The 66,751-nt window shown below is 37.4% G+C and overlaps 1 protein-coding gene and 1 long non-coding RNA gene across 5 annotated transcripts; one reads left to right on the top strand and one right to left on the bottom strand.

The window, feature by feature from the left end:
* Positions 1-7,044: 7,044 nt before the first annotated feature.
* LOC149723495 (uncharacterized) lies at positions 7,045-62,908 on the bottom strand. Of its 4 annotated transcripts, none has more exons than XR_016386940.1 (4): positions 61,376-62,898; positions 59,717-59,824; positions 9,468-9,598; positions 7,045-7,916 (listed from the first exon to the last, which is right to left on the bottom strand). It is a non-coding gene; the product is annotated as an uncharacterized LOC149723495 (long non-coding RNA). The 4 variants fall into 4 exon arrangements; XR_016386939.1 differs by lacking the exons at positions 7,045-7,916; positions 9,468-9,598 and adding an exon at positions 57,882-57,987 and having other exon boundaries at positions 61,376-61,506; positions 61,725-62,908; XR_016386938.1 differs by lacking the exons at positions 59,717-59,824; positions 61,376-62,898 and adding an exon at positions 9,817-10,999.
* Positions 57,531-58,901, top strand: LOC149723496 (uncharacterized). Its single transcript, XM_089893579.1, has one exon. The coding sequence runs from the start codon at positions 57,531-57,533 to the stop codon at positions 58,899-58,901; it is 1,371 nt and encodes a 456-aa protein (XP_089749705.1).
* Positions 62,909-66,751: the final 3,843 nt, after the last annotated feature.

The following is a 66,751-nucleotide window of genomic DNA, read 5'->3' as shown; positions in this document are numbered from 1 at the left end:
TGACCATTTATCGCGCTACACCGCACAACGTAAGAGCTATCGGACTTTACCATTATTACATACCGTTATCACATTTGTCAGATTAACACATCAGCAACATTTGCACAGAATTGGTTTCAATGTGTTTTTTTTTATACAAAGACCACTTTTTGAATTGAAGCACCCAACTCAGACATTTTAAGGCATTCTATTTGAATAAGGTAAGCATCTGAGCTTTGGCTCAACTATATATAAATAAAAGTGTTCTGGACCTAAAATACTTGTTTGACCATTTATCGCGCTACACCACATCGGCTACATTTGCACCGAATTGGGTTCAAAGTGTTTTCTTTATACGGAGACTACTTTTCAAATTAAAGCACCCAACTCAGACATTTTAAGGCATTCTATTTGAATAAGGTAAGCATCTGAGCTTTGGCTCAACTATATATAAATAAAAGAGTTCTGGACCTAAAATCCTTGTTTGACCATTTATCGCGCTACACCGCACAACGTAAGAGCTATCGGACTTCACCATTATTACATACCGTTATCACATTTGTCAGACTAACACATCGGCTACATTTGCACCGAATTGGGTTCAAAGTGTTTTCTTTATACGGAGACTACTTTTCGAATTAAAGCACCCAACTCAGACATTTTAAGGCATTCTATTTGAATAAGGTAAGCATCTGAACTTTGGCTCAACTATATAAAAATAAAAGAGTTCGGGACCTAAAATACTTGTTTGACCATTTATCGCGCTACACCGCACAACGTAAGAGCTATCAGACTTCACCATTATTACATACCGTTATCACATTTGTCAGACTAACACATCGGCTACATTTGCACCGAATTGGGTTCAACGTGTTTTCTTTATACGGAGACTACTTTTCGAATTAAAGGACCTAAGTCAGATATTTTAAGGTATTCTATTTGAATAAGGTAAGAATCTGAGCTTTGGCTCAACTATATATAAATAAAAGAGTTCTGGACCTAAAATACTTGTTTGACCATTTATCGCGCAACGTAAGAGCTATCGGACTTTACTATTATTACATACCGTTATCACATTTGTCAGACTAACACATCGACCCCGCAACGTAAGAGCTATCGGACTTTACCATTATTACATACCGTTATCACATTTGTCAGACTAACACATCGGCTACATTTGCACCGAATTGGGTTCAGGGTGTTTTTCTTTATACGAAGACTACTTTTTTAAGAAAAGGACCTAACTCAGACATTTGAAGGTATTCTATTTGAATAAGGTAAGCATCTGAGCTTTGGCTCAACTATATATAAATAAAAGTTTTCTGGACCTAAAATACTTGTTTGACCATTTATCGCGCTACACCGCGCAACATAAGAGCTATCGGACTTTACCATTATTACATACCGTTATCACATTTGTAAGATTAACACATCGGCTACATTTGCACAGAATTGGGTTCAAGGTGTTTTTTTTATACAAAGACCACTTTTTGAATTGAAGCACCCAACTCAGACATTTTAAGGCATTCTATTTGAATAAGGTAAGCATCTGAGCTTTGGCTCAACTATATATAAATAAAAGAGTTCTGGACCTAAAATACTTGTTTGACCATTTATCGCGCTACACCGCACAACGTAAGAGCTATCGGACTTCACCATTATTACATACCGTTATCACATTTGTCAGACTAACACATCGGCTACATTTGCACCGAATTGGGTTCAAAGTGTTTTCTTTATACGGAGACTAGTTTTCGAATTGAAGCACCCATCTCAGACATTTTAAGGCATTCTATTTGAATAAGGTAAGCATCTGAGCTTTGGCTCAACTATATATAAATAAAAGAGTTCTGGACCTAAAATACTTGTTTGACCATTTATCGCGCTACACCAGATCGGCTACATTTGCACCGAATTGGGTTCAAAGTGTTTTCTTTATACGGAGACTACTTTTCGAATTAAAGCACCCAACTCAGACATTTTAAGGCATTCTATTTGAATAAGGTAAGCATCTGAGCTTTGGCTCAACTATATATAAATAAAAGAGTTCTGGACCTAAAATACTTGTTTGACCATTTATCGCGCTACACCGCACAACGTAAGAGCTATCGGACTTCACCATTATTACATACCGTTATCACATTTGTCAGACTAACACATCGGCTACATTTGCACCGAATTGGGTTCAGAGTGTTTTCTTTATACGGAGACTACTTTTCGAATTGAAGCACCCAACTCAGAGATTTTAAGGCATTCTATTTGAATAAGGTAAGCATCTGAGCTTTGGCTCAACTATATATAAATAAAAGAGTTCGGGACCTAAAATACTTGTTTGACCATTTATCGCGCTACACCGCACAACGTAAGAGCTATCAGACTTCACCATTATTACATACCGTTATCACATTTGTCAGACTAACACATCGGCTACATTTGCACCGAATTGGGTTCAAAGTGTTTTCTTTATACGGAGACTACTTTTTGAATTGAAGCACCCGACTCAGGCATTTTAAGGCATTCTATTTGAATAAGGTAAGCATCTGAGCTTTGGCTCAACTATATATAAATAAAAGAGTCCTGGACCTAAAATACTTGTTTGACCATTTATCGCGCTACACCGCACAACGTAAGAGCTATCAGACTTCACCATTATTACATACCGTTATCACATTTGTCAGACGAACACATCGGCTAAATTTGCACCGAATTGGGTTCAAGGTGTTTCCTTTATACGAAGACTACTTTTTGAATTAAACCAACCAAGTCAGACATTTGAAGGTATTCTATTTGAATAAGGTAAGAATCTGTGCTTTGGCTCAACTATATATAAATAAAAGAGTTCTGGACCTAAAATAATTGTTTGACCATTTATCACGCTACACCGCACAACGTAAGAGCTATCGGACTTCACCATTATCACATACCGTTATCACATTTGTCAGACTAACACATCGGCTACATTTGCACCGAATTGGGTTCAAAGTGTTTTCTTTATACGGAGACTACTTTTCGAATTAAAGGACCTAAGTCAGACATTTTAAGGCATTCTATTTGAATAAGGTAAGCATCTGAGCTGTGGCTCAACTATATATAAATAAAAGAGTTCTGGACCTAAAATACTTGTTTGACCATTTATCGCGCTACACCGCACAACGTAAGAGCTATCAGACTTCACCATTATTACATACCGTTATCACATTTGTCAGACTAACACATCGGCTACATTTGCACCGAATTGGGTTCAACGTGTTTTCTTTATACGGAGACTACTTTTCGAATTAAAGGACCTAAGTCAGATATTTTAAGGTATTCTATTTGAATAAGGTAAGCATCTGAGCTTTGGCTCAACTATATATAAATAAAAGAGTTCTGGACCTAAAATACTTGTTTGACCATTTATCGCGCTACACCGCACAACGTAAGAGCTATCGGACTTCACCATTATTACATACCGTTATCACATTTGTCAGACTAACACATCGGCTACATTTGCACCGAATTGGGTTCATAGTGTTTTCTTTATACGGAGACTACTTTTCGAATTAAAGCACCCAACTCAGAGATTTTAAGGCATTCTATTTGAATAAGGTAAGCATCTGAGCTTTGGCTCAACTATATATAAATAAAAGAGTTCTGGACCTAAAATACTTGTTTGACCATTTATCGGGCAACGTAAGAGCTATCGGACTTTACTATTATTACATACCGTTATCACATTTGTCAGACTAACACATCGACCCCGCAACGTAAGAGCTATCGGACTTTACCATTACTACATACCGTTATCACATTTGTCAGACTAACACATCGGCTACATTTGCACCGAATTGGGTTCAGGGTGTTTTCTTTATACGAAGACTACTTTTCAAATTAAAGGACCCAACTCAGACATTTTAAGGCATTCTATTTGAATAAGGTAAGCATCTGAGCTTAGGCTCAACTATATATAAATAAAAGAGTTCTGGACCTAAAATAATTGTTTGACCATTTATCGCGCTACATCGCACAACGTAAGAGCTATCGGACTTCACCATTATTACATACCGTTATCACATTTGTCAGACTAACACATCGGCTACATTTGCACCGAATTGGGTTCAAAGTGTTTTCTTTATACGGAGACTACTTTTCGAATTGAAGCACCCAACTCAGACATTTTAAGGCATTCTATTTGAATAAGGTAAGCATCTGAGCTTTGGCTCAACTATATAAAAATAAAAGAGTTCGGGACCTAAAATACTTGTTTGACCATTTATCGCGCTACACCGCACAATGTAAGAGCTATCAGACTTCACCATTATTACATACCGTTATCACATTTGTCAGACTAACACATCGGCTACATTTGCACCGAATTGGGTTCAACGTGTTTTCTTTATACGGAGACTACTTTTCGAATTAAAGGACCTAAGTCAGATATTTTAAGGTATTCTATTTAAATAAGGTAAGAATCTGAGCTTTGGCTCAACTATATATAAATAAAAGAGTTCTGGACCTAAAATACTTGTTTGACCATTTATCGCGCAACGTAAGAGCTATCGGACTTTACTATTATTACATACCGTTATCACATTTGTCAGACTAACACATCGACCCCGCAACGTAAGAGCTATCGGACTTTACCATTATTACATACCGTTATCACATTTGTCAGACTAACACATTGGCTACATTTGCACCGAATTGGGTTCAGGGTGTTTTCTTTATACGAAGACTACTTTTTTAAGAAAAGGACCTAAGTCAGACATTTGAAGGTATTCTATTTGAATAAGGTAAGCATCTGAGCTTTGGCTCAACTATATATAAATAAAAGTTTTCTGGACCCAAAATACTTGTTTGACCATTTATCGCGCTACACCGCGCAACGTAAGAGCTATCGGACTTCACCATTATTACATACCGTTATCACATTTGTAAGATTAACACATCGGCTACATTTGCACAGAATTGGGTTCAAGGTGTTTTTTTTATACAAAGACCACTTTTTGAATTGAAGCACCCAACTCAGACATTTTAAGGCATTCTATTTGAATAAGGTAAGAATTTGGGCTACTCTCAGATTCTCTTACCAAATAGAAACGACGTATTGCTGCTGATTCCTGATTGCTGCATCGCCAGAAGTCTCTCCACATCCCACCGACTACCTACAACTCTACAACTGCCACTCTACAACAACTAAAGCTCCACCAACTCTACAACACCGGAATCCTCTACAACCTCACACTACCGGACGACCCTACCCCTGTTGGGGCATATCGTCGCGGTCGGATATATTTACTGCTCCGACAAAGACTTGGTTAAACCGTTATCACGCCAATATCAGAAGACCATCGACGAACTACTCTCACCAACTCTAAAAACTGTACGACTCTGCGAGGACTGCAATTTGCTCGAAACCTCCTCTGAACTTCTACTGCATCTGGTGATTCATCACCATCCCCGGTAAACCTGTGTTGTATTCTTGCTATATAAATTTACAGTATCTAACCGTGTTAAACTTGAATACTTAAAAATCTAATTCGTATTTCGGTACATACACGCGCACTTGGGATAAAATCTTAGCCTGTGAGCCCTATAGGTTATTCCGCTATATAAATCTTTCTTTAAAAATAAGTTATAATAATTAACGGCCAAAGGAAAAAAATGACAAACCAACAAACCCCGGAAATAGATGTAGAACTTGACAGAACCATTATGGTACAACTTACTGGCACGGTCGAGCAAATGAGCGTCTCAGTTTTTATGGAACTCTTTGCCGAAGGAGCTCCACTATTCCATATTGCAGAGTCCGTAGAAGGTGTAATTATGGAAAACTTCAAAGAATGCACTTTCCTTCTCACACTAAAACAAGAGGCACTTGGCACTACAATTCCCCTTATTTCGGACGTAATTGGATACTTCGAAGAAAACAACATCAGCTTTACTTCTGAAAATGGCTCGATTATGAGGATCCGCGCTGAACTTCCGAGGGCTGAACTAGAAACCATCACCCTCCACCCGATCCCGTGAGATGTCCCGATCAAAAAGATCCATGAACTGGCGACCAGACATAATTGGGGTGAAATTAAATCACACCAATATGGCCACCACCGAAATTTCCCTTCAATCAAAAATGGCTGGGTTAATCTAAGAATGGGAAAAATTAATAAGCAAAATATCCCTCCAGTCATCAAAATTGGGGGTAGATGGGTTACGGTAACCCGTCCGGGCGAGGAGAACACGCCTCTGTGCAACTACTGCAAACACAGAGGGCACCTTCAAAATAAATGCCCTAAAAAGGGCTTCTGTGCAGTCTGCAAGTGCAGTGGCCATACAACACGCAACTGCCGTATGGTTGCACCGAGGAAAAGGGCAGTGTTTCAAACAAATAAAGGCTCTACCCAAAACATCGCCTTTCAGTCACCCGCCAGGAAAGAAACAACCAAGAGAAGCCACTTGCCAATAAGCCAAACTTCTACACCAGCTGCCAACACCCGAAATGAAGAATGGACTCGAGTCGAAGGACGCCACTCAGGAACCAAGGAAAAAGGAAATTGGACAATTCCAACTGAAAACCACTTCCACATATTGCAACTGTTCGAAACCTCGCAAGAGGAAGAGGAAGTATTAATGACATCGGCTCCGGACTTACCATTGGAAAGACAATTGGACACGCCTTCTCCCAAAAAACAACCATCACCTAAAACCAAAAAAGAAAGGAATGCAACACCCGAGGAAACCTCAAAGAGAGCAAATGGCATAGAACAATCAGCGAACGAAAGATCCCCGTCTTCGCGACAACAACGTCCCGCTTCCCAACCCCCGAGAGCGCTGTTTGGCGAGGAGAACTGGGCGAACAAAGCGTATATCTCGCAATATCCGAAACTGCCCACACAAGAACCGGATGGAACAACGGAAGAGATCACACCGATGGAACCACTTCCACCAATCAGAAAAGAAAGGCCCACTTATACTCATGCCATACCGAGAACACCAAAGCGACCACGCCAAGAAGAAAAAGAAATAATCAAGTAGCGACATACTTTCACCTAGTACTAAATTACCAAAGTACACCCTCTGCAAGAAAAAATCATGGAGGATAAAATCGAATACGGGAAACTTATCAAAATTGCAACACTCAACGTAAATGGTTTAGGAAAAAAGATAATGCAAACTTATAACTTCATTATTGAAAACGATATAGATATTCTATGTATCCAGGAGGCTCATAGGCTTAGCAATGACCAAGCTAATGAATTAAGAGAAAAACGAGGGCTCGAAATTTATATGAATACCAAAGACGCTTTAGACCCCGATGTTAACTTCAGAAGCGGCACAGTAATATTAGTAAAAAAATTCTTAATGTCGTCGCACTACATCACGCATAAAATCATTAGCGAGAATCGCATTCAGAGCATTACTTTAAAGCGCAAACACGAAACTCTTATAATATTCAACGTCTACTTACCTGCTGGCGCAACGTACGACTGTATGAAAAAACGTGCTTCGCTTATAAACAAAATGAATACCGTAATGCCTGTAGAACATGTATCGCCAGTTATAATCGCAGGAGACTTTAATATGGTGCTAACCCCCTTAGACCACAAAAACTATTTCGACAAAAGAAAAAAAATTGATAGAAATGCATGGGCAAACTTTCAGCGGCACAGTCTCCTAAAAGATGCTTTTCGGGTTTTCCGCGGTTACCGTCTTGAATATACGCGAATCACCCGCAATTCAGCTTCAAGAATAGACCGAATCTACTTAAACCCGGCGAGTTTAGCATTGCTTATAAAAATAGAGCATAAACGAAATTACATAACAGACCACAATAACTGTCCGATACTCACCATAAAAGTAGAAACGAATAAAAGATGGGGCAGTTCGACCTACAAACTGAACAACCGGATCTTAGAACATCCTGATGTGATTGAATATCTTAGAATTGTATGGGACATCTGGAAAGCGAAAAAGCGAATGGTTTATAACTACCTAGATTGGTGGGAGCAAGGTAAACAATTATTAAGATCAACGGTACAAAACTTATCCCAACAAGTAAACCAAGGGGAAAAAGAAAGATACACCAAAGCCGTAGCTGAATTAATGCGCCCCGAAACTAGTACCGCTAACGAGGCACCTAACAGACAATATGAACTGCAACATAACATTGAGCGATATGAGGATAAAATATGTCAAGGTGCAATTATAAGATCCAAAGTAAAAACAATTGAAAATGATGAAAAACCTACCAGACAATTCTTTAGACTCGAAGCAGACGCTCAAAAACGTGAATCCATATACGCAATTAAAAAAGAAAACGGGACATTAACGGACCATCCAAAAGAAACTATGCAGGGAATATTTGATTTTTATAATAACCTATGGGGAAATAAATCAAAAACCAAAAACCAGAACGCCTACTTGAGCGACGTATTGCCACCCTCGCTTAACCCAAAATTAAAAAAAGCCCTTATCGCCCCGATTAACGAAGCCGAAATAAAACTAGCCATTCAAGATATGAAGGGGGATAGTTCACCCGGTAGTGATGGCTTTACCACAAAATTTTATAAATCGATGTGGCCATTCATAAAATTGGAATTAGTGGAGCTATACAATAATATATACCTACAGCAGATAATGCCTAATACAATGCGGACAGCAATTATTAAACTTATGCATAAAAAGGGCCCAAAAACGGACCTTAAAAACTGGCGACCGATCTCATTGCTCAATACGGACTACAAGATTCTAAGCAAAATCATAAGCAGACGCCTAGACCAAATTATTGAACACTTGATCAGTCCCTCACAAAAATGCGCAATCAAAGGGCGTACAATCGACCACTGTTTATATAATATTTCTGGCGCAATTAACGCTGCCAAGCATTTCAAAAAAGATATAACGATCATGGCTGTAGACTTTGAAAAGGCGTTTGACAGAGTCAGTCACGAATTTATCTATAAAGTACTAGAAAAACTAGACCTTCCAAAAGGCTTTATTAGGTGGATAAAAATTTTGTACAACAATATCCACAGTAAAGTTGAGGTAAATGGCGCATTTACGAAGGCAATCTATATGCGCAGAGGAATAAGACAGGGGTGCCCCTGCTCTATGATATTGTTTCTCTTAGGGGCGGAAATGCTGACAAGGAAAATAGCCGCGAATACTAATATTAGAGGCTTTAGAATAAATCAGACCGTATGCAAAATAGAACAATACGCAGATGATTTAACAATAATATTAGGAGATGCGAAATCTATACCTCATGTTTTTAAGGAACTAGATGCATACGAAAGAACATCTGGCCAAAAAATAAATAAGAACAAAACCCAGATAATGACGAACGTGAGTACGGCGCCCAAATACGCTACAAATGATACAATCAAAAATATGATAAAAGTCCTGGGAATATATTTTAGTCTAACAGAAAATTGTACGCAACGAAATTTAGATAAAGCGCAAGCGGCTATCACCTTCCTAGCAAATAAACATAGAATACGAAAACTTACCCTGAAAGGCCGCACCACCTTAGTCCACTCGTTGCTAATGCCGCAAATCTTACAAATCAGTAAACATGTCGTAATTCCGAAACACTTTACAAACAAAATCCAAAACGCCCTTTTTTCATTTCTCTGGTACCCTGGAAAGATCGAAAAGATTTAACGAATGGTGCTGTATGCACCCCATAAAAAAGGTGGTCTCTCATTCCCAAACATCCAAGCCAAAATAGAATCAGCGAAAGCTTCAAGAATATACGCAATCTCACAATTAACCCAAACTTCCGAGATCTGGCATGAATGGTTTCGTTATAACCTTGGATCTACGATAAAGATCCTCAACCCCGAAATTTATACTAACCTTGTACCGAGTACATTATTTCCAGATCCGACGCATAGGAGCATTAGATCTACTTTCCTTCTCTTAAATAAAAACGACGTTGCGTTAACTTCCAGTAAAATAAAACCGATCTATGCGGTTCTTACGGATCAATTTTTCCAAAACAAAAGTGTCATCGATAGCCCGCATGACTGGGAAAACATAACGTATCAGAAAAAACAGATAAAACCTCATTTCAACAATAAAGAACGAGACGTCGCTTATAAAATAGCCCATAACGCATTTCTTTTTGGGGATTTCTTCCGGAAAAATAATTTTGAACCACATTTTAATGGGCAAATCCAAATCAGAATCTGTAAATTCTGTCATCTACCTACGGACAACATAGAGCACGTACTATATGATTGCCAAAACGCAAAAAGTATATTAAATAAAATCCAACATCTATTAAACGCGATCTTAATAGAACCTCTAAAAATCACCAAGGAACTCGTCATGTTAAATAATGGTATTAATGCGAACAACTTCTTTGGGGCAAAAGTAATGAACATATTCAAAACCGAGATGATCAACCAAAAGTTAAGATTAGATATAGCCAATAAACTTTGCTGGCATAACGCAGAATTCCAACGTAAAATTTTATGGGTCGTCAAAACAAAAACTCGTGTAAATATACAAAAAAGCGTCGCAGTAAATGGAAAAGAAAAATCTCTCCAAATCTTTAATATCCGTGAATCCTACCCCAATTTACTTTAATGAAGGTCAAACTGTTCCAAGTGTAGCGAAATATAATTGTATCACTTTCTTTTTAGTGTAGTGCATCACTTGTTTGTATTGCGTTGCGTATAAATGCATCAATTGGCTTTTGCACCGTAATGTGTATGTGTATAGTGTTTCGCCCGCTGCAATGATGAGGACGTTGAGTTGCCACAAACATATTCTTACAATCACTTCTGAGCAGCTAAAAAAAGTACAAAAAAAAAAAAAAAAAAAAAAAAAAAAAAACTGAGCTTTGGCTCAACTATATATAAATAAAAGAGTTCTGGACCTAAAATACTTGTTTGACCATTTATCGCGCTACACCGCACAACGTAAGAGCTATCGGACTTCACCATTATTACATACCGTTATCACATTTGTCAGACTAACACATCGGCTACATTTGCACCGAATTGGGTTCAAAGTGTTTTCTTTATACGGAGACTAGTTTTCGAATTGAAGCACCCAACTCAGACATTTTAAGGCATTCTATTTGAATAAGGTAAGCATCTGAGCTTTGGCTCAACTATATATAAATAAAAGAGTTCTGGACCTAAAATACTTGTTTGACCATTTATCGCGCTACACCAGATCGGCTACATTTGCACCGAATTGGGTTCAAAGTGTTTTCTTTATACGGAGACTACTTTTCGAATTGAAGCACCCAACTCAGACATTTTAAGGCATTCTATTTGAATAAGGTAAGCATCTGAGCTTTGGCTCAACTATATATAAATAAAAGAGTTCTGGACCTAAAATACTTGTTTGACCATTTATCGCGCTACACCGCACAACGTAAGAGCTATCGGACTTCACCATTATTACATACCGTTATCACATTTGTCAGACTAACACATCGGCTACATTTGCACCGAATTGGGTTCAAAGTGTTTTCTTTATACGGAGACTAGTTTTCGAATTGAAGCACCCAACTCAGACATTTTAAGGCATTCTATTTGAATAAGGTAAGCATCTGAGCTTTGGCTCAACTATATATAAATAAAAGAGTTCTGGACCTAAAATACTTGTTTGACCATTTATCGCGCTACACCGCACAACGTAAGCATCTGAGCTTTGGCTCAACTATATATAAATAAAAGTGTTCTGGACCTAAAATACTTGTTTGACCATTTATCGCGCTACACCGCACAACGTAAGAGCTATCGGACTTTACTATTATTACATACCGTTATCACATTTTTAAGATTAACACATCGGCTACATTTGCACAGAATTGGGTTCAAGGTGTTTCCTTTATACGGAGACTACTTTTCGAATTGAAGCACCCAACTCAGACATTTTAAGGCATTCTATTTGAATAAGGTAAGCATCTGAGCTTTGGCTCAACTATATATAAATAAAAGAGTTCTGGACCTAAAATACTTGTTTGACCATTTATCGCGCTACACCGCACAACGTAAGCATCTGAGCTTTGGCTCAACTATATATAAATAAAAGTGTTCTGGACCTAAAATACTTGTTTGACCATTTATCGCGCTACACCGCACAACGTAAGAGCTATCGGACTTCACCATTATTACATACCGTTATCACATTTGTCAGACTAACACATCGGCTACATTTGCACCGAATTGGGTTCAAAGTGTTTTCTTTATACGGAGACTACTTTTCGAACTAAAGGACCTAAGTCAGATATTTTAAGGTATTCTATTTGAATAAGGTAAGCATCTGAGCTTTGGCTCAACTATATATAAATAAAAGAGTTCTGGACCTAAAATAGTTGTTTGACCATTTATCGCGCTACACCGCACAACGTAAGAGCTATCAGACTTCACCATTATTACATACCGTTATCACATTTGTCAGACTAACACATCGGCTACATTTGCACCGAATTGGGTTCAACGTGTTTTCTTTATACGGAGACTAGTTTTCGAATTGAAGCACCCAACTCAGACATTTTAAGGCATTCTATTTGAATAAGGTAAGCATCTGAGCTTTGGCTCAACTATATATAAATAAAAGAGTTCTGGACCTAAAATAGTTGTTTGACCATTTATCGCGCTACACCGCACAACGTAAGAGCTATCAGACTTCACCATTATTACATACCGTTATCACATTTGTCAGACTAACACATCGGCTACATTTGCACCGAATTGGGTTCAACGTGTTTTCTTTATACGGAGACTAGTTTTCGAATTGAAGCACCCAACTCAGACATTTTAAGGCATTCTATTTGAATAAGGTAAGCATCTGAGCTTTGGCTCAACTATATATAAATAAAAGAGTTCTGGACCTAAAATACTTGTTTGACCATTTATCGCGCTACACCGCACAACGTAAGAGCTATCGGACTTTACCATTATTACATACCGTTATCACATTTGTCAGACTAACACATCGGCTACATTTGCACCGAATTGGGTTCAGGGTGTTTTCTTTATACGAAGACTACTTTTTTAAGAAAAGGACCTAAGTCAGACATTTGAAGGTATTCTATTTGAATAAGGTAAGCATCTGAGCTTTGGCTCAACTATATATAAATAAAAGTGTTCTGGACCTAAAATACTTGTTTGACCATTTATCGCGCTACACCGCGCAACGTAAGAGCTATCGGACTTTACCATTATTACATACCGTTATCACATTTGTAAGATTAACACATCGGCTACATTTGCACAGAATTGGGTTCAAGGTGTTTTTTTTATACAAAGACCACTTTTTGAATTGAAGCACCCAACTCAGACATTTTAAGGCATTCTATTTGAATAAGGTAAGCATCTGAGCTTTGGCTCAACTATATATAAATAAAAGAGTTCTGGACCTAAAATACTTGTTTGACCATTTATCGCGCTACACCGCACAACGTAAGAGCTATCGGACTTTACCATTATTACATACCGTTATCACATTTGTCAGATTAACACATCAGCTACATTTGCACAGAATTGGTTTCAATGTGTTTTTTTTTATACAAAGACCACTTTTTGAATTGAAGCACCCAACTCAGACATTTTAAGGCATTCTATTTGAATAAGGTAAGCATCTGAGCTTTGGCTCAACTATATATAAATAAAAGTGTTCTGGACCTAAAATACTTGTTTGACCATTTATCGCGCTACACCACATCGGCTACATTTGCACCGAATTGGGTTCAAAGTGTTTTCTTTATACGGAGACTACTTTTCAAATTAAAGCACCCAACTCAGACATTTTAAGGCATTCTATTTGAATAAGGTAAGCATCTGAGCTTTGGCTCAACTATATATAAATAAAAGAGTTCTGGACCTAAAATACTTGTTTGACCATTTATCGCGCTACACCGCACAACGTAAGAGCTATCGGACTTCACCATTATTACATACCGTTATCACATTTGTCAGACTAACACATCGGCTACATTTGCACCGAATTGGGTTCAAAGTGTTTTCTTTATACGGAGACTACTTTTCGAATTAAAGCACCCAACTCAGACATTTTAAGGCATTCTATTTGAATAAGGTAAGCATCTGAACTTTGGCTCAACTATATAAAAATAAAAGAGTTCGGGACCTAAAATACTTGTTTGACCATTTATCGCGCTACACCGCACAACGTAAGAGCTATCAGACTTCACCATTATTACATACCGTTATCACATTTGTCAGACTAACACATCGGCTACATTTGCACCGAATTGGGTTCAAAGTGTTTTCTTTATACGGAGACTACTTTTCGAATTAAAGCACCCAACTCAGACATTTTAAGGCATTCTATTTGAATAAGGTAAGCATCTGAGCTTTGGCTCAACTATATATAAATAAAAGAGTTCTGGACCTAAAATAGTTGTTTGACCATTTATCGCGCTACACCGCACAACGTAAGAGCTATCAGACTTCACCATTATTACATACCGTTATCACATTTGTCAGACTAACACATCGGCTACATTTGCACCGAATTGGGTTCAACGTGTTTTCTTTATACGGAGACTAGTTTTCGAATTGAAGCACCCAACTCAGACATTTTAAGGCATTCTATTTGAATAAGGTAAGCATCTGAGCTTTGGCTCAACTATATATAAATAAAAGAGTTCTGGACCTAAAATACTTGTTTGACCATTTATCGCGCTACACCGCACAACGTAAGAGCTATCAGACTTCACCATTATTACATACCGTTATCACATTTGTCAGACTAACACATCGGCTACATTTGCACCGAGTTGGGTTCAACGTGTTTTCTTTATACGGAGACTAGTTTTCGAATTGAAGCACCCAACTCAGACATTTTAAGGCATTCTATTTGAATAAGGTAAGCATCTGAGCTTTGGCTCAACTATATATAAATAAAAGAGTTCTGGACCTAAAATACTTGTTTGACTATTTATCGCGCTACACCGCGCAACGTAAGAGCTATCGGACTTTACTATTATTACATACCGTTATCACATTTGTCAGACTAACACATCGACCCCGCAACGTAAGAGCTATCAGACTTTACCATTATTACATACCGTTATCACATTTGTCAGACTAACACATCGGCTACATTTGCACCGAATTGGGTTCAGGGTGTTTTCTTTATACGAAGACTACTTTTTTAAGAAAAGGACCTAAGTCAGACATTTGAAGGTATTCTATTTGAATAAGGTAAGCATCTGAGCTTTGGCTCAACTATATATAAATAAAAGTGTTCTGGACCTAAAATACTTGTTTGACCATTTATCGCGCTACACCGCGCAACGTAAGAGCTATCGGACTTTACCATTATTACATACCGTTATCACATTTGTAAGATTAACACATCGGCTACATTTGCACAGAATTGGGTTCAAGGTGTTTTTTTTATACAAAGACCACTTTTTGAATTGAAGCACCCAACTCAGACATTTTAAGGCATTCTATTTGAATAAGGTAAGCATCTGAGCTTTGGCTCAACTATATATAAATAAAAGAGTTCTGGACCTAAAATACTTGTTTGACCATTTATCGCGCTACACCGCACAACGTAAGAGCTATCGGACTTCACCATTATTACATACCGTTATCACATTTGTCAGACTAACACATCGGCTACATTTGCACCGAATTGGGTTCAAAGTGTTTTCTTTATACGGAGACTAGTTTTCGAATTGAAGCACCCAACTCAGACATTTTAAGGCATTCTATTTGAATAAGGTAAGCATCTGAGCTTTGGCTCAACTATATATAAATAAAAGAGTTCTGGACCTAAAATACTTGTTTGACCATTTATCGCGCTACACCACATCGGCTACATTTGCACCGAATTGGGTTCAAAGTGTTTTCTTTATACGGAGACTACTTTTCGAATTGAAGCACCCAACTCAGACATTTTAAGGCATTCTATTTGAATAAGGTAAGCATCTGAGCTTTGGCTCAACTATATATAAATAAAAGAGTTCTGGACCTAAAATAGTTGTTTGACCATTTATCGCGCTACACCGCACAACGTAAGAGCTATCGGACTTTACCATTATTACATACCGTTATCACATTTGTCAGATAAACACATCAGCTACATTTGCACAGAATTGGTTTCAATGTGTTTTATTTTATACAAAGACCACTTTTTGAATTGAAGCACCCAACTCAGACATTTTAAGGCATTCTATTTGAATAAGGTAAGCATCTGAGCTTTGGCTCAACTATATATAAATAAAAGTGTTCTGGACCTAAAATACTTGTTTGACCATTTATCGCGCTACACCACATCGGCTACATTTGCACCGAATTGGGTTCAAAGTGTTTTTTTTATACGGAGACTACTTTTCAAATTAAAGCACCCAACTCAGACATTTTAAGGCATTCTATTTGAATAAGGTAAGCATCTGAGCTTTGGCTCAACTATATATAAATAAAAGAGTTCTGGACCTAAAATACTTGTTTGACCATTTATCGCGCTACACCGCACAACGTAAGAGCTATCGGACTTTACTATTATTACATACCGTTATCACATTTTTAAGATTAACACATCGGCTACATTTGCACAGAATTGGGTTCAAGGTGTTTTTTTTATACAAAGACCACTTTTTGAATTGAAGCACCCAACTCAGACATTTTAAGGCATTCTATTTGAATAAGGTAAGCATCTGAGCTTTGGCTCAACTATATATAAATAAAAGAGTTCTGGACCTAAAATACTTGTTTGACCATTTATCGCGCTACACCGCACAACGTAAGAGCTATCGGACTTCACCATTATTACATACCGTTATCACATTTGTCAGACTAACACATCGGCTACATTTGCACCGAATTGGGTTCAAAGTGTTTTCTTTATACGGAGACTAGTTTTCGAATTGAAGCACCCAACTCAGACATTTTAAGGCATTCTATTTGAATAAGGTAAGCATCTGAGCTTTGGCTCAACTATATATAAATAAAAGAGTTCTGGACCTAAAATACTTGTTTGACCATTTATCGCGCTACACCGCACAACGTAAGAGCTATCAGACTATACCATTATTACATACCGTTATCACATTTGTCAGACTAACACATCGGCTACATTTGCACCGAATTGGGTTCAAAGTGTTTTCTTTATACGGAGACTACTTTTCGAATAAAAGTACCTAAGTCAGACATTTTAAGGCATTCTATTTGAATAAGGTAAGCATCTGAGCTTTGGCTCAACTCTATATAAATAAAAGAGTCCTGGACCTAAAATACTTGTTTGACCATTTATCGCGCTACACCGCACAACGTAAGAGCTATCAGACTTCACCATTATTACATACCGTTATCACATTTGTCAGACTAACACATCGGCTAAATTTGCACCGAATTGGGTTCAAGGTGTTTCCTTTATACAAAGACCACTTTTTGAATTGAAGCACCCAACTCAGACATTTTGTGGCATTCTAATTGAATAAGGTAAGCATCTGACTTTGGCTCAACTATATATAAATACAAGAGTTCGGGACCTAAAATACTTGTTTGACCATTTATCGCGCTACACCGCACAACGTAAGAGCTATCAGACTATACCATTATTACATACCGTTATCACATTTGTCAGACTAACACATCGGCTAAATTTGCACCGAATTGGGTTCAAGGTGTTTCCTTTATACAAAGACCACTTTTTGAATTGAAGCACCCAACTCAGACATTTTGTGGCATTCTATTTGAATAAGGTAAGCATCTGAGCTTTGGCTCAACTATATATAAATAAAAGAGTTCTGGACCTAAAATACTTGTTTGACCATTTATCGCGCTACACCGCACAACGTAAGCATCTGAGCTTTGGCTCAACTATATATAAATAAAAGTGTTCTGGACCTAAAATACTTGTTTGAATACTTGTTTGACCATTTATCGCGCTACACCGCACAACGTAAGAGCTATCGGACTTTACTATTATTACATACCGTTATCACATTTTTAAGATTAACACATCGGCTACATTTGCACAGAATTGGGTTCAAGGTGTTTCCTTTATACGGAGACTACTTTTCGAATTGAAGCACCCAACTCAGACATTTTAAGGCATTCTATTTGAATAAGGTAAGCATCTGAGCTTTGGCTCAACTATATATAAATAAAAGAGTTCTGGACCTAAAATACTTGTTTGACCATTTATCGCGCTACACCACATCGGCTACATTTGCACCGAATTGGGTTCAAAGTGTTTTCTTTATACGGAGACTACTTTTCGAATTGAAGCACCCAACTCAGACATTTTAAGGCATTCTATTTGAATAAGGTAAGCATCTGAGCTTTGGCTCAACTATATATAAATAAAAGAGTTCTGGACCTAAAATAGTTGTTTGACCATTTATCGCGCTACACCGCACAACGTAAGAGCTATCGGACTTTACCATTATTACATACCGTTATCACATTTGTCAGATTAACACATCAGCTACATTTGCACAGAATTGGTTTCAATGTGTTTTTTTTTATACAAAGACCACTTTTTGAATTGAAGCACCCAACTCAGACATTTTAAGGCATTCTATTTGAATAAGGTAAGCATCTGAGCTTTGGCTCAACTATATATAAATAAAAGTGTTCTGGACCTAAAATACTTGTTTGACCATTTATCGCGCTACACCACATCGGCTACATTTGCACCGAATTGGGTTCAAAGTGTTTTCTTTATACGGAGACTACTTTTCAAATTAAAGCTCCCAACTCAGACATTTTAAGGCATTCTATTTGAATAAGGTAAGCATCTGAGCTTTGGCTCAACTATATATAAATAAAAGAGTTCTGGACCTAAAATACTTGTTTGACCATTTATCGCGCTACACCGCACAACGTAAGAGCTATCGGACTTCACCATTATTACATACCGTTATCACATTTGTCAGACTAACACATCGGCTACATTTGCACCGAATTGGGTTCAAAGTGTTTTCTTTATACGGAGACTACTTTTCGAATTAAAGCACCCAACTCAGACATTTTAAGGCATTCTATTTGAATAAGGTAAGCATCTGAACTTTGGCTCAACTATATAAAAATAAAAGAGTTCGGGACCTAAAATACTTGTTTGACCATTTATCGCGCTACACCGCACAACGTAAGAGCTATCAGACTTCACCATTATTACATACCGTTATCACATTTGTCAGACTAACACATCGGCTACATTTGCACCGAATTGGGTTCAACGTGTTTTCTTTATACGGAGACTACTTTTCGAATTAAAGGACCTAAGTCAGATATTTTAAGGTATTCTATTTGAATAAGGTAAGAATCTGTATTGTGGCTACTCTACTCTCAGGTTCTCTTACCGAATAGAAACGACGTTCGCTGATATTCCTGTTTTTCTGCACCTTGACAAGTCGATCTACAACACCGGAAGCACCATACAGCTCTACAACACCGGAAGCACCAACAGCTCTACAACACCGGAAGCACCAACAACTCCACAACACCGCCACAACAACAACTCCTCGACACCGGAAGAACGGTCACCTCCACAAAACCGGACGACCTACCCAGTCTGTGGATATCGCCGTTGCGGTTGGATATACTTACTCCGACAATAAAGAAGACGTCGACCGACTTAGTATCGGAACAATACCGACGAACAACCGTCATAGATCCTCTCCACGTCTCTGCACAGATTCTTCGCATTAACTTCGAAGAACGTCGAGGCAACCGAGAACACAACTGGTAGATCATCACCCCTGCATTGAATCCGGTAAATTTGTGTTATTTCCTTGATATATAAATTTAAATAATTATTTTCGGCGAAACGGTAAAAATCGAACAATAACAAACAAACATGACAACCCAACAAACCCCGGAAATTGAAATAAAACTAGAGAGAACAATCATGGTCCAACTTACTGGTACGGTAGAGCAAATGAGTGTATCAGTCTTCATGGAACTCTTTGCCGAAGGAGCTCCACTTTTCCACATCGCAGATTTTGTCGAAGGAGTAATAATGGAAAGCTACAAAGAATGTACATTTCTTCTTACCCTGAAACAAGATGCATTAGGCACATCAATCCCCCAAATTTCGGACATAATTGAATACTTTGAAACCAATAACATCAGCTTCACTTCCGAAAACGGATCTACCATGAGAATTCGGGCAGAACTTCCGAGGGCTGAACTGGAAACAATCACCCTCCACCCAATACCATGTGATGTCCCAATGAAGAAGATTCAAGACCTGATAGCCAAACATAATTGGGGTAAAATTAAATCTCACCAATTTGGTCACCATCGAAATTTTCCGTCGATTAAAAATGGATGGATCAACCTAAGAATGTCCAAAATCAATAAAGGAAACATCCCACCGGTGATTAAGATTGGCGGCAGATGGGTAACTGTAACCCGCCCAGGAGAAGAAAACGCGCCTCTTTGCAACTATTGCAAACATAGAGGCCACCTCCAAAATAAATGCCCGAAAAAGGGATTTTGTACAATTTGTGAGTGTAGTGGCCATACAACACGTAATTGTCGTATGGTTGCGCCAAGGAAAAGGGCAGTCTTCCACTCAAACAAAGGCTCCACCAGAAACCTCGCCACCCAGTCATCAAACAAAACAACACCACAACGAATATTACACCAGGAAATTCAAACATCAACCCCGATCACCCAAACCGAACAACCGGAATGGCATGTGGTCAAACGCAAAAACCAACCACAAGAAAATATTGCAAGCAGCTGGTCTATTCAAACAGAAAATCACTACCGGGTATTGGAGCTATTTGAAAACTCAAGAGATGAGATATTCATAAATTCGGCCCCTGAGATGGAACTAGAAAACATAATCAAAAATGCCCAAATAGAGAGCGGAATCCCAATCTTAAAACAACAACAAAAAATGACGAGCACGACACAAGCAAAGAATACACCGAAAAAGAACAAGACATTAAAAGGCAAAACACAAGATGAGAGTAAATCCAAAACAAACCCAGTTCAATACAAAAAGTCCGATGATGTTCAACAAAAGGCCCAAAGAACCAAAGAAATCTCCACAGATTCAAACCAAAATACAAGCGAAACCATTGACCAGGAACAAGTAGAGAACATGGAACCAAGATCATCTTTAGAAGTGTCCTTAACCCATCCACCAACACCCACTCGTTATGAATGGCCAAGAATCTTGAGCCAACATGTGAACCACCGCACGCCAAAACGCCCCCGACAAGAACATGATGGAGCAAAACTACCCGAAACATGACACAGTTGTCAACATCATAGTACCAAAGTACCCAAAGCAATACCAACGATGACATGGACAAAATGGAAAAAACAGTGAAACAAGAGAACAATCTAGTTATTGGAACATTAAACATCAATGGATTAGAAGCAAAAACATCTAAAGTAGTAAATTATATGAAACATAATAATATTGACATTCTATGCGTGCAGGAAACACATAGGCTGAACCATGAAATTGAATCTAGTTTATTTGAAAATTTCGGGTTGGTTATTTACACGAACACAATAACCTGCGCATCGTCCGATCATCACTTTCGACACGGAACCGCCATAATTGTAAAAACTCACTTGTTAACGACGCACCAGATAACCCATAAAATACTCGCCGAAAACCGTATTCAATGCATAAAAATGCAAAGAAGAAACCAAACTATCGAGCTTTTCAACATATATTTACCCCCGGGCGAAAAACATAGAAGTACACGTAAAGAACTAATCGATAAGATTGAATCCGATTTGCCGGAGGCAAATTCAGGCCCTATCTACATTATGGGGGACTTTAACATGATCCTCTCACCCCTAGATAACATGAAATATTTTGATAAAAGAAATAAGATGGATAGAAAAACATGGAGCCGACTTGCAGACCGCTTTAACATAAAAGATGCTTTTCGATACCATAGAGGTGACCGATTAGAATATACCCGTATTACAGCCAACACGGCGTCGCGTATCGATAGAATTTACGGAAACCCAGAAGGACTAGAGATCCTGACCCACATAGAGCATAAGTTTAATTATATTTCGGATCATAACAACTGTCCTATCATATCTATATTAATCGAAAATAACAAGCGTTGGGGACCTTCGTTATATAAAATGAATAACTTGGTACTACAACATAAGAGCGTGAGCGAACATTTAACAATCATGTGGGAAATATGGAAAACACAGAAACGCAGGATACTTAACGTTCTGGATTGGTGGGAAATGGGAAAAGATATGCTTAAAAATATAGTCCAAACTACTTCGCAACAAATCAAAAAGGGGGAAAAAACAAGATACATAAACGCTGTAAAACAATTGGAGCACGGTACAATAAAAACAAGTCCCATCGACATGACGCTTAGTGAGCTTGAAACTCAACAAAATATAGATCTCTACGAAGCAAAAATTAATAAAGGAGCAATTATTCGGTCTAAAATTAGGGTAATAGGGGACGATGAAAAACCAACAAGAGATTTCTTTAGATTAGAAACAGATGCACAAAAGCGAGACGCAATATATATGGTAATTAACAAAAACGGTCAAGTAACGAAAACACCGCAAGAGACGGTAGACACAATTTTCACCTTTTACAACGAGCTATGGGGTAAAGACGAAATAATCGAAAATCAAGACACCTACCTCGAGAGAATACTGCCAATTAAGATTGATCAATCAGAGATAAAATTAATGACTGCACCCATCGGAGAATTAGAAATTCATAACGCCATACAAGAATTAAATAACGATAGTTCCCCAGGGGAAGATGGAATAACCACCAAGTTTTATAAACTAATGTGGCCTTGTATAAAACAAGACATGATAGAGTTATATAACAATATATTTCTTAAAAAAGTAATGCCCCTATCAATGAGAACAGCCATAATAAAATTAATATACAAAAAGGGACCCAAAAAAAATCTAAAAAATTGGAGACCGATTGCCCTTCTAAATACGGATTACAAAATTCTAAGCAAAATTATCAGTAAGCGTTTGGAATTAGCAATTGACAGAATAATTAGCCCCAACCAAAAATGCGCAATTAAAGGTAGAACTATAGATCATTGTCTGTACAATATCTCGGCTGCCATAAACGCTGCGAAACAAACAAACGGTGCCCTTACAGTAATGGCAATAGATTTTGAAAAAGCTTTCGATCGGGTAAATCACCGCTTTATATTCAAAATCTTGAAAAAACTTAACATACCAGAACAATTAATACAATGGATTAAGATTTTGTACACGCAAATTATTAGCAAAATTGAAATAAATGGAGCACTCACGAAAGACATCTACCTAAACAGAGGCATAAGGCAAGGATGTCCCTGCTCCATGCTTTTATTTCTAATTGGATTGGAAACCCTAACACAGAATATAAATGCGAACGTAAACGTAAAAGGGTACAAAATTGGTAAAATAGAATGTAAACTAGAACAATATGCAGATGACCTGACCCTACTCATTACGGAACCTGGCTCAATAATTCACGCAATGAACGAATTAAAAAAATATGAAACTTTCTCTGGACAACAAATTAACTTGAATAAAACCCAAATTATTACCAACGATAGAGAAATGGAAAGAACGGTGCTAGAAATATTTCCGGGCGAAGCCATACAGAAAACGATAAAAGTTTTAGGAATTTATTTTAGCATTAGCGAAAACTGCACCCAAAGTAACCTGGAAAAAGCAACAAAAACAATCAATTTTTTGTTGAAAAAACATCAACATAGAAAACTTACTCTAAAAGGAAGAGTTACTTTAATTAACGCTCTTATTATGCCACAAATCCTACAAATAAGTAAACACATTGTGATCCCAAAATGCTTTATAAACCAAATTCAAAACTTACTATATAGATTTTTGTGGTATCCAAGCAAGATTGAAAAAATTAAACGAATCAAATTAATTGCCCAACGTGAGGATGGCGGTCTACTCTTCCCGCAAATTAACATAAAAATTCTCGCCGCAAAAACAACCAGAATATACCACATCTCAAGACTAGAGAAAATAGAAAATCTATGGGAAGAATGGTTCCGTTATAATTTTGGACCTACAATGAAAAATCTCAATACACGTATCTATAGCAATTCGGCTCCAAACACAATTTACCCTGATCAAATCCATCAAGAAATTAGAACATCCTTACGTATTTTACAAAGGCATGATTTCGAATTGGTCTCCGGCAAAATTAAACCTATTTATACAGTGCTATTAAAAAACTTACTATTAAAATCCCATGCGAATCGAGAACTAAAATGGGATGTTATAACATTTAATCAGCGAAACAGTAAACATTACTTTACAAACATTGAATGCGACACTAATTACCGCATTGCCCACAACGCATTTTTATATGGAGACTTCTTTCGAACCAATAATTTTAATCCTTACTACGACGGAAAAATACAAATCCGATCATGTAAATTCTGCCGACAACAAACAGATAACATTAATCACGTGATTTTTAATTGCGATAATGCCCAACAAATAATAAAAGAAATGCAAGAACTTCTAGATAAAATTCAAGAAAATCCGCCAACTCTAACAAAAGACTTCATTTTTTCGAACATAAACTTAAATAAAAATGACATACTGGCAGCCAAAATGGTTATCACATATAAAATCACAATAATAAATGAAAAACGGAAACTTGACAAAGAAAACAAAAACATTTGGCATAATGAAAAATTTCAACGTAAAATATTATGGATTGTAAAAAAACGAATTCGTTCGCTTATTCAAACCAACATATTCAAATACGGCGTCGAAAAAACATTAGTAAATTTTGGATTATCGAAAGATTATCACCAATTACTCACGTAAAGCTCCAGTCGCGGTATGTTACACAACCTCCCCAATCGTATGTAGAGTGCGTCTTGCAGATATCACTAGTATGACTTCATCCAATCACTTCTTGGCATTTAATGCATATTTCTACTTTTAATAGTTAATGTGCTATTCAATGATTAATTATGTTATTCAAAATATGCTTTAGTGTACCATTAGATTGTATTAACACTGCGTTTTTTTTTTTTTTTTTTTTTTTTTTTTTTTTTTTTTTTTTTCTTTCGAATGACCCTTTGTTTATTCATTCTTTAATGTGTATAGTTTTTTCGCCCCACGCTGCAATGATGAGGAAATTGATTAATCCCCAAAACTAGTGTAAACTGTTTGTTACAATCACTTCTGAGCAGCTAAAAAAAAAAAAAAAAAAAAAAAAAAAAAAAAAAAAAAAACTGAGCTTTGGCTCAACTATATATAAATAAAAGAGTTCTGGACCTAAAATACTTGTTTGACCATTTATCGCGCAACGTGAGAGCTATCGGACTTTACTATTATTACATACCGTTATCACATTTGTCAGACTAACACATCGACCCCGCAACGTAAGAGCTATCGGACTTTACCATTATTACATACCGTTATCACATTTGTCAGACTAACACATCGGCTACATTTGCACCGAATTGGGTTCAGGGTGTTTTCTTTATACGAAGACTACTTTTTTAAGAAAAGGACCTAACTCAGACATTTGAAGGTATTCTATTTGAATAAGGTAAGCATCTGAGCTTTGGCTCAACTATATATAAATAAAAGTGTTCTGGACCTAAAATACTTGTTTGACCATTTATCGCGCTACACCGCGCAACGTAAGAGCTATCGGACTTTACCATTATTACATACCGTTATCACATTTGTAAGATTAACACATCGGCTACATTTGCACAGAATTGGGTTCAAGGTGTTTTTTTTATACAAAGACCACTTTTTGAATTGAAGCACCCAACTCAGACATTTTAAGGCATTCTATTTGAATAAGGTAAGCATCTGAGCTTTGGCTCAACTATATATAAATAAAAGAGTTCTGGACCTAAAATACTTGTTTGACCATTTATCGCGCTACACCGCACAACGTAAGAGCTATCGGACTTCACCATTATTACATACCGTTATCACATTTGTCAGACTAACACATCGGCTACATTTGCACCGAATTGGGTTCAAAGAGTTTTCTTTATACGGAGACTAGTTTTCGAATTGAAGCACCCAACTCAGACATTTTAAGGCATTCTATTTGAATAAGGTAAGCATCTGAGCTTTGGCTCAACTATATATAAATAAAAGAGTTCTGGACCTAAAATACTTGTTTGACCATTTATCGCGCTACACCAGATCGGCTACATTTGCACCGAATTGGGTTCAAAGTGTTTTCTTTATACGGAGACTACTTTTCGAATTGAAGCACCCAACTCAGACATTTTGTATATACCCGCACGACTTCTGTTTCTGCCAGCAGAATAGATAGAATATATGCTAATCAAAACATCCTTCCGTTAGTTTTAGATATCCATCATGTGACAAACAACTTTTCGGACCACAACTGCTGCCCAATAGTTAAAATTGCAATGGAATTACGCAAAAAATGGGGTCCCTCCTTTTACAAAATAAATAACAATACGCTAAATCACAAAGACTTTCAAAATGCTATATACACCTACTGGAAAAATTGGCGGTTACAAAAACGATGTATATTCAATATTTTGGAATGGTGGGAAAAAGGGAAAATAATGATAAAAAACGAAGCTATGGTTTTTTCAAAATATACAAGCCACGTTGAACGAATTTGTTACATAGAATGTGTAAAAAGATTAAATGACATTAAAATAAACGATAAAAATTTTGAAAATAATCATAAATATATAAACCTACAACATAGTATAAACGCATATGAAGATAAAAGAAACCAGGGAGCTCTAATCAGGGCGAAGATAAAAAAATACGACAATGAAGAACAACCAACAAAAGATTTTTTTCATTTTGAAAAAACGACGCAATCCCAATGTAGTATATACAGTATCGTTACGAAACAAGGCCTACTAACTGAAAATAGAACTGAAATAATCAATAACATACACGCATTTTATACCAACCTATGGGGAATAGAAAATAAAACAGAACATCAGAATAACTACCTGAACGAAATTGAACCAATAACATGGGACAAAGAAGAAACGGATTACCTAAACAGACCAATAACAGAGGAGGAAATAGAAAACGCCATAAACTCCCTAAATAAAGATTCTTCTCCAGGTTGTGATGGACTCACACCTCAACTATATAAAATGATGGATAAAGAATTCTCCAACGACCTGGCCGAATTATATCACAATATATATCTCAAAGAAGCCATGCCACTCTCAATGAGAACCGCCATAACAAAACTAATTTTTAAAAAGGGAAATAAACAAGAGCTAAAAATTGGCGCCCAATATCCCTTTTGAATAACGATTATAAAATACTCAGCAAAATAATTAATAACAGAATTAAACCAACTCTAAACAGATTGATAAGTACTAGCCAAAATTGCGGAGTTGCCAATAGAGACATACATAAAGCAATATATAATATACAAAGTGCGATCGACTCAGCCCAAGCATTAAACAAACCACTAACCATAATAGCAATAGACTTCGAAAAGGCTTTTGATAGAGTGGATCACCGTTTTCTACATAAAATATTGGAAAAACTGGATTTCCCATCCTATATAACTAAATGGGTAAAAATTATATATACCAATATAATAAGTAAAGTAGAGATTAATGGCACTTTTACAGAAGATATCCCAATAAAACGAGGTATAAGACAGGGTTGCCCCTGAGCATGACTCTCTTTATCATAGGAATGGAAATCTTAACTAGAAAACTAAATCGCAACAATCAAATAACTGGATATAAACTAAGGAATATAGAAACGAAATGCGTTCAATATGCTGATGATTTGACAATATTAACTGAAAACGCATCATCACTCTATGAAATAAGGAAGGAACTTGGTCACTATGAAATAGCATCAGGACACAAGATAAATATGAATAAAACTCAAATAATAAGTAATAATACCGAAACAAAAGACGCCCTAACAACGGTCGACTGGGGAAACAATTTAAAACAAGAAATAAAAGTTTTGGGGATCTTCTTTAGCTTAAGCTGGATGACGGTAGATAAAAATTGGGAAAAAGCTGTGAATACCATAAAATATATACTGCACAAGAATAAACATAGAAAATTAACAATCAACGGAAAAGCCCTACTAATTAATTCACTAATCGTACCACAACTCTTACATATAGGCAAACACATTCCCCTTCCAACCAAATACGAAAATCTAATGACTCAATCAATATTTCAATTTATCTGGGCACCATCGAAAATAGAAAATATTAAACGCTCAACTCTCCAACTACCGAAAATAAAAGGTGGTAGAGGAATCCCAAACATAAAAACAAAAGTATTAAGCGCTCAACTCAGCAGGTTTTTTGAAATATCACAATTAGAGGCGATAACCGAACTATGGCATGAATGGGTCAGATATCAATTGGGATCCAGTATTAAAATTATCAATCCGGATTTACATACAAATACGGCCCCAAACACAATATATCCAAACTGTCTCTATAAAATTTTACGTCATAATCTATTCAAACTGAAAAATTCAAACTTTATTTGGGAAAATGACAAATTAAAACCAATCTATGAACAGCTACAAAGTCGATCCAGAATAGAAAACAAAATAGTTATCGATGGCGCGACACTTTCATGGGAAAAAATAAATTGTGCTTCGAAACAACTAAAACCTTTTTTTACAAATAAAGAACGAAACTCAAACTACCTGATTGCAAATAAGGCATATAGGTTTGGCGATTTTAAAAAGGGCTATGCTTCAAACTATTACAGAGGTCAAGTGCAAATAAGAAACTGCAAGTTTTGTAGAGCAACAGAAGACAACATAACACATATATTACTAAAATGTCCAGTAATTAAAGAACTAATGCTCCAAATAAGTATGTACGCAAATAAAATATTTACATATAACTCAAAAATAACTGAAAAGCTAATAATGTACAATATCCCCGATGGAAACAAAATGATTGGCATAATAAAACTGTTAACAATAACAAAATCAGAAATAATGGATGCAAAAAGAAATTTAGACAAAGACAATGAATACACCTGGAATAATAAAAAGTTTGTTAGAAACAAATTATGGATAATTAAAAACAAATTTGGATCCTTTGTGTCCAAACTGCAAAAAGGGGTCACATCCGATCAACTGAAAAATATCCTCCAACTGAAACAGCATCCATAAAAACGGGCTCTAGCAAATCAATCCCATGATTTCCAACCTAAATTCTTTTCACCTGGTCACTATTTTAATTGTTCCCATATAATCTATGGATGTAAGTTTATTTAAATCCACTTGCCAAATTGCTACTTGCCAAATTAATTTTATACTGTCAGGATTTTCGCCCATTGTTGTGTGCATGTGTCTTTCAATTCGTGTACTGCAATGATGAGGTCATGACGACTCCTAACTTGAAACTATGATTCAAAAGGATCGAAACTCTGAGCAAAAAAAAAAAAAAAAAAAAAAAAAAAAAAAAAAATTGACTCAACTATATATAAATAAAAGAGTTCTGGACCTAAAAAAAAAAAAAAAAAAAAAAAAAAAAAAATCTGAGCTTTGGCTCAACTATATATAAATAAAAGAGTTCTGGACCTAAAATACTTGTTTGACCATTTATCGCGCTACATCAGATCGGCTACATTTGCACCGAATTGGGTTCAAAGTGTTTTCTTTATACGGAGACTACTTTTCGAATTGAAGCACCCAACTCAGACATTTTAAGGCATTCTATTTGAATAAGGTAAGCATCTGAGCTTTGGCTCAACTATATATAAATAAAAGAGTTCTGGACCTAAAATACTTGTTTGACCATTTATCGCGCTACACCGCAAAAAGTAAGAGCTATCGGACTTCACCATTATTACATACCGTTATCACATTTGTCAGACTAACACATCGGCTACATTTGCACCGAATTGGGTTCAAAGTGTTTTCTTTATACGGAGACTAGTTTTCGAATTGAAGCACCCAACTCAGACATTTTAAGGCATTCTATTTGAATAAGGTAAGCATCTGAGCTTTGGCTCAACTATATATAAATAAAAGAGTTCTGGACCTAAAATACTTGTTTGACCATTTATCGCGCTACACCGCACAACGTAAGAGCTATCGGACTTCACCATTATTACATACCGTTATCACATTTGTCAGACTAACACATCGGCTACATTTGCACCGAATTGGGTTCAGAGTGTTTTCTTTATACGGAGACTACTTTTCGAATTGAAGCACCCAACTCAGAGATTTTAAGGCATTCTATTTGAATAAGGTAAGCATCTGAGCTTTGGCTCAACTATATATAAATAAAAGTGTTCTGGACCTAAAATACTTGTTTGACCATTTATCGCGCTACACCGCACAACGTAAGAGCTATCAGACTTCACCATTATTACATACCGTTATCACGTTTGTCAGATTAACACATCGGCTACATTTGCACAGAATTGGTTTCAAGGTGTTTTTTTTTATACAAAGACCACTTTTTGAATTGAAGCACCCAACTCAGACATTTTAAGGCATTCTATTTGAATAAGGTAAGAATCTGTATTGTGGCTACTCTACTCTCAGGTTCTCTTACCGAATAGAAACGACGTTCGCTGATATTCCTGTTTTTCTGCACCTTGACAAGTCGATCTACAACACCGGAAGCACCATACAGCTCTACAACACCGGAAGCACCAACAGCTCTACAACACCGGAAGCACCAACAACTCCACAACACCGCCACAACAACAACTCCTCGACACCGGAAGAACGGTCACCTCCACAAAACCGGACGACCTACCCAGTCTGTGGATATCGCCGTTGCGGTTGGATATACTTACTCCGACAATAAAGAAGACGTCGACCGACTTAGTATCGGAACAATACCGACGAACAACCGTCATAGATCCTCTCCACGTCTCTGCACAGATTCTTCGCATTAACTTCGAAGAACGTCGAGGCAACCGAGAACACAACTGGTAGATCATCACCCCTGCATTGAATCCGGTAAATTTGTGTTATTTCCTTGATATATAAATTTAAATAATTATTTTCGGCGAAACGGTAAAAATCGAACAATAACAAACAAACATGACAACCCAACAAACCCCGGAAATTGAAATAAAACTAGAGAGAACAATCATGGTCCAACTTACTGGTACGGTAGAGCAAATGAGTGTATCAGTCTTCATGGAACTCTTTGCCGAAGGAGCTCCACTTTTCCACATCGCAGATTTTGTCGAAGGAGTAATAATGGAAAGCTACAAAGAATGTACATTTCTTCTTACCCTGAAACAAGATGCATTAGGCACATCAATCCCCCAAATTTCGGACATAATTGAATACTTTGAAACCAATAACATCAGCTTCACTTCCGAAAACGGATCTACCATGAGAATTCGGGCAGAACTTCCGAGGGCTGAACTGGAAACAATCACCCTCCACCCAATACCATGTGATGTCCCAATGAAGAAGATTCAAGACCTGATAGCCAAACATAATTGGGGTAAAATTAAATCTCACCAATTTGGTCACCATCGAAATTTTCCGTCGATTAAAAATGGATGGATCAACCTAAGAATGTCCAAAATCAATAAAGGAAACATCCCACCGGTGATTAAGATTGGCGGCAGATGGGTAACTGTAACCCGCCCAGGAGAAGAAAACGCGCCTCTTTGCAACTATTGCAAACATAGAGGCCACCTCCAAAATAAATGCCCGAAAAAGGGATTTTGTACAATTTGTGAGTGTAGTGGCCATACAACACGTAATTGTCGTATGGTTGCGCCAAGGAAAAGGGCAGTCTTCCACTCAAACAAAGGCTCCACCAGAAACCTCGCCACCCAGTCATCAAACAAAACAACACCACAACGAATATTACACCAGGAAATTCAAACATCAACCCCGATCACCCAAACCGAACAACCGGAATGGCATGTGGTCAAACGCAAAAACCAACCACAAGAAAATATTGCAAGCAGCTGGTCTATTCAAACAGAAAATCACTACCGGGTATTGGAGCTATTTGAAAACTCAAGAGATGAGATATTCATAAATTCGGCCCCTGAGATGGAACTAGAAAACATAATCAAAAATGCCCAAATAGAGAGCGGAATCCCAATCTTAAAACAACAACAAAAAATGACGAGCACGACACAAGCAAAGAATACACCGAAAAAGAACAAGACATTAAAAGGCAAAACACAAGATGAGAGTAAATCCAAAACAAACCCAGTTCAATACAAAAAGTCCGATGATGTTCAACAAAAGGCCCAAAGAACCAAAGAAATCTCCACAGATTCAAACCAAAATACAAGCGAAACCATTGACCAGGAACAAGTAGAGAACATGGAACCAAGATCATCTTTAGAAGTGTCCTTAACCCATCCACCAACACCCACTCGTTATGAATGGCCAAGAATCTTGAGCCAACATGTGAACCACCGCACGCCAAAACGCCCCCGACAAGAACATGATGGAGCAAAACTACCCGAAACATGACACAGTTGTCAACATCATAGTACCAAAGTACCCAAAGCAATACCAACGATGACATGGACAAAATGGAAAAAACAGTGAAACAAGAGAACAATCTAGTTATTGGAACATTAAACATCAATGGATTAGAAGCAAAAACATCTAAAGTAGTAAATTATATGAAACATAATAATATTGACATTCTATGCGTGCAGGAAACACATAGGCTGAACCATGAAATTGAATCTAGTTTATTTGAAAATTTCGGGTTGGTTATTTACACGAACACAATAACCTGCGCATCGTCCGATCATCACTTTCGACACGGAACCGCCATAATTGTAAAAACTCACTTGTTAACGACGCACCAGATAACCCATAAAATACTCGCCGAAAACCGTATTCAATGCATAAAAATGCAAAGAAGAAACCAAACTATCGAGCTTTTCAACATATATTTACCCCCGGGCGAAAAACATAGAAGTACACGTAAAGAACTAATCGATAAGATTGAATCCGATTTGCCGGAGGCAAATTCAGGCCCTATCTACATTATGGGGGACTTTAACATGATCCTCTCACCCCTAGATAACATGAAATATTTTGATAAAAGAAATAAGATGGATAGAAAAACATGGAGCCGACTTGCAGACCGCTTTAACATAAAAGATGCTTTTCGATACCATAGAGGTGACCGATTAGAATATACCCGTATTACAGCCAACACGGCGTCGCGTATCGATAGAATTTACGGAAACCCAGAAGGACTAGAGATCCTGACCCACATAGAGCATAAGTTTAATTATATTTCGGATCATAACAACTGTCCTATCATATCTATATTAATCGAAAATAACAAGCGTTGGGGACCTTCGTTATATAAAATGAATAACTTGGTACTACAACATAAGAGCGTGAGCGAACATTTAACAATCATGTGGGAAATATGGAAAACACAGAAACGCAGGATACTTAACGTTCTGGATTGGTGGGAAATGGGAAAAGATATGCTTAAAAATATAGTCCAAACTACTTCGCAACAAATCAAAAAGGGGGAAAAAACAAGATACATAAACGCTGTAAAACAATTGGAGCACGGTACAATAAAAACAAGTCCCATCGACATGACGCTTAGTGAGCTTGAAACTCAACAAAATATAGATCTCTACGAAGCAAAAATTAATAAAGGAGCAATTATTCGGTCTAAAATTAGGGTAATAGGGGACGATGAAAAACCAACAAGAGATTTCTTTAGATTAGAAACAGATGCACAAAAGCGAGACGCAATATATATGGTAATTAACAAAAACGGTCAAGTAACGAAAACACCGCAAGAGACGGTAGACACAATTTTCACCTTTTACAACGAGCTATGGGGTAAAGACGAAATAATCGAAAATCAAGACACCTACCTCGAGAGAATACTGCCAATTAAGATTGATCAATCAGAGATAAAATTAATGACTGCACCCATCGGAGAATTAGAAATTCATAACGCCATACAAGAATTAAATAACGATAGTTCCCCAGGGGAAGATGGAATAACCACCAAGTTTTATAAACTAATGTGGCCTTGTATAAAACAAGACATGATAGAGTTATATAACAATATATTTCTTAAAAAAGTAATGCCCCTATCAATGAGAACAGCCATAATAAAATTAATATACAAAAAGGGACCCAAAAAAAATCTAAAAAATTGGAGACCGATTGCCCTTCTAAATACGGATTACAAAATTCTAAGCAAAATTATCAGTAAGCGTTTGGAATTAGCAATTGACAGAATAATTAGCCCCAACCAAAAATGCGCAATTAAAGGTAGAACTATAGATCATTGTCTGTACAATATCTCGGCTGCCATAAACGCTGCGAAACAAACAAACGGTGCCCTTACAGTAATGGCAATAGATTTTGAAAAAGCTTTCGATCGGGTAAATCACCGCTTTATATTCAAAATCTTGAAAAAACTTAACATACCAGAACAATTAATACAATGGATTAAGATTTTGTACACGCAAATTATTAGCAAAATTGAAATAAATGGAGCACTCACGAAAGACATCTACCTAAACAGAGGCATAAGGCAAGGATGTCCCTGCTCCATGCTTTTATTTCTAATTGGATTGGAAACCCTAACACAGAATATAAATGCGAACGTAAACGTAAAAGGGTACAAAATTGGTAAAATAGAATGTAAACTAGAACAATATGCAGATGACCTGACCCTACTCATTACGGAACCTGGCTCAATAATTCACGCAATGAACGAATTAAAAAAATATGAAACTTTCTCTGGACAACAAATTAACTTGAATAAAACCCAAATTATTACCAACGATAGAGAAATGGAAAGAACGGTGCTAGAAATATTTCCGGGCGAAGCCATACAGAAAACGATAAAAGTTTTAGGAATTTATTTTAGCATTAGCGAAAACTGCACCCAAAGTAACCTGGATAAAGCAACAAAAACAATCAATTTTTTGTTGAAAAAACATCAACATAGAAAACTTACTCTAAAAGGAAGAGTTACTTTAATTAACGCTCTTATTATGCCACAAATCCTACAAATAAGTAAACACATTGTGATCCCAAAATGCTTTATAAACCAAATTCAAAACTTACTATATAGATTTTTGTGGTATCCAAGCAAGATTGAAAAAATTAAACGAATCAAATTAATTGCCCAACGTGAGGATGGCGGTCTACTCTTCCCGCAAATTAACATAAAAATTCTCGCCGCAAAAACAACCAGAATATACCACATCTCAAGACTAGAGAAAATAGAAAATCTATGGGAAGAATGGTTCCGTTATAATTTTGGACCTACAATGAAAAATCTCAATACACGTATCTATAGCAATTCGGCTCCAAACACAATTTACCCTGATCAAATCCATCAAGAAATTAGAACATCCTTACGTATTTTACAAAGGCATGATTTCGAATTGGTCTCCGGCAAAATTAAACCTATTTATACAGTGCTATTAAAAAACTTACTATTAAAATCCCATGCGAATCGAGAACTAAAATGGGATGTTATAACATTTAATCAGCGAAACAGTAAACATTACTTTACAAACATTGAACGCGACACTAATTACCGCATTGCCCACAACGCATTTTTATATGGAGACTTCTTTCGAACCAATAATTTTAATCCTTACTACGACGGAAAAATACAAATCCGATCATGTAAATTCTGCCGACAACAAACAGATAACATTAATCACGTGATTTTTAATTGCGATAATGCCCAACAAATAATAAAAGAAATGCAAGAACTTCTAGATAAAATTCAAGAAAATCCGCCAACTCTAACAAAAGACTTCATTTTTTCGAACATAAACTTAAATAAAAATGACATACTGGCAGCCAAAATGGTTATCACATATAAAATCACAATAATAAATGAAAAACGGAAACTTGACAAAGAAAACAAAAACATTTGGCATAATGAAAAATTTCAACGTAAAATATTATGGATTGTAAAAAAACGAATTCGTTCGCTTATTCAAACCAACATATTCAAATACGGCGTCGAAAAAACATTAGTAAATTTTGGATTATCGAAAGATTATCACCAATTACTCACGTAAAGCTCCAGTCGCGGTATGTTACACAACCTCCCCAATCGTATGTAGAGTGCGTCTTGCAGATATCACTAGTATGACTTCATCCAATCACTTCTTGGCATTTAATGCATATTTCTACTTTTAATAGTTAATGTGCTATTCAATGATTAATTATGTTATTCAAAATATGCTTTAGTGTACCATTAGATTGTATTAACACTGCGTTTTTTTTTTTTTTTTTTTTTTTTTTTTTTTTTTTTCTTTCGAATGACCCTCTGTTTATTCATTCTTTAATGTGTATAGTTTTTTCGCCCCACGCTGCAATGATGAGGAAATTGATTAATCCCCAAAACTAGTGTAAACTGTTTGTTACAATCACTTCTGAGCAGCTAAAAAAAAAAAAAAAAAAAAAAAAAAAAAAAAACTGAGCTTTGGCTCAACTATATATAAATAAAAGAGTTCGGGCCCTAAAATACTTGTTTGACCATTTATCGCGCTACACCGCACAACGTAAGAGCTATCAGACTTCACCATTATTACATACCGTTATCACATTTGTCAGACTAAAACATCGGCTACATTTGCACCGAATTGGGTTCAAAGTGTTTTCTTTATACGGAGACTACTTTTCGAATTAAAGCACCCAACTCAGACATTTTAAGGCATTCTATTTGAATAAGGTAAGCATCAGAGCTTTGGCTCAACTATATATAAATAAAAGAGTTCTGGACCTAAAATACTTGTTTGACCATTTATCGCGCTACACCGCACAACGTAAGAGCTATCGGACTTTACCATTATTACATACCGTTATCACATTTGTCAGATTAACACATCAGCTACATTTGCACAGAATTGGTTTCAATGTGTTGCAGACATTTTAAGGCATTCTATTTGAATAAGGTAAGCATCTGAGCTTTGGCTCAACTATATATAAATAAAAGAGTTCTGGACCTAAAATACTTGTTTGACCATTTATCGCGCTACACCGCACAACGTAAGAGCTATCGGACTTTACCATTATTACATACCGTTATCACATTTGTCAGATTAACACATCGGCTACATTTGCACAGAATTGGTTTCAAGGTGTTTTTTTTTATACAAAGACCACTTTTTGAATTGAAGCACCCAACTCAGACATTTTAAGGCATTCTATTTGAATAAGGTAAGCATCTGAGCTTTGGCTCAACTATATATAAATAAAAGAGGTCTGGACCTAAAATACTTGTTTGACCATTTATCGCGCTACAACGCACAACGTAAGAGCTATCAGACTTCACCATTATTACATACCGTTATCACATTTGTCAGACTAACACATCGGCTAAATTTGCACCGAATTGGGTTCAAGGTGTTACCTTTATACGAAGACTACTTTTTGAATTAAACCAACCAAGTCAGACATTTGAAGGTATTCTATTTGAATAAGGTAAGAATCTGAGCTTTGGCTCAACTATATATAAATAAAAGAGTTCTGGACCTAAAATACTTGTTTGACCATTTATCGCGCTACACCGCACAACGTAAGAGCTATCGGACTTTACTATTATTACATACCGTTATCACATTTTTAAGATTAACACATCGGCTACATTTGCACAGAATTGGGTTCAAGGTGTTTTTTTTATACAAAGACCACTTTTTGAATTGAAGCACCCAACTCAGACATTTTAAGGCATTCTATTTGAATAAGGTAAGCATCTGAGCTTTGGCTCAACTATATATAAATAAAAGGGTTCTGGACCTAAAATACTTGTTTGACCATTTATCGCGCTAGACCGCACAACGTAAGAGCTATCAGACTTCACCATTATTACATACCGTTATCACATTTGTCAGACTAACACATCGGCTACATTTGTACCGAATTGGGTTAAAGGTGTTTCCTTTATACAAAGACCACTTTTTGAATTGAAGCACCCGACTCAGACATTTTAAGGCATTCTATTTGAATAAGGTAAGCATCTGAGCTTTGGCTCAACTATACATAAATAAAAGAGTTCTGGACCTAAAATACTTGTTTGACCATTTATCGCGCTACACCGCACAACGTAAGAGCTATCAGACTTCACCATTATTACATACCGTTATCACATTTGTCAGACTAACACATCGGCTACATTTGCACCGAATTGGGTTTACGGTGTTTCCTTTATACGAAGACTACTTTTTGAATTAAACCAACCAAGTCAGACATTTGAAGGTATTCTATTTGAATAAGGTAAGAATCTGAGCTTTGGCTCAACTATATATAAATAAAAGAGTTCTGGACCTAAAATACTTGTTTGACCATTTATCGCGCTACACCGCACAACGTAAGAGCTATCGGACTTCACCATTATTACATACCGTTATCACATTTGTAAGATTAACACATCGGCTACATTTGCACAGAATTGGGTTCAAGGTGTTTCCTTTATACGAAGACTACTTTTTGAATTAAACCAACCAAGTCAGACATTTGAAGGTATTCTATTTGAATAAGGTAAGAATCTGAGCTTTGGCTCAACTACATATAAATAAAATAGTTCTGGACCTAAAATACTTGTTTGACCATTTATCGCGCTACACCGCACAACGTAAGAGCTATCGGACTTAGATGCTTACCTTATTCTATTTGAATAAGGTAAGCATCTGAGCTTTGGCTCAACTATATATAAATAAAAGAGTTCTGGACCTAAAATAGTTGTTTGACCATTTATCGCGCTACACCGCACAACGTAAGAGCTATCGGACTTTACCATTATTACATACCGTTATCACATTTGTCAGATTAACACATCAGCTACATTTGCACAGAATTGGTTTCAATGTGTTTTTTTTTATACAAAGACCACTTTTTGAATTGAAGCACCCAACTCAGACATTTTAAGGCATTCTATTTGAATAAGGTAAGAATCTGAGCTTTGGCTCAACTATATATAAATGAAAGAGTTCTGGACCTAAAATACTTGTTTGACCATTTATCGCGCTACACCGCACAACGTAAGAGCTATCGGACTTCACCATTATTACATACCGTTATCACATTTGTCAGACTAACACATCGGCTACATTTGCACCGAATTGGGTTCAAAGTGTTTTCTTTATACGGAGACTACTTTTCGAATTGAAGCACCCAACTCAGACATTTTAAGGCATTCTATTTGAATAAGGTAAGCATCTGAGCTTTGGCTCAACTATATATAAATAAAAGAGTTCGGGACCTAAAATACTTGTTTGACCATTTATCGCGCTACACCGCACAACGTAAGAGCTATCAGACTTCACCATTATTACATACCGTTATCACATTTGTCAGACTAACACATCGGCTACATTTGCACCGAATTGGGTTCAAAGTGTTTTCTTTATACGGAGACTACTTTTCGAATTAAAGCACCCAACTCAGACATTTTAAGGCATTCTATTTGAATAAGGTAAGCATCAGAGCTTTGGCTCAACTATATATAAATAAAAGAGTTCTGGACCTAAAATACTTGTTTGACCATTTATCGCGCTACACCGCACAACGTAAGAGCTATCGGACTTTACCATTATTACATACCGTTATCACATTTGTCAGATTAACACATCAGCTACATTTGCACAGAATTGGTTTCAATGTGTTTTTTTTTATACAAAGACCACTTTTTGAATTGAAGCACCCAACTCAGACATTTTAAGGTATTCTATTTGAATAAGGTAAGAATCTGAGCTTTGGCTCAACTATATATAAATAAAAGAGTTCTGGACCTAAAATACTTGTTTGACCATTTATCGCGCTACACCGCACAACGTAAGAGCTATCGGACTTCACCATTATTACATACCGTTATCACATTTGTCAGACTAACACATCGGCTACATTTGCACCGAATTGGGTTCAAAGTGTTTTCTTTATACGGAGACTACTTTTCGAATTGAAGCACCCAACTCAGACATTTTAAGGCATTCTATTTGAATAAGGTAAGCATCTGAGCTTTGGCTCAACTATATATAAATAAAAGAGTTCGGGACGAAAAATACTTGTTTGACCATTTATCGCGCTACACCGCACAACGTAAGAGCTATCAGACTTCACCATTATTACATACCGTTATCACATTTGTCAGACTAACACATCGGCTACATTTGCACAGAATTGGGTTTAAGGTGTTTTTTTTATACAAAGACCACTTTTTGAATTGAAGCACCCAACTCAGACATTTTAAGGCATTCTATTTGAATAAGGTAAGCATCTGAGCTTTGGCTCAACTATATATAAATAAAAGGGTTCTGGACCTAAAATACTTGTTTGACCATTTATCGCGCTACACCGCACAACGTAAGAGCTATCAGACTTCACCATTATTACATACCGTTATCACATTTGTCAGACTAACACATCGGCTACATTTGTACCGAATTGGGTTAAAGGTGTTTCCTTTATACAAAGACCACTTTTTGAATTGAAGCACCCGACTCAGACATTTTAAGGCATTCTATTTGAATAAGGTAAGCATCTGAGCTTTGGCTCAACTATACATAAATAAAAGAGTTCAGGACCTAAAATACTTGTTTGACCATTTATCGCGCTACACCGCACAACGTAAGAGCTATCAGACTTCACCATTATTACATACCGTTATCACATTTGTCAGACTAACACATCGGCTACATTTGCACCGAATTGGGTTTACGGTGTTTCCTTTATACGAAGACTACTTTTTGAATTAAACCAACCAAGTCAGACATTTGAAGGTATTCTATTTGAATAAGGTAAGAATCTGAGCTTTGGCTCAACTATATATAAATAAAAGAGTTCTGGACCTAAAATACTTGTTTGACCATTTATCGCGCTACACCGCACAACGTAAGAGCTATCGGACTTCACCATTATTACATACCGTTATCACATTTGTAAGATTAACACATCGGCTACAGTTGCACAGAATTGGGTTCAAGGTGTTTCCTTTATACGAAGACTACTTTTTGAATTAAACCAACCAAGTCAGACATTTGAAGGTATTCTATTTGAATAAGGTAAGAATCTGAGCTTTGGCTCAACTACATATAAATAAAATAGTTCTGGACCTAAAATACTTGTTTGACCATTTATCGCGCTACACCGCACAACGTAAGAGCTATCGGACTTAGATGCTTACCTTATTCTATTTGAATAAGGTAAGCATCTGAGCTTTGGCTCAACTATATATAAATAAAAGAGTTCTGGACCTAAAATAGTTGTTTGACCATTTATCGCGCTACACCGCACAACGTAAGAGCTATCAGACTTCACCATTATTACATACCGTTATCACATTTGTCAGACTAACACATCGGCTACATTTGCACCGAATTGGGTTCAAAGTGTTTTCTTTATACGGAGACTACTTTTCGAATTTAAGCACCCAACTCAGACATTTTAAGGCATTCTATTTGAATAAGGTAAGCATCAGAGCTTTGGCTCAACTATATATAAATAAAAGAGTTCTGGACCTAAAATACTTGTTTGACCATTTATCGCGCTACACCGCACAACGTAAGAGCTATCGGACTTTACCATTATTACATACCGTTATCACATTTGTCAGATTAACACATCAGCTACATTTGCACAGAATTGGTTTCAATGTGTTTTTTTTTATACAAAGACCACTTTTTGAATTGAAGCACCCAACTCAGACATTTTAAGGTATTCTATTTGAATAAGGTAAGAATCTGAGCTTTGGCTCAACTATATATAAATAAAAGAGTTCTGGACCTAAAATACTTGTTTGACCATTTATCGCGCTACACCGCACAACGTAAGAGCTATCGGACTTCACCATTATTACATACCGTTATCACATTTGTCAGACTAACACATCGGCTACATTTGCACCGAATTGGGTTCAAAGTGTTTTCTTTATACGGAGACTACTTTTCGAATTGAAGCACCCAACTCAGACATTTTAAGGCATTCTATTTGAATAAGGTAAGCATCTGAGCTTTGGCTCAACTATATATAAATAAAAGAGTTCGGGACCTAAAATACTTGTTTGACCATTTATCGCGCTACACCGCACAACGTAAGAGCTATCAGACTTCACCATTATTACATACCGTTATCACATTTGTCAGACTAACACATCGGCTACATTTGCACAGAATTGGGTTTAAGGTGTTTTTTTTATACAAAGACCACTTTTTGAATTGAAGCACCCAACTCAGACATTTTAAGGCATTCTATTTGAATAAGGTAAGCATCTGAGCTTTGGCTCAACTATATATAAATAAAAGAGTTCTGGACCTAAAATACTTGTTTGACCATTTATCGCGCTACACCGCACAACGTAAGCATCTGAGCTTTGGCTCAACTATATATAAATAAAAGTGTTCTGGACCTAAAATACTTGTTTGAATACTTGTTTGACCATTTATCGCGCTACACCGCACAACGTAAGAGCTATCGGACTTTACTATTATTACATACCGTTATCACATTTTTAAGATTAAAACATCGGCTACATTTGCACAGAATTGGGTTCAAGGTGTTTCCTTTATACGGAGACTACTTTTCGAATTGAACCAACCAACTCAGACATTTTAAGGCATTCTATTTGAATAAGGTAAGCATCTGAGCTTTGGCTCAACTATATATAAATAAAAGTGTTCTGGACATAAAATAATTGTTTGACCATTTATCGCGCTACACCCCGCAACGTAAGAGCTATCGGACTTTACCATTATTACATGCACCGAATTGGGTTCAAGGTGTTTCCTTTATACGAAGACTACTTTTTGAATTAAACCAACCAAGTCAGACATTTGAAGGTATTCTATTTGAATAAGGTAAGAATCTGAGCTTTGGCTCAACTAACTTTGTCAGACTAACACATTCTATTTGAATAAGGTAAGCATCTGAGCTTTGGCTCAACTATATTAAATAAAAGAGTTCTGGACCTAAAATACTTGTTTGACCATTTATCGCGCTACACCGCACAACGTAAGCATCTGAGCTCTGGCTCAACTATATATAAATAAAAGAGTTCTGGACTTAAAATACTTGTTTGACCATTTATCGCGCTACACCGCAAAACGTAAGAGCTATCAGACTTCACCATTATTACATACCGCTATCACATTTGTCAGACTAACACATCGGCTAAATTTGCACCGAATTGGGTTCAAGGTGTTCCCTTTATACGAAGACTACTTTTTGAATTGAAACAACCAAGTCAGACATTTGAAGGTATTCTATTTGAATAAGGTAAGAATCTGAGCTTTGGCTCAACTATATATAAATAAAAGAGTTCTGGACCTAAAATACTTGTTTGACCATTTATCGCGCTACACCGCACAACGTAAGAGCTATCGGACTAAGATGTTTACCTTATTCTATTTGAATAAGGTAAGCATCTGAGCTTTGGCTCAACTATATATAAATAAAAGAGTTCTGGACCTAAAATACTTGTTTGACCATTTATCGCGCAACGTAAGAGCTATCGGACTTTACTATTATTACATACCGTTATCACATTTGTCAGACTAACACATCGACCCCGCAACGTAAGAGCTATCGGACTTTACCATTATTACATACCGTTATCACATTTGTCAGACTAACACATCGGCTACATTTGCACCGAATTGGGTTCAGGGTGTTTTCTTTATACGAAGACTACTTTTTTAAGAAAAGGACCTAACTCAGACATTTGAAGGTATTCTATTTGAATAAGGTAAGCATCTGAGCTTTGGCTCAACTATATATAAATAAAAGTTTTCTGGACCTAAAATACTTGTTTGACCATTTATCGCGCTACACCGCGCAACGTAAGAGCTATCGGACTTTACCATTATTACATACCGTTATCACATTTGTAAGATTAACACATCGGCTACATTTGCACAGAATTGGGTTCAAGGTGTTTTTTTATACAAAGACCACTTTTTGAATTGAAGCACCCAACTCAGACATTTTAAGGCATTCTATTTGAATAAGGTAAGCATCTGAGCTTTGGCTCAACTATATATAAATAAAAGAGTTCTGGACCTAAAATACTTGTTTGACCATTTATCGCGCTACACCGCACAACGTAAGAGCTATCGGACTTCACCATTATTACATACCGTTATCACATTTGTCAGACTAACACATCGGCTACATTTGCACCGAATTGGGTTCAAAGTGTTTTCTTTATACGGAGACTAGTTTTCGAATTGAAGCACCCATCTCAGACATTTTAAGGCATTCTATTTGAATAAGGTAAGCATCTGAGCTTTGGCTCAACTATATATAAATAAAAGAGTTCTGGACCTAAAATACTTGTTTGACCATTTATCGCGCTACACCAGATCGGCTACATTTGCACCGAATTGGGTTCAAAGTGTTTTCTTTATACGGAGACTACTTTTCGAATTAAAGCACCCAACTCAGACATTTTAAGGCATTCTATTTGAATAAGGTAAGCATCTGAGCTTTGGCTCAACTATATATAAATAAAAGAGTTCTGGACCTAAAATACTTGTTTGACCATTTATCGCGCTACACCGCGCAACGTAAGAGCTATCGGACTTTACTATTATTACATACCGTTATCACATTTGTCAGACTAACACATCGACCCCGCAACGTAAAAGCTATCGGACTTTACCATTATTACATACCGTTATCACATTTGTCAGACTAACACATCGGCTACATTTGCACCGAATTTGGTTCAGGGTGTTTTCTTTATACGAAGACTACTTTTTTAAGAAAAGGACCTAAGTCAGACATTTGAAGGTATTCTATTTGAATAAGGTAAGAATCTGTATTGTGGCTACTCTACTCTCAGGTTCTCTTACCGAATAGAAACGTCACGTGTTCCTGCAACTACTGATCATCGAAACCTGCACTCTACCGACAACAACGCCTGGATTCTACTACCTGCTCTGGATCACCTGCTCTGCACCACCTGCTCTGCACTACCTGCCCTGCACCACCTGCTCTGCACCACCACAACCCGCTGGACTACCTGCTCTACACCACTTTGATCATCTGGACCACCTGCTCTGCACCACTCTGTCCTACTGAACCACCTGTAACCCTGACCTGCTGCAACGTACTGCTCACACCACCGACCCGCAACAAAGCGTTGATCTACGGTTGAACAACTGCAATCCTTCACGTTCTAACTTAAAGTTGGAACCTCAGGTGACTGTGATCACTATAGTAACTGGGTTAGCCATTCTATTGTAAATACTAAATTATTTGCCATTGTTATAGTCTTACCCTAACTTTCTGTGTTAGTATATGTAACCTTCGCCCCTTAGTCTAAAATCGCGATCAGAGCGCATTAAATAGCCTGTGAGTCTCCGGTAAACCGCCGCGCACACGCAATCCGCCCAATAATATTACCTTTTTTAAACCCTGTACACCTACTGCTGAGACTTCAATGGCAACCACAACACCTGAATTCGAGATCGAGCTGAAACGAACCGTTATGGTGCAACTCACCGGAACTGTTGAACACATGAGCGTTTCAGTGTTTATGGAGCTGTTCGCTGAGGGCGCTCCCCTGTCACATATCGCCGACTCCGTCGAAGGAGTCATCATGGAGAGCTTCAAGGAGTGTACTTTTCTCCTCACCTTAAAAGAAGAAGCGTTAGGTTCTCAAATTCCATCCATCCCTGCAATCATCAAATATTTCGACGAAAACAATATAAGCTTCACTTCAGAAAACGGATCAACAATGAGAATTAGAGCAGAATTACCAAGATCGGAACTGGAATCAATCACGCTTCACCCGATACCGTGCGACATCCCTATAACAAAAATTAAGGAGATAGTCAACAACTGCAAATGGGGAGAAATTAAATCTTTCCAATATGGCCACCATCGCAACTTCCCTTCCATCAAGAACGGGTGGATTAATTTGCGAATGAGCACCATCATCAAGAGAAACATCCCGCCTGTTATCAAAATCGGAGGCAGATGGATAACGGTGACTAGACCTGGCGAAGAGAACTCCCCGTTATGTAACTACTGCAAACATCGCGGGCACCTACAAAACAAATGCCCCAGAAAGGGATACTGCACTAACTGTAATTGTAGCGGACACCCTACAAGGAACTGTCGCTCAATTGCACCACGGAAACGAGCGGTATTTACAACAGCCTCAAAAACAACAAAGGAGCTATTACATCAATTTCAACATGATACGACATCACCCCAAACATCTGGCCTCACACCCAAAAGTCAAACTTCGACACCCAGCAACCCAAAAAATGAGCATTTGAACTGGTCAACTGTAAAAGGCATCCCACGACAAAGCAAAGTAGGCGAGGTAAATTGGTCACTTCCGGTGGAAAACCACTACAACATATTACAACTGTTTGATACGTCCCAGGAAGAAGACATGCTTTGTATGACTTCCGCCCCAGAATTGGAACTAGAACCGGACCTCAACCGAGTTGAAACCCCCAAAAAACAGCGAGCACCTAGATCCCCACAACAACCCCGCCAACAGATCATTTTCGACAAGGAAGTAGCCAATAACCAAATCAGAAACAAAACGCCCGAACCTAGCCCCTCGCATGCCAAACAATCTTACAGGATAAGGGAAACCACACCGACTACAGAAGGAATCATATGCACCGGTCAGTCAACACCCAAACCAGCTCCCAACAATGGAACACGAATAACAATTGAATCAACTAGTACGAACCATTATATGGACGAAGCCTGTCTCCTCCTCTCAGACCCACCAGACACAGTCCGACATAATTGGCCAAAACCCTGCGAGATAACAACCAGAACCCCAAACAAGAGACCTCGAAAAGAATCTGAAGAAAACCGAAGGACAACATAGTGAAGATCCCCTCTATCACCCATCTAGTACCCCGGTACCCAAATGTTCAAAACCCCTCTTTAAAATGAACAATGGAAGAAATACAGAGCGTTAGCCAACTGCTAAAGATCGGTACACTAAATGTGAATGGTTTTTCACACAAGTTAGTGAAAATCCTACATTATATTAGCTCTAATGATATTGATATACTATGTATCCAAGAGACTCACAGGCTAAACGAGACATTCCTTAACACAGCTGTAGACAATAAGGGGTTTACCGCATACTGGAACACCAAGAATAATCTAAACGCAGATACTAATTTTCGTCAAGGAACGGCAATACTCATTAAAAAACATCTATTATCGTCGCATAAGATATCGCACCAAATAATAACCGCAGACCGCATACACAGCATTACCTTAGAGCGTAAAAACCAAAAAATGTATATAATTAACGTTTACCTTCCGTCTGGTTCGGGGTACAATCAAATGATGATGCGTGAAAGCCTAATAGCCAAAATCGTACCCACTTCGCTGGATGACAGGTTAAACCCACTCTTTATAACTGGAGATTTTAACATGATCCTAAGCCCCCTGGACACCATGACCCCATATAATACCAGAAAAAAGAAAGATCGAAAAGCATGGCTACGCCTACAAACAAAACACGAATTAAAGGATACTTTTCGATACCGCTTTGGAAACCGTATCGAGTTTACTCGCATAACACCGGTTTTCGCGTCAAGACTAGATAGAATATACGCGAACCCGAGCGCACTACTTCTCATGACGTTTTTTGAACATAGATATAACTACATCTCTGACCACAACAACTGCCCAATAATGACGATAAATATTGAGACTAATAAAAGGTGGGGTCCCTCCGCATACAAAATAAATAATATGGTACTAAATCATTCGGGAGTGATTGAACATGTCAGAATAATATGGGAAATGTGGAAAACTAGAAAACGACATGTTAATAATCCCTTAGAATGGTGGGAACAAGGTAAAAACATGATAAGAAATGCTGTTCAGAGCATCTCGCAACAGCTAAGGCGGGGAGAAAAAGAAAGATACGCCAGTGCAGTGAAAGAACTGGACCAAATAAACTTGTCAACGAATAAAATTAGCTCTAGAGAACACGAGTTGCGGTATAACATAGAAAAATACGAGGACAAGTTAAATAGAGGCGCAATAATACGATCAAAAATAAAAGTAATGAAAAATGATGAAACATTTATTAAACGTTTTTTTAAATTGGAAACAGATGAAAAAAAAGGAGACACGCTTTATACCGTAAAAACTGAAACCGGAGAATTAACTGAAACTGCGCAGAACACCCTGAACACAATTTTCTCCTTTTACAACAACTTATGGGGTAAAGATCCAATAACTAGAAATCAAAACGACTATTTAAACAACCTAAGTGCGATTGAATTAGATAACATAGAACACAAAATGTTAATTGCACCCATCACAGAACTCGAAACCCAAACAGCGCTACAGGAAATGAATAGTGATAGCTCACCCGGATATGACGGTATTACGGCTAAATTATACAAAGAAATGTGGCCCTTTATAAAACACGAACTCGTAGAACTTTATAATAATATATACTTGCAAAGGACCATGCCAAAATCCATGCGAACAGCAGTGATCAAACTTATTTACAAAAAGGGTGAAAAAACGGAAATTAAGAACTGGCGACCTATATCCCTGTTAAACACGGACTACAAATTATTAAGCAAAATTATTAGCAAACGACTAGAAATAGTCATAAATAAAATCATCAGCCCAAATCAAAAATGTGCGATAAAGGGCCGGACAATTGACCAATGCCTGTATAATATCACTACCATTATAGAAGCCGCCAAATCCAGGAATATGAAACTTACCCTTATGGCGATAGACTTCGAAAAAGCCTTCGATAGGGTCGATCATCATTTCATACGAGCAACCTTGACAAAATTGGGTATGCCAGAGGCGATAATTAAGTGGATCAGCATCTTAAACACAAACACGGTAAGTAAAATTGAGGTTAATGGCGCCTATACTGAAGAAATACACATTAGAAGAGGAATAAGGCAAGGGTGTCCTTGTTCAATGTTACTCTTCTTAATCGGCATGGAAACACTCACACGAAAGATAAATGGCAATGATCAAATTTACGGATTTAAATTGAATAATATCGAAGGCAAGCTAGAACAATATGCTGACGATATGACAATCCATATTAGAGATCCGCAATCGATACCACACGTACTAAAGGAATTGGAAGCATACGAAAGTGCATCAGGGCAAAAAATTAATAAGAACAAAACGCAAATTATTACCAACGACGACAGTTCACGAAAAATAATTTTAAAAACATTCCCAAGCGAAACAATTAAACCCACCGTCCAAATACTTGGAATCTACTTTAGCTTAACGGAATTATGTGTCGGAAAAAACTTGTCCAAGGCAACCAAGGCCATAGACTTTCTAATCAATAAACATAAAGAAAGGAATTTAACCCTGAAAGGCCGCGTACTATTAATAAACGCACTGCTCATGCCTCAGATACTACAAATTACTAAACACATCCTGGTACCCAAACAATTTATTAAAAATACCCAAAATAAGTTATTTAAATTCCTATGGTTTCCTAGTAAATTGGAAAAAATAAATAGACATAAATTATTCGCTACACAAGGGGCGGGGGGTCTGCTGTTTCCTAATCTGAGACTAAAACTACTGGCTGCAAAAACCTCGCGTATATATTTCATCTCGAAATTGGAAAAGACCTCCTCATTGTGGCACGAATGGTTCAGGTACAACTTTGGCTCTACGATGAAAATGCTGAATCCGAAACTATATAGTAACTCAGCACCGAACACGGTATATCCAGACAAAACACACGAAATAATTAGGGCAACATTCCAAACCCTTATCAGAAAAGATTTTGAATTGGCCTCAAGCAAAATTAAACCCATTTATATGGCCCTCCTGTCTAACAACGCGCCAGAAAACGTTCACATCCAGAAAACTAGTCCCTTTAATTGGAATCGCGTTACTTTTAGCTCATCCGCAAGCAAAATGTTATTTGATAACCGAGAACGTGATATAAACTTTAAAATCGCACATAACGCGTTCTTATATGGAGACTTCTTTAAAAAACATAACTTTCACCCGTACTTTAACGGCGAAATACAAATTCGTAATTGTAAATTTTGCCGCGCGAACGTAGATAATATAGCGCATTTGCTGTACGATTGTGAGAACGCAAAGGCTATTTTGCGTGAGTTGCAAAACCTCATTAACAAAGCGCAAGAAACGCAAACGTGCTTAAATAGAAACTTCGTATTATATAACCAAGACATAAATAACCCTCTTTGCGCTAAAATAATAAACGCTTACAAATCGACACTGATTAAGGAAAAAGAAAAACTAGACAAGGCAAATAAGTACATTTGGTACAACACCAAATTCCAACGAAAGGTTTTATGGGTAGTCAAAAAGAAATGTAGAATTATGGTACAAAACAGTATTCTTAAATACGGTAGAGAAAAAACGTTGAACACATTTAATCTTAAAAAAATAAAAATAAAATAAGTAATAAATAAAATACAGGGATAATCCCTTTCAACCGCTCTGATCGCGCCAAGACCAAAATTACTGAATATAAACTTTGCGATGATTTAATTGCATAACCTACAGTACAATTGTACAATTACCACAATCCAACTTACCACAACAATTTGTGCCCTTCAACCACCACAATCCAAGTTACCACAACAAGTTGTGCTCTTCATTGTCCTTTTTCCCACCCATTGTTGTTTGTGCTTACCCATCTTTCGCATACCGCAATGATGAGGTTGATTATAAATTAATCCCAAAATGGAATCTGCGATGAACAAACTCCAAAGTACTCTGAGCGGTTACAATAAGAAAAAAAAAAAAAAAAAAAAAAAAAAAAAAAAAAATCTGAGCTTTGGCTCAACTATATATAAATAAAAGAGTTCTGGACCTAAAATACTTGTTTGACCATTCATCGCGCTACACCGCACAACGTAAGAGCTATCGGACTTTACCATTATTACATACCGTTATCACATTTGTCAGATTAACACATCAGCTACATTTGCACAGAATTGGTTTCAATGTGTTTTATTTTATACAAAGACCACTTTTTGAATTGAAGCACCCAACTCAGACATTTTAAGGCATTCTATTTGAATAAGGTAAGCATCTGAGCTTTGGCTCAACTATATATAAATAAAAGTGTTCTGGACCTAAAATACTTGTTTGACCATTTATCGCGCTACACCACATCGGCTACATTTGCACCGAATTGGGTTCAAAGTGTTTTCTTTATACGGAGACTACTTTTCAAATTAAAGCACCCAACTCAGACATTTTAAGGCATTCTATTTGAATAAGGTAAGCATCTGAGCTTTGGCTCAACTATATATAAATAAAAGAGTTCTGGACCTAAAATACTTGTTTGACCATTTATCGCGCTACACCGCACAACGTAAGAGCTATCGGACTTTACTATTATTACATACCGTTATCACATTTTTAAGATTAACACATCGGCTACATTTGCACAGAATTGGGTTCAAGGTGTTTTTTTTATACAAAGACCACTTTTTGAATTGAAGCACCCAACTCAGACATTTTAAGGCATTCTATTTGAATAAGGTAAGCATCTGAGCTTTGGCTCAACTATATATAAATAAAAGAGTTCTGGACCTAAAATACTTGTTTGACCATTTATCGCGCTACACCGCACAACGTAAGAGCTATCGGACTTCACCATTATTACATACCGTTATCACATTTGTCAGACTAACACATCGGCTACATTTGCACCGAATTGGGTTCAAAGTGTTTTCTTTATACGGAGACTAGTTTTCGAATTGAAGCACCCAACTCAGACATTTTAAGGCATTCTATTTGAATAAGGTAAGCATCTGAGCTTTGGCTCAACTATATATAAATAAGAGTTCTGGACCTAAAATACTTGTTTGACCATTTATCGCGCTACACCACATCGGCTACATTTGCACCGAATTGGGTTCAAAGTGTTTTCTTTATACGGAGACTACTTTTCGAATTGAAGCACCCAACTCAGACATTTTAAGGCATTCTATTTGAATAAGGTAAGCATCTGAGCTTTGGCTCAACTATATATAAATAAAAGAGTTCTGGACCTAAAATACTTGTTTGACCATTTATCGCGCTACACCGCACAACGTAAGAGCTATCGGACTTTACCATTATTACATACCGTTATCACATTTGTCAGATTAACACATCAGCAACATTTGCACAGAATTGGTTTCAATGTGTTTTTTTTTATACAAAGACCACTTTTTGAATTGAAGCACCCAACTCAGACATTTTAAGGCATTCTATTTGAATAAGGTAAGCATCTGAGCTTTGGCTCAACTATATATAAATAAAAGTGTTCTGGACCTAAAATACTTGTTTGACCATTTATCGCGCTACACCACATCGGCTACATTTGCACCGAATTGGGTTCAAAGTGTTTTCTTTATACGGAGACTACTTTTCAAATTAAAGCACCCAACTCAGACATTTTAAGGCATTCTATTTGAATAAGGTAAGCATCTGAGCTTTGGCTCAACTATATATAAATAAAAGAGTTCTGGACCTAAAATCCTTGTTTGACCATTTATCGCGCTACACCGCACAACGTAAGAGCTATCGGACTTCACCATTATTACATACCGTTATCACATTTGTCAGACTAACACATCGGCTACATTTGCACCGAATTGGGTTCAAAGTGTTTTCTTTATACGGAGACTACTTTTCGAATTAAAGCACCCAACTCAGACATTTTAAGGCATTCTATTTGAATAAGGTAAGCATCTGAACTTTGGCTCAACTATATAAAAATAAAAGAGTTCGGGACCTAAAATACTTGTTTGACCATTTATCGCGCTACACCGCACAACGTAAGAGCTATCAGACTTCACCATTATTACATACCGTTATCACATTTGTCAGACTAACACATCGGCTACATTTGCACCGAATTGGGTTCAACGTGTTTTCTTTATACGGAGACTACTTTTCGAATTAAAGGACCTAAGTCAGATATTTTAAGGTATTCTATTTGAATAAGGTAAGAATCTGAGCTTTGGCTCAACTATATATAAATAAAAGAGTTCTGGACCTAAAATACTTGTTTGACCATTTATCGCGCAACGTAAGAGCTATCGGACTTTACTATTATTACATACCGTTATCACATTTGTCAGACTAACACATCGACCCCGCAACGTAAGAGCTATCGGACTTTACCATTATTACATACCGTTATCACATTTGTCAGACTAACACATCGGCTACATTTGCACCGAATTGGGTTCAGGGTGTTTTCTTTATACGAAGACTACTTTTTTAAGAAAAGGACCTAACTCAGACATTTGAAGGTATTCTATTTGAATAAGGTAAGCATCTGAGCTTTGGCTCAACTATATATAAATAAAAGTTTTCTGGACCTAAAATACTTGTTTGACCATTTATCGCGCTACACCGCGCAACGTAAGAGCTATCGGACTTTACCATTATTACATACCGTTATCACATTTGTAAGATTAACACATCGGCTACATTTGCACAGAATTGGGTTCAAGGTGTTTTTTTTATACAAAGACCACTTTTTGAATTGAAGCACCCAACTCAGACATTTTAAGGCATTCTATTTGAATAAGGTAAGCATCTGAGCTTTGGCTCAACTATATATAAATAAAAGAGTTCTGGACCTAAAATACTTGTTTGACCATTTATCGCGCTACACCGCACAACGTAAGAGCTATCGGACTTCACCATTATTACATACCGTTATCACATTTGTCAGACTAACACATCGGCTACATTTGCACCGAATTGGGTTCAAAGTGTTTTCTTTATACGGAGACTAGTTTTCGAATTGAAGCACCCATCTCAGACATTTTAAGGCATTCTATTTGAATAAGGTAAGCATCTGAGCTTTGGCTCAACTATATATAAATAAAAGAGTTCTGGACCTAAAATACTTGTTTGACCATTTATCGCGCTACACCAGATCGGCTACATTTGCACCGAATTGGGTTCAAAGTGTTTTCTTTATACGGAGACTACTTTTCGAATTAAAGCACCCAACTCAGACATTTTAAGGCATTCTATTTGAATAAGGTAAGCATCTGAGCTTTGGCTCAACTATATATAAATAAAAGAGTTCTGGACCTAAAATACTTGTTTGACCATTTATCGCGCTACACCGCACAACGTAAGAGCTATCGGACTTCACCATTATTACATACCGTTATCACATTTGTCAGACTAACACATCGGCTACATTTGCACCGAATTGGGTTCAGAGTGTTTTCTTTATACGGAGACTACTTTTCGAATTGAAGCACCCAACTCAGAGATTTTAAGGCATTCTATTTGAATAAGGTAAGCATCTGAGCTTTGGCTCAACTATATATAAATAAAAGAGTTCGGGACCTAAAATACTTGTTTGACCATTTATCGCGCTACACCGCACAACGTAAGAGCTATCAGACTTCACCATTATTACATACCGTTATCACATTTGTCAGACTAACACATCGGCTACATTTGCACCGAATTGGGTTCAAAGTGTTTTCTTTATACGGAGACTACTTTTTGAATTGAAGCACCCGACTCAGGCATTTTAAGGCATTCTATTTGAATAAGGTAAGCATCTGAGCTTTGGCTCAACTATATATAAATAAAAGAGTCCTGGACCTAAAATACTTGTTTGACCATTTATCGCGCTACACCGCACAACGTAAGAGCTATCAGACTTCACCATTATTACATACCGTTATCACATTTGTCAGACGAACACATCGGCTAAATTTGCACCGAATTGGGTTCAAGGTGTTTCCTTTATACGAAGACTACTTTTTGAATTAAACCAACCAAGTCAGACATTTGAAGGTATTCTATTTGAATAAGGTAAGAATCTGTGCTTTGGCTCAACTATATATAAATAAAAGAGTTCTGGACCTAAAATAATTGTTTGACCATTTATCACGCTACACCGCACAACGTAAGAGCTATCGGACTTCACCATTATCACATACCGTTATCACATTTGTCAGACTAACACATCGGCTACATTTGCACCGAATTGGGTTCAAAGTGTTTTCTTTATACGGAGACTACTTTTCGAATTAAAGGACCTAAGTCAGACATTTTAAGGCATTCTATTTGAATAAGGTAAGCATCTGAGCTGTGGCTCAACTATATATAAATAAAAGAGTTCTGGACCTAAAATACTTGTTTGACCATTTATCGCGCTACACCGCACAACGTAAGAGCTATCAGACTTCACCATTATTACATACCGTTATCACATTTGTCAGACTAACACATCGGCTACATTTGCACCGAATTGGGTTCAACGTGTTTTCTTTATACGGAGACTACTTTTCGAATTAAAGGACCTAAGTCAGATATTTTAAGGTATTCTATTTGAATAAGGTAAGCATCTGAGCTTTGGCTCAACTATATATAAATAAAAGAGTTCTGGACCTAAAATACTTGTTTGACCATTTATCGCGCTACACCGCACAACGTAAGAGCTATCGGACTTCACCATTATTACATACCGTTATCACATTTGTCAGACTAACACATCGGCTACATTTGCACCGAATTGGGTTCATAGTGTTTTCTTTATACGGAGACTACTTTTCGAATTAAAGCACCCAACTCAGAGATTTTAAGGCATTCTATTTGAATAAGGTAAGCATCTGAGCTTTGGCTCAACTATATATAAATAAAAGAGTTCTGGACCTAAAATACTTGTTTGACCATTTATCGGGCAACGTAAGAGCTATCGGACTTTACTATTATTACATACCGTTATCACATTTGTCAGACTAACACATCGACCCCGCAACGTAAGAGCTATCGGACTTTACCATTACTACATACCGTTATCACATTTGTCAGACTAACACATCGGCTACATTTGCACCGAATTGGGTTCAGGGTGTTTTCTTTATACGAAGACTACTTTTCAAATTAAAGGACCCAACTCAGACATTTTAAGGCATTCTATTTGAATAAGGTAAGCATCTGAGCTTAGGCTCAACTATATATAAATAAAAGAGTTCTGGACCTAAAATAATTGTTTGACCATTTATCGCGCTACATCGCACAACGTAAGAGCTATCGGACTTCACCATTATTACATACCGTTATCACATTTGTCAGACTAACACATCGGCTACATTTGCACCGAATTGGGTTCAAAGTGTTTTCTTTATACGGAGACTACTTTTCGAATTGAAGCACCCAACTCAGACATTTTAAGGCATTCTATTTGAATAAGGTAAGCATCTGAGCTTTGGCTCAACTATATAAAAATAAAAGAGTTCGGGACCTAAAATACTTGTTTGACCATTTATCGCGCTACACCGCACAATGTAAGAGCTATCAGACTTCACCATTATTACATACCGTTATCACATTTGTCAGACTAACACATCGGCTACATTTGCACCGAATTGGGTTCAACGTGTTTTCTTTATACGGAGACTACTTTTCGAATTAAAGGACCTAAGTCAGATATTTTAAGGTATTCTATTTAAATAAGGTAAGAATCTGAGCTTTGGCTCAACTATATATAAATAAAAGAGTTCTGGACCTAAAATACTTGTTTGACCATTTATCGCGCAACGTAAGAGCTATCGGACTTTACTATTATTACATACCGTTATCACATTTGTCAGACTAACACATCGACCCCGCAACGTAAGAGCTATCGGACTTTACCATTATTACATACCGTTATCACATTTGTCAGACTAACACATCGGCTACATTTGCACCGAATTGGGTTCAGGGTGTTTTCTTTATACGAAGACTACTTTTTTAAGAAAAGGACCTAAGTCAGACATTTGAAGGTATTCTATTTGAATAAGGTAAGCATCTGAGCTTTGGCTCAACTATATATAAATAAAAGTTTTCTGGACCCAAAATACTTGTTTGACCATTTATCGCGCTACACCGCGCAACGTAAGAGCTATCGGACTTCACCATTATTACATACCGTTATCACATTTGTAAGATTAACACATCGGCTACATTTGCACAGAATTGGGTTCAAGGTGTTTTTTTTATACAAAGACCACTTTTTGAATTGAAGCACCCAACTCAGACATTTTAAGGCATTCTATTTGAATAAGGTAAGAATTTGGGCTACTCTCAGATTCTCTTACCAAATAGAAACGACGTATTGCTGCTGATTCCTGATTGCTGCATCGCCAGAAGTCTCTCCACATCCCACCGACTACCTACAACTCTACAACTGCCACTTTACAACAACTAAAGCTCCACCAACTCTACAACACCGGAATCCTCTACAACCTCACACTACCGGACGACCCTACCCCTGTTGGGGCATATCGTCGCGGTCGGATATATTTACTGCTCCGACAAAGACTTGGTTAAACCGTTATCACGCCAATATCAGAAGACCATCGACGAACTACTCTCACCAACTCTAAAAACTGTACGACTCTGCGAGGACTGCAATTTGCTCGAAACCTCCTCTGAACTTCTACTGCATCTGGTGATTCATCACCATCCCCGGTAAACCTGTGTTGTATTCTTGCTATATAAATTTACAGTATCTAACCGTGTTAAACTTGAATACTTAAAAATCTAATTCGTATTTCGGTACATACACGCGCACTTGGGATAAAATCTTAGCCTGTGAGCCCTATAGGTTATTCCGCTATATAAATCTTTCTTTAAAAATAAGTTATAATAATTAACGGCCAAAGGAAAAAAATGACAAACCAACAAACCCCGGAAATAGATGTAGAACTTGACAGAACCATTATGGTACAACTTACTGGCACGGTCGAGCAAATGAGCGTCTCAGTTTTTATGGAACTCTTTGCCGAAGGAGCTCCACTATTCCATATTGCAGAGTCCGTAGAAGGTGTAATTATGGAAAACTTCAAAGAATGCACTTTCCTTCTCACACTAAAACAAGAGGCACTTGGCACTACAATTCCCCTTATTTCGGACGTAATTGGATACTTCGAAGAAAACAACATCAGCTTTACTTCTGAAAATGGCTCGATTATGAGGATCCGCGCTGAACTTCCGAGGGCTGAACTAGAAACCATCACCCTCCACCCGATCCCGTGTGATGTCCCGATCAAAAAGATCCATGAACTGGCGACCAGACATAATTGGGGTGAAATTAAATCACACCAATATGGCCACCACCGAAATTTCCCTTCAATCAAAAATGGCTGGGTTAATCTAAGAATGGGAAAAATTAATAAGCAAAATATCCCTCCAGTCATCAAAATTGGGGGTAGATGGGTTACGGTAACCCGTCCGGGCGAGGAGAACACGCCTCTGTGCAACTACTGCAAACACAGAGGGCACCTTCAAAATAAATGCCCTAAAAAGGGCTTCTGTGCAGTCTGCAAGTGCAGTGGCCATACAACACGCAACTGCCGTATGGTTGCACCGAGGAAAAGGGCAGTGTTTCAAACAAATAAAGGCTCTACCCAAAACATCGCCTTTCAGTCACCCGCCAGGAAAGAAACAACCAAGAGAAGCCACTTGCCAATAAGCCAAACTTCTACACCAGCTGCCAACACCCGAAATGAAGAATGGACTCGAGTCGAAGGACGCCACTCAGGAACCAAGGAAAAAGGAAATTGGACAATTCCAACTGAAAACCACTTCCACATATTGCAACTGTTCGAAACCTCGCAAGAGGAAGAGGAAGTATTAATGACATCGGCTCCGGACTTACCATTGGAAAGACAATTGGACACGCCTTCTCCCAAAAAACAACCATCACCTAAAACCAAAAAAGAAAGGAATGCAACACCCGAGGAAACCTCAAAGAGAGCAAATGGCATAGAACAATCAGCGAACGAAAGATCCCCGTCTTCGCGACAACAACGTCCCGCTTCCCAACCCCCGAGAGCGCTGTTTGGCGAGGAGAACTGGGCGAACAAAGCGTATATCTCGCAATATCCGAAACTGCCCACACAAGAACCGGATGGAACAACGGAAGAGATCACACCGATGGAACCACTTCCACCAATCAGAAAAGAAAGGCCCACTTATACTCATGCCATACCGAGAACACCAAAGCGACCACGCCAAGAAGAAAAAGAAATAATCAAGTAGCGACATACTTTCACCTAGTACTAAATTACCAAAGTACACCCTCTGCAAGAAAAAATCATGGAGGATAAAATCGAATACGGGAAACTTATCAAAATTGCAACACTCAACGTAAATGGTTTAGGAAAAAAGATAATGCAAACTTATAACTTCATTATTGAAAACGATATAGATATTCTATGTATCCAGGAGGCTCATAGGCTTAGCAATGACCAAGCTAATGAATTAAGAGAAAAACGAGGGCTCGAAATTTATATGAATACCAAAGACGCTTTAGACCCCGATGTTAACTTCAGAAGCGGCACAGTAATATTAGTAAAAAAATTCTTAATGTCGTCGCACTACATCACGCATAAAATCATTAGCGAGAATCGCATTCAGAGCATTACTTTAAAGCGCAAACACGAAACTCTTATAATATTCAACGTCTACTTACCTGCTGGCGCAACGTACGACTGTATGAAAAAACGTGCTTCGCTTATAAACAAAATGAATACCGTAATGCCTGTAGAACATGTATCGCCAGTTATAATCGCAGGAGACTTTAATATGGTGCTAACCCCCTTAGACCACAAAAACTATTTCGACAAAAGAAAAAAAATTGATAGAAATGCATGGGCAAACTTTCAGCGGCACAGTCTCCTAAAAGATGCTTTTCGGGTTTTCCGCGGTTACCGTCTTGAATATACGCGAATCACCCGCAATTCAGCTTCAAGAATAGACCGAATCTACTTAAACCCGGCGAGTTTAGCATTGCTTATAAAAATAGAGCATAAACGAAATTACATAACAGACCACAATAACTGTCCGATACTCACCATAAAAGTAGAAACGAATAAAAGATGGGGCAGTTCGACCTACAAACTGAACAACCGGATCTTAGAACATCCTGATGTGATTGAATATCTTAGAATTGTATGGGACATCTGGAAAGCGAAAAAGCGAATGGTTTATAACTACCTAGATTGGTGGGAGCAAGGTAAACAATTATTAAGATCAACGGTACAAAACTTATCCCAACAAGTAAACCAAGGGGAAAAAGAAAGATACACCAAAGCCGTAGCTGAATTAATGCGCCCCGAAACTAGTACCGCTAACGAGGCACCTAACAGACAATATGAACTGCAACATAACATTGAGCGATATGAGGATAAAATATGTCAAGGTGCAATTATAAGATCCAAAGTAAAAACAATTGAAAATGATGAAAAACCTACCAGACAATTCTTTAGACTCGAAGCAGACGCTCAAAAACGTGAATCCATATACGCAATTAAAAAAGAAAACGGGACATTAACGGACCATCCAAAAGAAACTATGCAGGGAATATTTGATTTTTATAATAACCTATGGGGAAATAAATCAAAAACCAAAAACCAGAACGCCTACTTGAGCGACGTATTGCCACCCTCGCTTAACCCAAAATTAAAAAAAGCCCTTATCGCCCCGATTAACGAAGCCGAAATAAAACTAGCCATTCAAGATATGAAGGGGGATAGTTCACCCGGTAGTGATGGCTTTACCACAAAATTTTATAAATCGATGTGGCCATTCATAAAATTGGAATTAGTGGAGCTATACAATAATATATACCTACAGCAGATAATGCCTAATACAATGCGGACAGCAATTATTAAACTTATGCATAAAAAGGGCCCAAAAACGGACCTTAAAAACTGGCGACCGATCTCATTGCTCAATACGGACTACAAGATTCTAAGCAAAATCATAAGCAGACGCCTAGACCAAATTATTGAACACTTGATCAGTCCCTCACAAAAATGCGCAATCAAAGGGCGTACAATCGACCACTGTTTATATAATATTTCTGGCGCAATTAACGCTGCCAAGCATTTCAAAAAAGATATAACGATCATGGCTGTAGACTTTGAAAAGGCGTTTGACAGAGTCAGTCACGAATTTATCTATAAAGTACTAGAAAAACTAGACCTTCCAAAAGGCTTTATTAGGTGGATAAAAATTTTGTACAACAATATCCACAGTAAAGTTGAGGTAAATGGCGCATTTACGAAGGCAATCTATATGCGCAGAGGAATAAGACAGGGGTGCCCCTGCTCTATGATATTGTTTCTCTTAGGGGCGGAAATGCTGACAAGGAAAATAGCCGCGAATACTAATATTAGAGGCTTTAGAATAAATCAGACCGTATGCAAAATAGAACAATACGCAGATGATTTAACAATAATATTAGGAGATGCGAAATCTATACCTCATGTTTTTAAGGAACTAGATGCATACGAAAGAACATCTGGCCAAAAAATAAATAAGAACAAAACCCAGATAATGACGAACGTGAGTACGGCGCCCAAATACGCTACAAATGATACAATCAAAAATATGATAAAAGTCCTGGGAATATATTTTAGTCTAACAGAAAATTGTACGCAACGAAATTTAGATAAAGCGCAAGCGGCTATCACCTTCCTAGCAAATAAACATAGAATACGAAAACTTACCCTGAAAGGCCGCACCACCTTAGTCCACTCGTTGCTAATGCCGCAAATCTTACAAATCAGTAAACATGTCGTAATTCCGAAACACTTTACAAACAAAATCCAAAACGCCCTTTTTTCATTTCTCTGGTACCCTGGAAAGATCGAAAAGATTTAACGAATGGTGCTGTATGCACCCCATAAAAAAGGTGGTCTCTCATTCCCAAACATCCAAGCCAAAATAGAATCAGCGAAAGCTTCAAGAATATACGCAATCTCACAATTAACCCAAACTTCCGAGATCTGGCATGAATGGTTTCGTTATAACCTTGGATCTACGATAAAGATCCTCAACCCCGAAATTTATACTAACCTTGTACCGAGTACATTATTTCCAGATCCGACGCATAGGAGCATTAGATCTACTTTCCTTCTCTTAAATAAAAACGACGTTGCGTTAACTTCCAGTAAAATAAAACCGATCTATGCGGTTCTTACGGATCAATTTTTCCAAAACAAAAGTGTCATCGATAGCCCGCATGACTGGGAAAACATAACGTATCAGAAAAAACAGATAAAACCTCATTTCAACAATAAAGAACGAGACGTCGCTTATAAAATAGCCCATAACGCATTTCTTTTTGGGGATTTCTTCCGGAAAAATAATTTTGAACCACATTTTAATGGGCAAATCCAAATCAGAATCTGTAAATTCTGTCATCTACCTACGGACAACATAGAGCACGTACTATATGATTGCCAAAACGCAAAAAGTATATTAAATAAAATCCAACATCTATTAAACGCGATCTTAATAGAACCTCTAAAAATCACCAAGGAACTCGTCATGTTAAATAATGGTATTAATGCGAACAACTTCTTTGGGGCAAAAGTAATGAACATATTCAAAACCGAGATGATCAACCAAAAGTTAAGATTAGATATAGCCAATAAACTTTGCTGGCATAACGCAGAATTCCAACGTAAAATTTTATGGGTCGTCAAAACAAAAACTCGTGTAAATATACAAAAAAGCGTCGCAGTAAATGGAAAAGAAAAATCTCTCCAAATCTTTAATATCCGTGAATCCTACCCCAATTTACTTTAATGAAGGTCAAACTGTTCCAAGTGTAGCGAAATATAATTGTATCACTTTCTTTTTAGTGTAGTGCATCACTTGTTTGTATTGCGTTGCGTATAAATGCATCAATTGGCTTTTGCACCGTAATGTGTATGTGTATAGTGTTTCGCCCGCTGCAATGATGAGGACGTTGAGTTGCCACAAACATATTCTTACAATCACTTCTGAGCAGCTAAAAAAAGTACAAAAAAAAAAAAAAAAAAAAAAAAAAAAAACTGAGCTTTGGCTCAACTATATATAAATAAAAGAGTTCTGGACCTAAAATACTTGTTTGACCATTTATCGCGCTACACCGCACAACGTAAGAGCTATCGGACTTCACCATTATTACATACCGTTATCACATTTGTCAGACTAACACATCGGCTACATTTGCACCGAATTGGGTTCAAAGTGTTTTCTTTATACGGAGACTAGTTTTCGAATTGAAGCACCCAACTCAGACATTTTAAGGCATTCTATTTGAATAAGGTAAGCATCTGAGCTTTGGCTCAACTATATATAAATAAAAGAGTTCTGGACCTAAAATACTTGTTTGACCATTTATCGCGCTACACCAGATCGGCTACATTTGCACCGAATTGGGTTCAAAGTGTTTTCTTTATACGGAGACTACTTTTCGAATTGAAGCACCCAACTCAGACATTTTAAGGCATTCTATTTGAATAAGGTAAGCATCTGAGCTTTGGCTCAACTATATATAAATAAAAGAGTTCTGGACCTAAAATACTTGTTTGACCATTTATCGCGCTACACCGCACAACGTAAGAGCTATCGGACTTCACCATTATTACATACCGTTATCACATTTGTCAGACTAACACATCGGCTACATTTGCACCGAATTGGGTTCAAAGTGTTTTCTTTATACGGAGACTAGTTTTCGAATTGAAGCACCCAACTCAGACATTTTAAGGCATTCTATTTGAATAAGGTAAGCATCTGAGCTTTGGCTCAACTATATATAAATAAAAGAGTTCTGGACCTAAAATACTTGTTTGACCATTTATCGCGCTACACCGCACAACGTAAGCATCTGAGCTTTGGCTCAACTATATATAAATAAAAGTGTTCTGGACCTAAAATACTTGTTTGACCATTTATCGCGCTACACCGCACAACGTAAGAGCTATCGGACTTTACTATTATTACATACCGTTATCACATTTTTAAGATTAACACATCGGCTACATTTGCACAGAATTGGGTTCAAGGTGTTTCCTTTATACGGAGACTACTTTTCGAATTGAAGCACCCAACTCAGACATTTTAAGGCATTCTATTTGAATAAGGTAAGGATCTGAGCTTTGGCTCAACTATATATAAATAAAAGAGTTCTGGACCTAAAATACTTGTTTGACCATTTATCGCGCTACACCGCACAACGTAAGCATCTGAGCTTTGGCTCAACTATATATAAATAAAAGTGTTCTGGACCTAAAATACTTGTTTGACCATTTATCGCGCTACACCGCACAACGTAAGAGCTATCGGACTTCACCATTATTACATACCGTTATCACATTTGTCAGACTAACACATCGGCTACATTTGCACCGAATTGGGTTCAAAGTGTTTTCTTTATACGGAGACTACTTTTCGAACTAAAGGACCTAAGTCAGATATTTTAAGGTATTCTATTTGAATAAGGTAAGCATCTGAGCTTTGGCTCAACTATATATAAATAAAAGAGTTCTGGACCTAAAATAGTTGTTTGACCATTTATCGCGCTACACCGCACAACGTAAGAGCTATCAGACTTCACCATTATTACATACCGTTATCACATTTGTCAGACTAACACATCGGCTACATTTGCACCGAATTGGGTTCAACGTGTTTTCTTTATACGGAGACTAGTTTTCGAATTGAAGCACCCAACTCAGACATTTTAAGGCATTCTATTTGAATAAGGTAAGCATCTGAGCTTTGGCTCAACTATATATAAATAAAAGAGTTCTGGACCTAAAATAGTTGTTTGACCATTTATCGCGCTACACCGCACAACGTAAGAGCTATCAGACTTCACCATTATTACATACCGTTATCACATTTGTCAGACTAACACATCGGCTACATTTGCACCGAATTGGGTTCAACGTGTTTTCTTTATACGGAGACTAGTTTTCGAATTGAAGCACCCAACTCAGACATTTTAAGGCATTCTATTTGAATAAGGTAAGCATCTGAGCTTTGGCTCAACTATATATAAATAAAAGAGTTCTGGACCTAAAATACTTGTTTGACCATTTATCGCGCTACACCGCACAACGTAAGAGCTATCGGACTTTACCATTATTACATACCGTTATCACATTTGTCAGACTAACACATCGGCTACATTTGCACCGAATTGGGTTCAGGGTGTTTTCTTTATACGAAGACTACTTTTTTAAGAAAAGGACCTAAGTCAGACATTTGAAGGTATTCTATTTGAATAAGGTAAGCATCTGAGCTTTGGCTCAACTATATATAAATAAAAGTGTTCTGGACCTAAAATACTTGTTTGACCATTTATCGCGCTACACCGCGCAACGTAAGAGCTATCGGACTTTACCATTATTACATACCGTTATCACATTTGTAAGATTAACACATCGGCTACATTTGCACAGAATTGGGTTCAAGGTGTTTTTTTTATACAAAGACCACTTTTTGAATTGAAGCACCCAACTCAGACATTTTAAGGCATTCTATTTGAATAAGGTAAGCATCTGAGCTTTGGCTCAACTATATATAAATAAAAGAGTTCTGGACCTAAAATACTTGTTTGACCATTTATCGCGCTACACCGCACAACGTAAGAGCTATCGGACTTTACCATTATTACATACCGTTATCACATTTGTCAGATTAACACATCAGCTAAATTTGCACCGAATTGGGTTCAAGGTGTTTCCTTTATACGAAGACTACTTTTTGAATTAAACCAACCAAGTCAGACAACTACTGATCATCGAAACCTGCACTCTACCGACAACAACGCCTGGATTCTACTACCTGCTCTGGATCACCTGCTCTGCACCACCTGCTCTGCACTAACTGCCCTGCACCACCTGCTCTGCACCACCACAACCCGCTGGACTACCTGCTCTACACCACTTTGATCATCTGGACCACCTGCTCTGCACCACTCTGTCCTACTGAACCACCTGTAACCCTGACCTGCTGCAACGTACTGCTCACACCACCGACCCGCAACAAAGCGTTGATCTACGGTTGAACAACTGCAATCCTTCACGTTCTAACTTAAAGTTGGAACCTCAGGTGACTGTGATCACTATAGTAACTGGGTTAGCCATTCTATTGTAAATACTAAAATATTTGCCATTGTTATAGTCTTACCCTAACTTTCTGTGTTAGTATATGTAACTTTCGCCCCTTAGTCTAAAATCGCGATCAGAGCGCATTAAATAGCCTGTGAGTCTCCGGTAAACCGCCGCGCACACGCAATCCGCCCAATAATAATACCTTTTTTAAACCCTGTACACCTACTGCTGAGACTTCAATGGCAACCACAACACCTGAATTCGAGATCGAGCTGAAACGAAACGTTATGGTGCAACTCACCGAAACTGTTGAACACATGAGCGTTTCAGTGTTTATGGAGCTGTTCGCTGAGGGCGCTCCCCTGTCACATATCGCCGACTCCGTCGAAGGAGTCATCATGGAGAGCTTCAAGGAGTGTACTTTTCTCCTCACCTTAAAAGAAGAAGCGTTAGGTTCTCAAATTCCATCCATCCCTGCAATCATCAAATATTTCGACGAAAACAATATAAGCTTCACTTCAGAAAACGGATCAACAATGAGAATTAGAGCAGAATTACCAAGATCGGAACTGGAATCAATCACGCTTCACCCGATACCGTGCGACATCCCTATAACAAAAATTAAGGAGATAGTCAACAACTGCAAATGGGGAGAAATTAAATCTTTCCAATATGGCCACCATCGCAACTTCCCTTCCATCAAGAACGGGTGGATTAATTTGCGAATGAGCACCATCATCAAGAGAAACATCCCGCCTGTTATCAAAATCGGAGGCAGATGGATAACGGTGACTAGACCTGGCGAAGAGAACTCCCCGTTATGTAACTACTGCAAACATCGCGGGCACCTACAAAACAAATGCCCCAGAAAGGGATACTGCACTAACTGCAATTGTAGCGGACACCCTACAAGGAACTGTCGCTCAATTGCACCACGGAAACGAGCGGTATTTACAACAGCCTCAAAAACAACAAAGGAGCTATTACATC

Source organism: Ciona robusta, unplaced genomic scaffold (genome assembly GCF_009617815.1).
Source record: "Ciona robusta unplaced genomic scaffold, ASM961781v2 AP042748.1".
In the NCBI taxonomy this organism is placed as follows: Eukaryota; Metazoa; Chordata; class Ascidiacea; order Phlebobranchia; family Cionidae; genus Ciona; species Ciona robusta.
The sequence above is the reverse complement of the archived record's forward strand: the minus strand, read 5'-3'. Positions and strand labels throughout refer to the sequence as shown.

Coding starts and splice junctions, on each gene's coding strand:
- LOC149723496 (XM_089893579.1), top strand. CDS start 57,531: ATGACAAACCAACAAACCCCGGAAATAGATGTAGAACTTGACAGAACC.